General features: G+C 41.2%; 2 protein-coding genes across 6 annotated transcripts in view; both read left to right on the top strand.

Moving 5' to 3' along the window:
• The window catches only part of TFAP2D (transcription factor AP-2 delta), a 61,651-nt gene extending 58,381 nt beyond the window's left edge, over positions 1-3,270 (top strand). Inside the window, exon 8 of the mRNA XM_021692102.1 lies at positions 3,051-3,270. Coding sequence (XP_021547777.1) covers positions 3,051-3,270 — 220 coding nt within the window. The remainder of the gene's footprint in view (positions 1-3,050) is intronic.
• A 43,063-nt stretch (positions 3,271-46,333) lies between these two features.
• On the top strand, positions 46,334-71,618 carry TFAP2B (transcription factor AP-2 beta). 5 transcript variants are annotated; one of them, XM_021692022.2, is made up of 8 exons: positions 46,334-46,601; positions 49,735-49,761; positions 50,982-51,440; positions 56,226-56,286; positions 63,776-63,995; positions 65,637-65,755; positions 67,926-68,067; positions 70,979-71,618. In XM_021692022.2, exons 1-8 carry the CDS (start codon positions 46,521-46,523, stop codon positions 71,277-71,279), a joined length of 1,410 nt encoding a protein of 469 aa, XP_021547697.1. In that variant the 5' UTR covers positions 46,334-46,520; the 3' UTR covers positions 71,280-71,618. The 5 variants fall into 5 exon arrangements, with proteins under 5 accessions (XP_021547697.1, XP_021547699.1, XP_021547701.1 ...); XM_021692026.2 differs by lacking the exon at positions 46,334-46,601 and adding an exon at positions 47,413-47,525; XM_021692025.2 differs by lacking the exon at positions 46,334-46,601 and adding an exon at positions 47,817-47,884.
• Positions 71,619-72,089: the final 471 nt, after the last annotated feature.

Below are 72,089 nucleotides of genomic sequence, written 5' to 3'. Positions count from 1 at the left end.
GAAAACTGCTAGAACAGAAGCTATCTTTTGTACTTTCTTATCATCCTATGCAGTGTGCCATGTATGTTTTTTGATGTGCAGGTGATGTTAAATGAAGAAAACTAACAATTTATGTGATGTTTCCCATGTTGAAAGATAACATTTCAAGCAGTTACTTTACTTTTTTTTAAGTTTTGTTTATTTTTATTTAAGTGTAATTAACATATAATGTTATATTAAGTTTCAGGTATACAACATAAAGTTACTTTTCTCGTGTTGAAGATTCCACAATCAATTTTAGACTTCTCTGTTCAGCCCAGTGGTCTTCCAATATCCATAACCTTCTCTCCATGTCCTGGGTTTAAAAAAGAGCAGTAGCACCTGTGGATTGAAGGTTAGGGTTGGAAAGAACTTGCAGATGTCCTAGTCAGACCACTGTCATCTTACCAAGCTACATAACTTCTTCCAGATCACAAAGTGCCTGAAGTCAGAGCTGGTGTGAAGACTTGGCATGCCTGGTTCTCAGTGCAGGGCAGAGGTGACAGGGCATCCTGCTGATAGTGCATTGTATAGAAGTAAGCAAGGCCATCAGCCAAGAAAGGAGACCAGCTTAAGAATCTTTCATTATGGGGACACCTCTTCTCCACATGGAGAATTAAAGCATTTCTATAGGCCTACTCATTTTGTACTTGATTTTTCAAAACCCCAATCTTTAGAAGAGTAAGAAGAATTCTCACCTTCTGGGCCTACAAGTCTGCCTACAGAACAAAATTTGAGAAACTAAGCTAAAACTGCCAACAGAATGTGACTTTCCTAAAAAAAATAAATAAATAAATAAAACACGCCCACATCCTGAGAACATAAGCACAGAGGCAATACAGAATATTAGATTTCTCAGACAAATTACTTACCTCTGCACATGAGTGTCTTCATCTGTAAAAATGGAAATAATACCTAATTTTTAGTGTTGTTTCCAGGATTATAGAAGGTGATGCAGAATGAAGCACGTAGAACAGGGCCTGGCATATGTTCAAAATTCAAATATTGGCTTATTAACTTTAATATTTAACCTAGTGAAACTAAATTCTGCATACTCTGCCATAGATAAAGAGGGTGGTCCCCACCAAGAGAACATGGCACTATAGAGGAAAATAAAATTCACCCAGTGGGTACAAGGAGCTCGAAACAGGAATAAAGCATGAGCAAGAAAGGCAGTTTGTAACCAGAGCCAAGCATTTCGACATTGATGAATGGCTTCACTCAGTTGTCTTTGTGGATGCAGCCATGATTAATTCTTCCACCACGCCAATCAATTCCATTTGTTGTCCAGATTCCCTGATAGATCTTAAAGCATATGGATTCCCTTCTAGGTATCTCATTGAGAAATGGAGCTGAGGTCAGTTTTCCGGCTCAGCAATGCAAGATACTGTAGCAAAGATATGCAGATGCTTGAACTATGATGATGTTTTATACTTCAAGTTTTGGCGAGCATAGTTGTCTAAGCGCTAACCATTCTTATTTTCTAAATAATTGAAGACTGAAGACTTTCCCTTGTAATATATGTTGATTATGACCTAGGCACAGAGCAGGCTTTGTAAAATGTTCAGATGAAAGATGCTAGCAACCTGTGGAGTATAATGTGAGACATGCAGAAAATTTTACTCCTACCATGAGTATCCCATAGCCAACAATATCTACCATTTACTGAACACTTACTATAGGTCTGGCATCATCCTGAGCCCTTTTTATGGACTAATATAAGCAATTCCATGTGATAGATCCTATTATTATCACCACTCAGGCATATCAGCAGGCTTCCTTGGACCGTAAATCCTTCATTTGCATTGTTTTAAAATCTCCTTATTTTTGCTCCTAAAGATTACATACCTTACGAAGGGTAACAAGCTAGTTAACATATTATGGAGGATGATTAAAAACTGCAAATGTCATAACAATGATACTAGGACTTGTGAGCAGTTAATAGCTCTGTTTATTGAATGTATAACATATATACTATGTTGTATACATTATAACATATGCATAATATATGTCAAGCATATCTTTTTATATTATTACAAGGTATTAATTATGGGGAGCAACCTGGCAGAGTTTCACTTCAGAAACAATTGACCAAATGAACAAGCTGGGGGGTGGGGCGGTTCTGTTCACAAGAGTCAATCTACAATTCCGTATTTGCTCAGCTAGAGATGGTATTTGTCATGACTGGAAGGTTTATCTGTGCTGAAGTTGCCAACAACACTCCCTACATTTTCTCATTATTTCTGATTATTAGTTAATTAGTTAGCCGTTAAAACCCAAACAGAGAGTGGCTTACATAAGATAGAATTTTATTTTTCTCTCACTCAGGACACTGAAGGTGAGTAGGTTTCTTCAGTCTTGTTCTATCCTCCCCCTCCACCAAGGTGATTATCTTCGTCTGCAGAGCTGCTTAACTATTTTGAGAGAAAAATAAAGGGCACTCAATTTCCTTTTAAGCAGGTGGGAATCACATACAACACTTCCCCTCATGTTCTATTGTGGGAAGTTTGTCCCATGTCCAAATGTAACTGCAAGGGAAGCTTAAAAATGTAGTCTCCAGCTATGTGACCGTGTACCCAGATAAAACTTTGTTACTATGAAGAAGAGAAGAATGAAGTTGGAGGAACAGCTAGCCATCAAGCCTACTCAGTCAGCCTTTACTTCTTGTGCGATCTGTTCTCATACCAGCATATACTCCATTCTTAAAAATGAGATGATTCCCACATACAGAAAGTTGTAATTTGGGGGCTTTTTTAATGAGAGAGCAAATCAGAGCCAAATCATGTGTTAATTACTTAGGCTTGCTGATCATTAGTGTATATCAAGTTTATCAATGACAAATCTTCTAAATGCATCCTGAATTTCTTATGGTCAAAAGCGATACGTTGACTTGTGTTCTATCTTTTCTAATGCTTGACACCACTTAGGAACACAATAAAGGCCTGTTTCATTGAATGTTCTGGATCGAATGCTTGTTCTGTATCATACTGTAAGTTGTTCATCTCTTTTTCCCTACCACTTCTCATTTCCAGTTTGATCACTCATGGCTTTGGGACTCCAGCAATATGTGCAGCCCTAAGCACTTTCCAAACAGTCCTCAGTGAAATGCTGAACTACTTGGAAAAGCACACTACCCACAAAAATGGCGGAGCGGCAGATTCTGGCCAAGGACATGCCAACTCGGAGAAAGCCCCCCTGCGGAAAACTTCAGAGGCTGCCGTGAAAGAGGGCAAAACAGAAAAGACAGACTAGCTACATCAAACAGAATCTATTTCTAGAGAGTCTTGCTGCTGATATTTTTTCTAATATATATATCATTGAGGGTGATTAATCTTCAGAGGACTACATCTCTACCCTCCCCCAACCCTCCATAAAAAACAAGAATGGAAATGAAAAATGAAACAAAAAGGACAAAACTTTCCCCAAAAAAAGAAAAAAAAAGGAAAACAGCAGTGTAACCGTGTGATGAAATTGTCACTTTTTAGTTTTATGTTATGATAAACTCTTTTTGTGCACGTAACTTATTGTTCCAGATTCTATACATCACAGTTTTTAAGCACTTCTGGACTCTGGAGGGGCAGCACATGCTTTTTCACGTCTAACTGATGCACTTTCTTATCCAACTATGTAGTTAGGGATTAGAAAGCATGACCAACTGGAATCTGCCACCAGTGCTTACAGCTCCAGTGTTTCTTCACTTAATCCCCTGGTAACAGAAGAGTGCCTCTTTCCATTAAATAGACCAGTCTGGCAATCAATCCATCAATAAATGCTTTGGGAACTGAAAAGGGCAGTCACAAATCTTTATCCTATGAATTGACAGAAATCCTAAAATTTTGGTCACCCCTAGCCCACTTAACTACCAGTGCCTTGGTGGTATTTAAAAATTCCAGAGAACTCTGCCCTCTTTATGTATGAGCATTCCCACCCCACCCTAGGACCTTCCCCAACCCATAACTAAGAAGAGACAGCATAATATGGAAGAGCTAAGAGATGCACTCTTCTATTCATTTTCTTCACGTCCCCAACCTAACAGTTCAAGGAAATAGACTTGCACTTAGTGGCTTGGGGCAGGATGGACACAAGAAAGGGTAGCTTTCCCACTCTCGGGCTCCCGAAGGAAAGCAGTGCTATTGTTCTGCCTGGAAAAGCACGGGAATAGGAACAGTGATGTTTCCAGGAACCCTTGCCCCTCAGAGACAGGAGGGGAGCCCAGGGGACTCGTGGAGGCTCCTTGAAGCGCTAGTGGCCAATGATTGTGTGGTTACAATAAGAGCCCTTCTTTTTCTACCTTTATGCTTCTTCAACATGCCTCATGGCTGTGTTCTAAACCTTTAGATGCACAGAAGCACTGGGGTCTGTGTTCAATAAAGAAAACAAAACCAGGATGATCAGAGAAGACTTTTGCTTTTAAGATCCTTCCTTCTTTTATAGCTTGTTCTTATACCTTCCTTGTCCTTTAGTTAAGACACTGAAAACAAGAGGTTCCTGGCTGCAAAAGCCCGGGGCTAATTGAATGAAAGTTTGGTCCATTTAAACCTGAATGTGTCAAGAAACCTGATTGGTACCACATTGTACTGACCTTTCTATTGTTAACAATTTTCAGACTTCTAGGCAAATAAAGATCTAGGTCATCGTCTATGAAAAAAATTATTTTAATAATATCTGGACTCCTAATACAAGTTTAGCATGAAAATATTGTCCTCTTACTAACGCACTTCAATAACTTTCAAAAAGTCTCTGCCATATTATAATCCCATGGAAAATATTAGTATTATTTTTAATTGAGAGGAAACTGCTCGAGATTTTTCATGGAGAGAGCACACAAAATATTTGTACCTAACAATAATTCTTAAAATTATTTGATCTTTATCTTCAATCTTGTACAGAAAAGAACCAGAATCAATGAAACACTAAATTTTCTAAACTAAATTCAATTAAGAGAAGACACTACTAAGGAATTCTATGATAAAGGGGTTTTATAGTTATACCATAGGAGAGCTTAAAATAAATGTAAAAGTAATGAATTGTGATTTCATGTTTTTATCTAGTTCCATTTTTTAAATTTTACCATTATTCATGGATTAAAAAGTTTTTGAAATAAAATAGAATAAAGCAGGGATTCTGCTGCAGTTCCAAATTTCATCACAAAGTAAATGATTCCATTTTACATGAAATTTCCCATGTTGTAAAATATACACATGAAACAAAAATGATGAATATTTCAGTTTAATAAATAGTAGGAAGGCTCTATACGGATAATATGGGCTACTAATATTTCCTTAATGAAATTTCCACATTAGCTTTCTTTTATTCCTTTTATTATTAACAATTACATATGTATTTAATATGGCATTTTGATATGCATATCTGCTAGATATTTAATGTAGTTATATACCATGTCAAATGTTCACCAATAATCAGATGAAAAATTAGATCTGGCTTATAGTACCACTTTCTCCACCCATAGTTGTGACTAGCTGGGGTTCTTAACACCTCAATGGGGTGTTATTATCTATTAGCCTTCGAAACAAAGGTATAGCTATAAATAACTACAGTGCATATTATTTACCAAGATTCTGGGTGTCTTAAGAGCCTTAAAGGGACAGCACCCATTGTTTAACTTAACCAGCCATTAGGCCATAAATGAGTTGATGGACTGGTCATGTTTAGAGTCATTTATTATCATATTCTAACAGACATTGTTAACATACCAACTTTTGCCTTGTATATAATAGGTACTCAACACTTTTTAAATAAATGAGTAAATGAACGTGTGTGTGTTCTTTGTCCAAAATGGGCCAAAGGACCTACTACTTTTTTTTTTTCCCCAATACTCAGTGTTTCAATCTGGCTTGCTTTTTCCATAGTAATTTATAAATAGCTCTTTTTATTTGAATAAGATAACATTTTCACTATATCACATTAGTTTCAAGTAGATATACTCAGTATAGAACAATAAAGAACACTAGGTAGGTATCCGAATTTTAACAAAAGTGAAGTTATAATCAATACCATAATTTATAGTAAAGGAAGGCAACTCATAAAAATTTGTTTGATTTTCAGTGTTATAAGAAATAATAAAGCAATGGAAAAGTTTTTCAGGTTAACTATTACTTGCCCAGAAAAACTGTCCAAATTTCATACTCAACCACAATTAATAAATGTACAATTTTTATATTATTTAAACTTGTGAAAGATTAAGCCAAATTCCCATGAAAATAAATGTCTAAGGCTGTTTCAGTAACCAATTTAAATGCCATCTCCATGGCTATTTCATTAGAGTTACCATTTGACTTAAGTTTAGTGGTTCTAGAAAAATAAATGAAACTGAATTACTCTATATTTATCTCCTCTGGAAAGATCAGAGCCCTTGGCAAGATTCCTAGTCTATTCTCCTGCTCCCTTCTTTTCAGATGCTTTTAAAATAGGGATAATTCTTTCTGGCTTTGCAGTTCCTTTTTCCTTTTCCTTCTTTGAGGGTATATTCTCTTTAATGTCTGGGACAGAACATGACCCTTTAGCACACCTATGAGCATCCTGACCCTACTGTGACAGTGATAAGAATTTGACCTTCTGTTACCTGGTGCTTTTAAGGTAAATGTATCAGGAAATTATCCTCGTTAATGATAAGTAAAATAATATAATTCCATTTCCCTATATGTTCTTCCTTTTATGCCTCATTGGAGGCATTTTAGAGCAGTGCAATTTAAAAAATGTATCAGAATCCTTTACACAAGGAGCATGCCGTGTCCTTATAAAAGCCAAGTCAATAAGCATGGCCTGGCCTAGTGACTAAGAGCATAGACTCTGAAGCCAAATAACCTGGTTCAAATCATGGCTTTCTCCACTCGCTACTGCGTGACCTTGGGCAAAGTGCCGAACCTCTCTGTACGCCCATTTCCCCATCTGTAAAGTGAGGACAATAATAGATCCCTACTCTCATATTTACTGTCAGAACCAAAGAGTTAATGCATCCCATCTGCTAAGAGCAAATAGGGACATAGTTAGTGCTATGTGAATGTTAGCTATTGTCTCTAATACTTAGTTTGGACAAATAATTTTTAAAATCAAGAAATCAGTTTATCCCCAGTTTATTGGACCCTTTCTATATGCCAGGCTCTGTCCTAGAGGCTGTAAATACAGAGTAGAATAGAACCTTTTTTTTTTTTTTTTTTGCAAGCTTCTCACAGTCTCCTGTGAAGAGTCCAGCCATTAGAATATGGTAAGTGTCATAGTGAAAATGGGCACATGTTGCCCCAACACAAACTGGAGCACCATCCAGGAAATTGGGGAGGAGGGGGAAAGACTAGATGGGTGGGGATTACTATCAGGGACAGGGAACAGTGATCAGGAAAAGAGTGAATTAAAAATAATCTGTAGAAGGGGCGCCTGGGTGGCTCAGTCGGTTAAGCGACTGCCTTCGGCTCAGGTCATGATCCTAGAGTCCCGGGATCGAGTCCCGCATCGGGCTCCCTGCTCAGCGGGGAGTCTGCTTCTCCCTCTGACCCTCCTCCCTCTCGTGCTCTCTGTCTCTCATTCTCTCTCTCGCAAATAAATGAATAAAATCTTTAAAAAAAAATAATAATAATAATCTGGGGCAGGATGCTGTTTTGAAAACTGACAGATGCACCTTGTATTTCTGGTTATTCCTACCTTCCTCCCCCATCTTTGGGCAGCTAACATTTTGCCTGTACTGCCTCAAGGCAGGAATGTGACCTGATGGAATGCAGGTAACAAAAGAGTTGAACTTTTGTATAAGTTTGCAGTTTTAAAATCTTAGGCCCTAAGGAGGAATTGAGGTTTAAAAGCATCTCAGTCAGGAGCTTTTTCTTTCCTACACACACACACTCACACGCACACACTGGAGACCAGAAAATAGTCCCTATGTTGGGGAAAGAAGGACACAAAAAGTAAGGAAGCTCAGCTATGATTGATTTCTCAAAGAATGGACCATGTCCTGGGGGTGAGGTTGGGGGCAGAGGGAACTATGTCCCCATCCCAGAGGAAAGGCCAGGGAGGAAGAACTCCTAGCAGAGTGCAGAAACAGCAGAGCTGTCTATGTGGTGTGTGTGTGTAGGCAGATGGGTAGCCCCGCAGGCTTTCTCCCAAAGAGTTTCTCTTCAACATGGCGCAGAGGTACCAGGACGATGTGGGTGCAAGCAGGCAACAAAGCAGCAGGAATTCCCGCACCCCAGGGGGATGCAGCAGCAAGGGGATATTTTAGGTGCCCCAGGAGCAACCCAGGCAGCCAACAGGCATACAGAGTCCTCACAGGTTGGACACGAGCAGGAGAAACCTGAGACATGTGCCAAAGACCAGATGGGAATTCAGGCACATCCTTAGCGTTTGTTTAGGAGAACAGAAACCTGCTAGGGATTTCAAGGAGAAAGGATTTATTAAAGAGAATAGGTTGGACAGGTGTTAGAAGGCTAGAAGAATGAAAAATGAGACACGGAATCACCCAAATATTATGAATTGAAAAAAGCAGTGACCACCCCTATAGATGGAAGGACACAAGGAAGGAGGTGAGGTTACCTGCCTCTGGGAACTCCTGAGACATCCCTCCCCTCCACGGTTGTTATTTGAACCTCAGAAACTGATGCTGGTGGTACCTCTGAGGGGATAGAGCATGGCTAACTCTAGGAATACAAAAGAAGTTGGGGGCTGGAGCCAGAACCTTCTGCTTCTGCTCAAGGGAAGTTGACAGAAACGAGAAATATATGGAGCATTCTTTTTACCTCCTCCTTCCTTTGAATTCCTACCAGTGTCTCCCATTGTCAGAGTCCAATTAGAAGCCAGCTGGCAAAGGGCTGTGAGAAAGATGGCTTGCAGACTTCCACCCCAGCTTCCCACAATACACAAGAGTGAGCTTCTCTGCAGGTGCCAATAGATGAAGCATCAGTAGACAAAGATACAGACCATATGTTCCTCCACACAACATGGTTCTCCATAAGCCCTCCTCCCCCACCTGTGGACATCGATGCAACCCAAGAAGACCCTAAATGGACTAAGATTAAATTTCTGCCACATTTAAAATGAAGGCTCACATATGAAAATTAGACCCTAAATGGACTAAGAAGACCCTAAATGGAAGAAGATTAAACTTCTGCCACATTTAAAATGAAGGTTCACATATAAAAATTACATCACGTCACAGAAAAAAGTGACATTTCTCATATATCCAAATTGGCAGACAGACATTCATAACTACTACACTTAAAAACTATACTTGAACTACTTCCCATCTGCATCACAGAGAATTCAAAAGGAATAAGACACGTAGGAAAATTTGAAATAATAATCCCCATAAGAGGCAGAAAAGAATAAAAACAAGTAAACATGTACATGTGAGTTATTGCCAAAGTCTGATGTAAGTTTCAAAGCTATTCTTCCCTTAACATTGTGTTTCCTCAATTATTTCATTCATGTCAAGAGGTATTTGGAGCAGGGACCTTACAGTGATATTTCTGTTTAGTGTTCCAAGTCCAATCAGGATGTTCTTGCAGTCAATAATAAGGTGCATAAACACTGGGATCTTTTATCTTCTCACCTCACACATTCTCTCTGGGCAATAGCACCTTGTATTATGTATTATGTATTATGTATTATGTATTATGTCTTTACTTGTGGCGAAGACCAATAGCCATCTAACAAAGTCCATTTTACCTTTATCCAGGGTAAATGTCTATACAGGGGTTCGTAAACTTTTTCTGTAAAGGGCCAGGTAGTACATATTCTAGGTAATGCAGGCCATATGGTTTCTGCTGTAACTAATCAACTCTGCCATTCTAGCCTGAAAGTAGCTATAGACAATCTGTAAACAAATGCGTGTGACTGTTCCAAGAAATCTTTCTTTACAAAAATAGGTATTGGGCCGGCTTGATCCTGAAGACTGTAGTTTGCTAACTCCTTTCTTAGACTATATTTCTCAGCATTTCTTGCTGTTTGTGGCTATGTGCTTAAGTTCTTTTCAGTGGGGGAGTGGAAGTGATATTTGATACAAAGACTTTACAAATGAAAACCAGCCATGTACTTGCCTCCATGTTATATCCTCTTCTACCAGCTGCATGAGATGATAATGAGTCCCTAGGGCAAAGATTCTCAACCTTGGCATTACTGACATTTTGGGCCAGATAATTCCTGATCGTGAGGGGTTATCCTGTGTGTTGTAGGATGTTTAGCAGATCCTTGGCTTCTATGCATTAGATGCCAGTAGCATCTCTCCTAGCTGTGACAGTCAAAATTATCTTCAGACATTGCTAAATGTCTCCTGGGGGACAAAATCACTCTAGTTAAGAACTACTGTCTTAGAGATGTCAGAAACACAAGATAGAAAGTACCTGGATCCCTGAATGACCATGTGGAAGAGAAGTACATGTTACTCCAACCTAAACTTCTAGTATGTTAAGCCACTGAAATTGTGGGTTGGGCAGGAGTGTCTATTTGCTGCTATTCATTAGCCTAGCTTAACACAATGCTGGTGAATTACAAATCCATATCTTCATCCCAGACTACTGCTGTGCTCCAGGTCCATGTAATCAATTTTCTATGGGTATCTCCTTATGAAAAACAGTATCTTCAAATAGACAGATATAGATATAGATATATAGATATATATCAACATATATCAAAATAGGGATTTCTAATCAATCCCCTCCCTCAATCTCAATCTTCCTCTTTCTAAGTTTTCCATTTCTGTTAATGATGCCCTTATACAGTTGCCTAAGATGTAAACCTGTGAGTTAGCTTAAATATTTCCCTATCTCTACCCCTTCCTACAGTTAATCACTAGGTTCTGATAAATTAATACAATAATATTATAATAAATTAATTTTTCAGGACCTAATGATCAGCTGTATGAAGCAGCCATTTTCCTAGTTCAAGACAACATCAGTTCTTGATTGCGTTATTGCAATAGCCTTCTAATTGGCTTTCCTGCCTATAATCCTGCTCTTAGAAAAATCATTCTAAAAAGTAACTCTTATTTGCACATCCTAAATAAAACTCTCCAAGGCTTGCTGTTCCCTTCAAATAAAGTCAAACTCTTCTAGAAGATTTGTAATATCCTTCTTACCTGGCCTTTGCCCCCTCCTCCAGCTTCCTCCAGCTTTATCTTACTTATATCCAGGCTTCCCTCATCGTATTCCCTCCTCTGGCCCACCACATACACACTCCATGGTCCAGTCACGTCAAGCTTCTTTGAATTCCTGAAACTATCCACAAGCTAAGCCTGACTATGTAGTCGTCTAAGCCTGGAACATTGGGTTCTACCTAACCTCCTTAACCAAGCCAGCTTCTCCTTATGTTTTAGGTATCAGCTTAAAAGTCACTAATTCAGTGCAACTATATGAGTTTTCTATTGCTACATAACATATAACTACAAACTTAGTGGCTTAAATTAGCATCCACTTATTAGTGCCATTTGTGTAGATCACAAGTCCAGTCAGGCCCGACTGGGTCTCTGCTTAGTCTCTCATTAGACTGAACTCAAGATAATAGCCAGGCTGGGCGCTTATCTAAAGCCTCTAGGGAAGAATCCACTTCCAAACTCATTCAGGTGGTTGGCAAAATTCATTTCCTTGTGGTTGTAGAACCAAGGCCCCCTTTCCTTGCTGGTTGTCAGCTAGGAGTCACTCAGAGCTCCCAGACTGCTCTCAGCTCTTTGTCACAGGCCCCCTCCATGTTCAAGGCCAGGAACAGCACACTGAATCAGCAGTGAATTTGACTTTCCCTTCAGCTATCAGGTGGAGAAAACTTCTGCTTTTAAGGGGCTCACGTGATTAAATTGTGTCATCTCCCTTTTGATTTACTTAAAGCCAACTTATCAGTAGCATTAATTACATCTGCAAAATTCCTTTATCCCCTAAGTTGTAACGTAATTATGAATGTGATACTACATTATATTCAGAGTCCCGGGGATTAGATGGGAAATCTTGGAAGTTCATCTTTAGAATTCTTCCTACTAAAGAGGCCTTCTCTCATTCTCTAAACCGAGTTGCTTTTCTCTCCTTTGTGCTCCCCTACTACCATTTATCCTAGGCATGTCACTTATTAAAGTTTTTTTAATAATCATTTATTTAATTATCTTTCCTATTAGATGATCCCCAGTTGCCTTAACTGTAAAATGAGGATGATTATGGTATTTACATCATCGGGCTGTTACAAGAATTAAATTAAATTTTCAATGTAAAACAATAATAACAGTGCCTGAGACATAGTAAGGGCCCAAATGATGTTAGCTGTTAATATATTACTGCAAATAGTCGAATTGTGTTGCTTTTTTTTTTTTTAAGATTTTATTTATGTATTTGACAGAGAGACAGCAAGAGAAGGAACACAAACGGGGGGAGTGGGAGAGGGAGAAACAGGCTTCCTGAGGAGCAGGGAGCCCGATTTGGGGCTTGATACCAGGACCCCGGGAATGATCTGAGCAGAAGGCAGACACTTAATGACTGAGTCACCCAGGCACCCCTGTGTTGCTTTTTTTTTTTTAAGTTCTATTTATTTAAGGTGCACCACATGTGGTGCTCGAACTCACAACCCCGAGATGAAGAGTCCCATGTTCTTCTGACTGAACCAGCCAGGTGCCCCCGTGGAATTGTTAATACTAAGTATCATTAGGTTTTGAAGAGGGAATCCATGTATCTTGCCAATCTTTGTAATTCCAGCAACTAGCCCAGTACCTACCTGGCAAATTCCTATCTGGCAGGAATGACTGAGAGACAAATGAATCAATATGAAATTCAATGCCGGTCCAAGTTCTATAGAGAAAATACATCATATGCTCTGGAAGAAATGGCGACAGTCATAAACTACTGGAAGCCTAGGAGTGTTTTCAGATTCACAGTGCCAGAGTAGAAAGTGATCGGCGCAAAACATCTCATGCATCAACACAGAAAGTCATTATCACACTCAAGTCTCCAGTGTATAAATCCTGGAAGCACATTGTTAAAACTACAATTTTAAATAAAAGAGTAATGGAAAATAAAACAGACAACTTATTGTCTCATCTACAGCAAAGCATTCTTTGTACAAATTATATCCTCAAACAGCACTGAAATCGGTATAAATGCTTATTGTTCCTAATTATCCTAATTATCTATTTGAAGCCTATTTACTAACACAGTAGAGTTTTTTTTTTTTTTTTTTTTTTTTTGAGGGTAGCTGAGGGGGTATGGAAAGGCTGCATTTCCTTTCTGGCTTCATAAATGTTTTCTCTAATTAGTTAACTTCCATTTTAGAGTGGATAAGTTTTTGTTTTCTTAATGAATGACAGAATTCCACTGGAAATGATAGTCTTTTATCCTAGAGGTTATAAAGCTATTATAATGACTTTGAGACAGAAGACTTTTGTAATGGTTTTACGGAAAGGGATTTGGAGAAGATTGCCTGTGACTTCCTTAGGACATGGAGGAAAAAGCACCCCTGGGCTCTGGGCACACTGTGTATGTTTTCCCCCTGTTGTCTGGCTAAACTTGCATTATATGAAAGCGTGTATTTAATTGACATATGGACATGTAACTCCTGGAATGCATAATGATAACTTTGGAAATTCTGGATTTCCTTACAAATGGGTTAAGCTAAAATCTAATCATCAGCAACAAATCATATTTAATCAACAAGACTTTCTTGAACCCAGAAATTTTTAAAATAAAATCCTTTCACAGCCTTTATCAGAATGGAGACCAATTAAACTCATTCGTTCGTTCAACAATTTTTTTTTTTTAAGATTTCATTTATTTATTTGACAGAGAGACAGTGAGAGAGGGAACACAAGCAGGGCGAGTGGGAGAGGGAGAGGCAGGCTTCCCGCTGAGCAGGGAGCCCGAAGCGGGGCTGGATCCCAGGACCCTGGGATCATGACCTGAGGTGAAGGCAGATGCCCAATGACTGAGCCACCCAGATGCCCCCATTCAACAAATATTTATTGAGAACTGGTATATGCCAGTCACTATGCTAACTATATATTAGAAGATGTTCCATACATTGGGCCCTAGAACTTTAGATCTTTTTCAGTCCTTTGTTTTTATTGGTCTTGTTTTTTCAAGATTCGTATTAATTTCAAGTCCTGGATCTGAGATCTCATGCTCATTTCCAGTGGCTCTAAGAAGCAATTCTCATTATGTATTTATTGTTAAGTAAGTCTTGATCACAGACTAGAAGTACTTTATTTTATTTTATGCATTTATTCATTTATGTTTCTTTTTTTTTTTTTTAAAGATTTTATTTATTTATTTGAGACAGAGAGAATGAGAGAGAGAGAGCACATGAGAGGGGGGAGGGTCAGAGGGAGAAGCAGGCTCCCTGCCAAGCAGGGAGCCCGATGCGGGACTCGATCCAGGGACTCCAGGATCATGACCTGAGCCAAAGGCAGTCGCTTAACCAACTGAGCCACCCAGGCGCCCTTCATTTATGTTTCTAAACTCTTCAAAACTAAGATTTAATACAGCTTTCAGGAACTTTTTTTTTTTTAAGGATTTTTTTTTTTTATTTATTTATTTGACAGAGTGAGAGAGACAGCGAGAGAGGGAACACAAGCAGGGGGAGTGTGAGAGGGAGAAGCAGACTTCCCGCCGAGCAGGGAGCCCGATGCGGGGCTCGATCCCAGGACCCTGGGATCATGACCTGAGCCGAAGGCAGACGCTTAACGACTGAGCCACCTTGGTGCCGCAGCTTTCAGGAACTTATGCAAATAATAAAATACTGTAAATTAGAAATAGCTGAGAAATAAAAAGGCAAATAAATGGTAAAGTAATAAAAATAGAGTCAGAAATGAGGCTAATAAAAATAGAATTATGAGTATCTGCTACGTACAGGTGTATAACAAACTTAACTCTGAGCTTTCTTTTTTTGTTGTTTTTTTGTTTTGTTTTGTTGTGGGGGGAGGGGCAGAGGGAGAGGGAGAGAGAGAATCTTAAGCAGGCTCCATGCCTAGCACGGAGCCTGGCACAGGGCTCGATCTCACAACCCTGAGGTCTTGACCTGAGCTGAAATCAAGAGTCAGACACTTAACTGACTGAGCCACCCAGGCACCCCTTAACTCTGAGCTTTCCAGTAGCCATTGAAAAATGGAAAAGTTGATCACTGATTCAATTCACTATATTTGTGTTGAAGATTAAGCCAAAACATTTGCTCAGCAGAAATACAACTATTTCTGACACTTAGAGGGCAAAAAGAATTTTCAAATGAATCCTTGGACAAAGGTCCAAGGACAACATTCTTTCAGCAGACTGGAGTTTCTCAACCTTAGCACCCTTGACATATTGGCTGGGTAATTCTTTGCTGTGCGGGTATGTCCCATGCATTATGGGGTATTTAGCATCAATTCCTGGACTCTCCATTTAATGATGGTAGAACTGCTCCCCCAGCTGTGATAACCAAAAATGTCTCCAGACATTGCTAACTGTCCCTGGAGGCCATGTCCCCTGCCATGCTTTGTCCATTAAGAACCACTTTAATAGGTCCAAAAAAGGACTGTTTCTTAGACAAATGGCATTATATCAAAACATAGTTCAGTGAAAACAAGACCCTTTTTGGCCAGTTACTCAGCCCTCTACTGGACTGACTTAATCCTGGGTTAAAATTAGAGTAACTAACTGATATCCATCAGTCAGGACTTTAAGAAGACTATTCCTCTCAGCTGAACTTCTAACGGATATTGGGTTGCGGTGACTTTAAAATTGTCCTTCTAGGTAAAACTATTTGACATTTTGCTTATTGATATACTGATGGTTCTAATTTTTCCCACCTTCCTGTACTCACACCCTTTGGTGGTGCCCTCCCACACCAACTCTGGGCTTAGCCATGTGGCCTTCTTTAGCTAATGAGAAAGTAACAAACTTGATGCAAGCAGAGCCTTGAAAAAGCACTTGCTTGTTCTCTTTCTCCCTTTCTCCCTCTCTCTCCCTCCTCCAGCCCTTCAATTCCTGCCTCTGTCTAGAGGACAAATCCAGACTAACTAACTAGAAAAGAAGGAACTTTGTGGAAAAGAGATGAGCCACCAGGCAACCTACCAGGTGATCACCTGCTCATGCCTCCCTGCTCAAGCCAGATGCATGAGCAACAACAAAGCACAATGGAGCTGAACTCGGATCATTGGGTTGGCCCCGGCAACCCTCAGACTTGTAAGAAATAATAGTTGCTGTTAACATCCACTAAGTTTTGGGGTGGTTTGTTACCCAGCAATATGTAACTGATACAGTTGCCAATTCAAAACTGTTAACAGGTTGACATCCTTTTTGAAAAACTGAGGGACCAAGGACGGATGCCTCACCTTTGCTCTGAGTGAGAAGATGATTTTGATTTGTCTATCTGAAATGCTCCATAGAATTGTCAAAAGCATTGGACCAGTGGTCAAATGGGAGAAACCGTTCCAACAGCTTAATATAACAAATGTATCTGTAAATTTTTGGAGAATAACTTAAGCAAACAAAATTTCCAACCATGATTCAAAAGACTAACACCGTCTTTTCGTTCATAGGACAAATACACGTTGATTTATTCCTCTGACCTTAGCATTGTGCTGGGTATGTCATGCTAAACAAAATTACATCCATGGAGCCAGAGTCGGAGAGCAGCACTGGTGGCTGTATATAGGACTGGTTTAAAGTAGAAACTGGAATCAAGTTGTCTCGATGGTGACCTTGGCTTGGCCACTTTCCAGTGAGGTCTTTTGCTTGTGCAAATATGCACTTTCAAATTGGGTATAACCTAAGGCAAATTAGTTTCCAGGCCTTGTTTTTTTATCTGTGATATAAAGATGATTATACTAATAGTACTACCTTCCAGGACTGTGGTGAGGCTTGGCTAAACAAGTACATGTAAATTGTTTACCAGAGAGCCTCACACAGAGAACATTATTCTGGAGGCAGTTTTGCAAAGGGTTAGGAGTGATGGGGGGCTGGAGTCAGACTGCATCAGTTGGAATATGGGCTCAACCACTCCTAGCTGTGTGCCCTGGGGAGTTCCAAAGCCCTTCTAAATCTTGTAAGGTAGGATAAATAATAGAAGGAGAATTAAAAGAGATAAATCTTGTATAGTACTTAACATATACCTGACTCACAGTAAATATTCATTTATCTATAACTTTATAAAATTAATAAACAAAATGACAGAGATTTGATTTAGACAGAGAGAGAGGGCAAAACTCTCTGATGGGTGGGAGAATGACGTGAAGGTTGAGTAGTAGTTAACCAGTCCAAGGGGGAAAGAAAGAGCATTTCTGGTGGAGGAACAGCATATGTGGAGCCCCTGAGTGGGGAGAGAGCTTGGAGTTTATAGGAATGGTCAGAGTCAGTGAGGTGGCCTTACAGCAAGCCAGTGGCAGGTGAGCTAGGAATGGGGGTGAAGATGAGGCTGAAGAACTGTTCTGGGCTTTGTGGCCCCACAGAAGATCCCATATTTCATCACAAATACGATAGGGAGCCATTGAGGGTTTTAAATCCAGAAAGTGGGGAAACCAGTTGAGGTTTTCAGTCCTTGAAGTCTCTTAACATCTACCCTTTGGACCTCTTATCCCACTCTTTCTTTTTTCCTCCAGCTTGCTTCTAGTTGGAAAGCAGATGGGTGATATGGAGAGCTTGGAAATAAGTGTTTTTAAATCCCTTTTCAGTAATAACACAAATAAAATTTTTTCTGAGAGTGTCATCATACTAAAAACAATTTTGGTGCCAAATTTAAAAATCTATGGAGTAGAAATGGATTTTGAATTGGTTGTGATACAAGTGTAATTCACATTGGGTCCAAACAAATTACAATATTCTAAAAATCAAAATAGAATTTGTATATACCTGAACATAATTTTAAAAATAAAATAAAATCTTATTAGGAAAGCAAGTATGTGCCCATGGGACCAGGTAGACAAGGAGCATGGGCAAGGTCCCAAGGGGAGACTCTAGTATTTGCCCAGCCCTCAGCACCCACCCTAACCCTCAGACACAGGGACACAGATGTGAGCAAGATGATGCTCCTCTTCAAAACCCAGGGTTGCTGATGTCCTCAGTGTAGACACCCAACCAAAGATCATCAAGGAGCCATTCCCTTTGGTGCCCAAGTTTTCTAGCTCCTGGGAGGATGCTTGCTGATAGTGGCTCTGACAATCAATTGATTTGCAGACATTAGCAACATCATCTTTTATCTTCAGCGTGGATTTCTTAGAAAGTGAACTTGAAATTTTAGACATATTCCAAATATTTCTGGAAACAATACTCAAGTGTTTTTTTGTTTGTTTTTGTTTTGTTTTTATTTGAGATATAATTGACGTATAACATTATATGAGTTTCAGCTCTACAGCATAATGATTCCATATTTGTATATATTGTGAAATGATCACCATGATAAGTCTAGTTACCATCCATCACCATACATAGCCAAATGTTTTAACTGAACTTAATTTTCCATACAGACAAGGTCAGGGGTGCCTGGGTGGCTCGGTTGAGCAACCCACTCTTGAGTTCGACTCAGGTAATGATCTCAGGAACATGAGACTAAGTCCCAGGTCCAGGGCAGCTCCACACTCAGTGTAGGGTCTGCTTGGCTGCTTGGGATTCTCTCTCTCCCTCTCCCCTTCCCCCCATGCGTATGTGCGAGCACGCTCTCTCTCGCTTTCTCTCTCTCAAATAAATAAGATCTTTTAAAAGAATTCCAACCCTATCATCTTTGAGAGAAAAAATGGAAAAGCTACACCTGTTTAAATACTTCAGGTAAAAGTCTTCTGGATTTACCATGCAATTGTTTTTCAAAAAAAAGAGAGTGTGTAAAGTTGAATGTTTCTTTGGATTGAGCAACCGTTTTAAACAAAATGAATCTTTCAAGTGTGATTTTTTTTCTAAAAAATCCTATGCCTACCTAAGTACATCATTGGTCTTGTCTCCTATAGTATTTTGAAAATACTTTTATCCAGGCAACCCAAAAAGTTGGATGTTTCTGTATGTTTCACAAGTGTAGCATTTCTCCTTTTAAAAATTCATAATAATGGGGCACCTGGGTGACTCAGTTAGTTGGGCATCTGCCTTCAGCTCAAGTCATGATCCCAGGGTCCTGGGACCCCGTGTCTGGCTCCCTGCTCCTTGGGGAGACTGCTTCTCCCTCTGCCCCTCTCCCTGCTCATGTTTTTTTCTTTCTCTCTCTCTGTCAAATAAATAAATAAAATCTTTAAAAAAGAATAAGAAATAAAAATTCATAATAATTATTGCGTAAAGAACTAAATATGCTCTATGAAAATACTGTAATATTGAATTTCAAATTAACTAGACTGCTAGAGTTAAAAGTAATTAGTCATAATTAAAATACTATATATAAGATTGAAAATCATTTAACAGCACTGGCAAGTAGCCAAAGGACCCCCAATCTTAAATATCTATTAAAAGTTTGGCCAGGGGCTCGTAATATGATGAGCACTAGGTATTATATTCAACTAATGAATCATTGAACATTATATCAAAAACTAATGATGTAATATACTTTGGCTAATTGAATTTAAATTTAAAAAAAAAGCTTGGTGAGAAAATTCTTCATGACAATTTCTTGAGAGCTACCACCTTGGGGCACCTAGGTGGCTCAGCTGGTTAAGTGTCCAACTCTTGATCTCAGCTCAGGTCTTGATCTCAGGGTTGTAGCTCCAAAAGAGCTACCGCCTTGACCATTTTACAAATTAATTTTTGAGGAGAAACTTATTTCTGAGCACATTTTATGATACCTAATTCTTTTCATCTTATATAAGCACACAAATTCAACATGAACAGAACAGGCAGAAACATCCAACTTTTTGGGTTGCCTGGATAAAAGTATTTTCAAAATACTATAGGAGACAAGACCAATGATGTACTTAGGTAGGCATAGGACTTCTTGAAGCGTGCTAAAAGGTGTTAAAAAAACCAAGCAGTATAAAAGAGAGTATATAGAACCCTCAAACCTCTTAGCCTCTCTGAGAAAATGTCTGTAGATAGGACTAAACCGTACAGATCCAATGCACTGAAGCCGGCTATGCAGCTCACCTTTGTAGGCCCACTAAGGATATATCCAGATATACTATTTCTAATAAAAGATAGCAGATGGACTTTCAGTCTTACTTTGGCCATATGATAATTCTGTGGCCCATGCTTTGAGTTGACTAAAACAAAGACAAACCTGTTGGGAGACAAATCTGCCTGGGTCTCTCGTGTTTCCACACATCTTTTGCACTAACTACTTTCATCTGAACTAGCTCCTCAAGGATGTTCATATGGTGAACAGGCCTGGAAAATAGAAATAGTATCTCCCTCTAGAGCAAAGAGCAGGTTTGCCAAGTCTTGGAAAACAGAGATGATATCTCCTGCTAGAGGACAGGAGAGCCATGCTTTTTTTTATTGCACTTTATAAAAGATTTATGTTTCATTAACTTAGATTTCCTCTCTTATAACATGACCCACTGTATGTATAGGTATCAACTGGCTCCTTCACATTGTCCTGGGGTCCTAGGAACTGACACAGATGCTTACATTCTGGCTACAGCTATTACACAAATAATAAAGTCTTTTGTCTCTGACCTAGAGGTCTCTTATCTTTTGCCAGCTTCTGTGAAACTGTCTTGGGCTAAATTGTTAGCTTCCAAATAAAGTAAAATTTCAGACCATTTACAGTTCTTGACAAAACTATCCCCTAAGGAATTCTCTTCCAATTTATCCCTTCAAATGAAGTCTGGGGAACATGTGGGGAAATTTAAATTTTTTGTTCACTAATGTATGTATCCCCACCACTCAAAACAATGCCTTATATGAAATATTCACTTAAATAATGATGAATAGATGAATGAAATTAAAAGTGTATTTTGGAAAACCGATGTTTAATACAGGGTTCTTACCAAAAAAAAAAAAAAAAAAAGTTTCTGCCAATCCCAAAGTAAGAGTTCACAAGGTAGAAAATGGCACCCTGTACCAAAGCATATTTGGAAAATATTTCTTAAAACTTGAAGCAATTCCATTTCAATGAATATTAGTTTCCCATGACTCTTGTGACAAGTCCAAATACCTAAACAAGGTATAGAGACCACTGACTGCTGTTTTTGCCCTGCTAGCTTCCCCATCCGCACCGCCCACCACACTCATCAGAGATCCTGGGAAGATTTCGCACATTTTCAGCAACCTGAGAAGGCAAGTAGTATGACCTAGATCTTGCACATACTGAAATGCTTTCTACCCACGACCTTCCCTTTCCTTCTCCCACCTACGAATCCTTTGGGCTTCAATTTACATATCGCATCCTTTGGTAAGCATTCTGTGATATCCCTCACCACTACCAAAACTATCCTCTAAACCAAATTAGATCCAATCAGGACACAGTCTTCTCCCATTCAATCCATATTATGTGACTGTATTTACTTTTGTCATAGCACTCGCCACTATCTGAAGTTATTTGTTTATTTGTTGAATGATTTATTTCCTGTCTCCATGGAGGTGGGGTACATGGCACAGAGTAGGTCATCAGTAAATGTTAGTCAAATAAATAAACAAAAGCTAAATGGAGGGGCAACATTATAATTCTTTTTTTTCATCAGAGGGTATTTGAATTTTCTTCTATTTTTTTAAGTATAGTTGTTATACTGTATTATATTAGTTTCAGGTGTACAACATAGTGATTTGACATTTATATATGTTATGAAATGATCACCATGATAAGTTTAAGTTGCCATCTGTTACCATATAATTCTTTATTTACTATTCTCTATATTCATTTATGATCTCTACTGGACTGTAAAGTCTACAAGAGAACAGAAACCTTATCCCTACAATGCCTGGGATGGCAGAAAAAGTTGTTGACGAAGATTGTTACATCAAACCGCTCAAACACTAAGGTAAGAGGAGTTACTTAGAGAATTTTAAGTTGGAATGAACCATAGATGGAATATGATCCAGTCCCTTAGCCCTATAAAAAATAAGAATTAATATAATGTTTAAGGTGGGGCGCCTGGGTGGCTTAGATGGTTAAGCGTCTGCCTTCGGCTCGGGTCATGATCCCAGAGTCCTGGGATGGAGCCCCACATCGGGCTTCTGGCTCAGCGAGGAGCCTGCTTCTCCCTCTCCCTCTGCCTCTCTCCCTGCTCATGCTTTCTCTCTCTCTCTCTCTGTATCTCTGCGTCTCAAATGAATAAATAAAATCTTAAATATATATATAATGTTTAAGGTGATACTGCCTTTAAATCTTATCCAGGACAGAAGCTGCTGTGTATATGACTTTGCTCAGCAAACCCTTCTTTCTCTCCTGTTGTGGCCCCTCTTTCTCCATTCATTTGTTCCCCCAAATTACAGTTTCACCTTCACGGTGGCCAAGAAGCAGCAAAGTGTCTCCAACACCAGGATACTTCAAGGAGTTGTGATCGGCAGGAACGTTTGGACCTTCTTACTTCTTTTACTTTTTATCTTCCTCATTGAAAATTGGCAGCGACACTGATAACCACAGTTGAAGGAAGGACAAGGGAGGTGTGGGTATTTGTACATGATGGAGATATGTACACGTGAGTGAAAGAATATGAAAATATGTCATGATCCCTGGGTTCTGGGATTGAGCCCCACACCGGGCTCCCTGCTCCGAGGGAAGCCTGCTTCTCCCTCTCCCACTCCCCCTGCTTGTGTTCCCTCTCTCACTTTGTCTTTCTCTGGCAAATAAATAAATAAATAATCTTTAGGGAAAAAAAAGAAAATATGATCTAACAGGTAGTGAGATCAAAGGGCAAGGACTGAGAAAACTTTCTACACATCACATTGACAGGTTTGGCATGAACAAACAAGGTTTGGGAAAAAAACTATTTATAGAGGTGGGGCTCTGGAAAATTATCTCTGCCCTAAAAATGTTTTTTAAAGGTATTTTTAAATATTTCTTGAATAACTAATAAACAAATAAAAAACAAATAAATGAACTTATCCATTAGATATTTTAGTAACTATAAGGCACAGTTTTACTTTATTAAATAAACTGGTAACCGTAGGGGCAGATTTATATTCCCTATAACCTATTTCACAGGGAAATACAATACAGATAAATTATCTAAATATAGAAGATAATTAACAAAGGTCCTTGAAAAGTACAGGATTATGTGGTGATGAATGTTTTAGAATGAGGCACCAATTACCAATTCCCTAAAGAAGAAAGTTACAGTGAGAAATAATTTTTTATTTTGATTCATAACCCCCACTTTTCTCTGAATTTTTTTTCAGCAAAACTCTCACATTACTCTTTTCTTCAAAACGTATCTGAACTCCGTACTTCTTTTTAAAGTACCAGCCGTAGCTCGAAGGCCTCGGTAAGCTAGAGAGCGTATTCTACTGCCCTCTGCTGGAAGATGGGGCGAGTTTTCACCCACCAACCAGATGCCGGAGCCGGCGGAAGGATGGCTACTCTCTTATTTCATTTAACAAGTTGTTATTTACCACCTGCTAGCCATTGTATCATTTGATATAGGTTATAGATAGATAGATACGAATATTATTTAGAGGCAATACTGAGTATCTATATTCTGCAACTATATTACATGTATTTACAGAACTAAGCTAAACTTCTACAAACCTGCAGAATAAAGCTGGGATCACACTTAAAATGATAAGCATTTGACCAGTAGAGAATGCGAAAGAAGATGATCCTACACGATGTCCAGATAACTGATAAACTGAAGCTCCTCCACAGAGGGAAAAGATCTAGGGTAGAACACAGGGAAATTGGTGTCAAATAATAAACAAATAATAAATGTGTGGGTAAAGACCTTATCACAACAATTCTTTAATACATTTCTTTCTTTAATTATGAGCCCTACTAGACTATTGAGTCCAAGAGAGCACTTAACATTCAGTAAATAGTTACATGGTTTTGTGCCTCAGTTCACTGACCTTTAAAGTTTTTACTCCAACATTACACACAGACTGAAGGTGACAAACAGTGTGTTTATGTGTATGTGTGAATTTTCTTAAAATATGATTTTTAGATTTAATTGCATAATTTTATCTGAACCATGGGTTTCATTCAAAGTTTCCAGAAGGTTTATATGAAATATAATGGCTTAGAATTTTAGTCAGTCCTACTTGGGGGACAGTTTGTATGCTCCCTTGCCGGCTACTGTTGACGTTCACCTTTGAATGATGCATCTTGACTCACTGGGGTTGTGTTTGGGCTTGGACACTCGCTCAGCAATGTTATTCCAATTGCTGGGCAAGGAACTAGCATGGGTTTCAGATTCAAACAAACTTGGCTTTGAATCTCAACTCTAACAAAACACTTAATAACCGTTAAAGCAAACACTTGCATAATATGTATCATGTACAAGAGCCCCCTGGGGGAAGCGCCATTATAATCCTCATTCACCAATGAGGAAACTAAGGCTCAGAGAGTGTTAAGTAACTTTTCGGGACTTAAGTCCCCGAGTCAGTAGGTGGTGGAGTCAGGATTCAAGCCCAGGGCTCAAGGTTCTAGAATCCTTGCTTTCAAGCCCTACATTATGCCACCTCTCTTCCCTCAGTCATATTATCCTAAATCACAAAATGATAGTAAAGAAACCCAGCTCACTGGATTTGGGGGAGAATGGGGAAAACACACATCAAGGGTGAAGCTCTGATCCCGGTACCAGGTAGAGGCCTAGTAAAATTGTTGCTAGTATTTTGTCTTTTAACAACTTGGTGCCTATGGACTAACCTGACATCCAGTTTTTAAAAACAATGGATCACTCAATAAGGCCACTATAGGGCCTTCCTGCAGAATTCAAAATTCAGTGCTGGAAGAGAACCAAAAGACCATCTTTCCCAGACTCTTCATTTTAGAGGTAAGAGTAATGATGCTAGAGAACAAAAAATTTGCCCCCAGCAGCACCAAAGCTGGACCCAGAACTCCGCATTTTCAGATCGGTATGTCATTTCTATCACTCTCTTTTCTCCTAATATAGCTTGTTGTCTGAATGGCCCCACCAACCGAAAGTTTTGTGAGGAAGCCTAGGCTACAGTTTTGGTGAGCTCCGATCCTAAACCTCATCACATCACATATGTCAGTTGAAAAAGTACAACAGAAAAATAATTACACTACATCTCCCCTATTTGATAGATAAAGTTTTCCCTTTCCTTCTTTGATTTGGACACCCCCCTTTTTTTTTTTTTTGGTCAAAATAACTTAGCCCTGAATTTCCAGTATGTTCACATTTATTTCAAACAAGCTTTCTCTCTCTCTCTCTCTCTCTCTCTCTCACACACACACACACACGCACACACTACCACCTACAAACTTTCACCTGAATCTGAATTTTCTGAAGTCTTTGTTAAAAGGAAAATCCCTAGGTCCTACTCCTGATTGACAGAATCATGATGTTTAGGGGTGAGCCTGAGAATTCGTATTAGCCGTGCACTCCCCATTAAAGCACCTTCAAGTTTGGAAATTACTACCTTAGAACAGGGAGCTAAGGTTAGAACAGAGAGGGCAGCAAAGTACACCTCTGATCCCTGCATCCCCAGGACTGGGTCTGTTTTGATTCCCTAATTTTCTTCTCTTCTCCCACCATCCCTCCACCCCCATCCACCATAATCTCTCTCTCTTTCCCTCTCTGTCTCTTTCTGTTTCCTTTTGCCTTTTCTTGGTAAAAATGGGAACTGTGAGGCTAGAAGAGACCTCTGAATTTCAGAGCAGTATTTATGGATGTGTATGAGTGTGTGCTAAGGATTGTTGGTTTTAATCCCATTTCTTAATTTATTGCAGCATATTGAGATTCAGTATCATAATACCTTTCCAACACTGGCAAAATCTCCATGGAAATCACTAGGCAGTTTGGGGTGAGTTAATCGCATACAATGAGGTCATCTCAGGACTTTGTAGGGTCAGTGGGTTTCAAGGACTCCTCTCTGGCCAGTCTGCTGAGGACAGAAAGAAGCACAGAAAAGCATACCTGTCTCCCTAAAGTAGCTCAAGCACTGCCAGAGAATCCAGGATAAAGGAAAGATGGGGGGCAGGAGATGGAAGGGCTAACTGAGAGCGTTGTGGAGGTCCGTGAGACTGTGACAAGTTGAGAGAAAATGGAGTCCCCATGGGGCATTGGAAAGGAAGAGAAAAATACCCTTCACTTCACATGTGCCATGACATCCCTGGCTCTTCTTTTCCCCTCACCTATCCATGACCAAGATGGGTAGACACAGCCCTAAGATGGTTTCCCCTTCCCCTACTTGAAATTTTACATACAACCACAGTGGTCGTAAAAGTGACATTTTTCTACCTCCAGCACCCCCATCTTAACTACTAGGGCAATCCCATGATTCACCTAGGTCGGGGCCAGTTCTCTCTAATTGAACTAATTACTTCTATTCTAAGAATCTACATGTCGCAAAGGCATAGAAAAGGTGAGAATCCGTTTATTCTCTCGAGCTGTTATCTAGAAGCAACGTTAAGATCCGGAGCCCACAGTAGAGCTGTATTCATTGCCATTCCTGACTCATAGAGCACCCTTGGGCAATGCGGGTGTCCTCCCAGAAGTTTCTGTGGTGTTAGGAGAATGTCTGTTGTTTCCTGGCAGTAAGTCTTCAGCCCTGGTTACTCCAGTGACCCTTCCATAATGTCTCCTCCTGTAGAGAATGTTTACACTCCTTGGTTGCCCCCACCATTTGATGTGGTTCCTCCAAAGGATCAAAACGTTAATTTTCAGATCTTTCCTCAGGTGTCTGCTGCTCCAACCTGTAGAAGTAAATACCAAATGGGAAGGTGTCATTACTATACCTTACTTGTGAGCCACAAAATTACATGGTTCATTTATAAACCCTTTGGTGAAACAGGCTTTTATGACTCTAAGTTGGGCAATTTAAGGGGCTTTCCATTTAACTTCAGGTGAGTTTCCATGGTACTAATCAGGGCATCCCAGCTGCATGTGATATCGCTATTTTAAAACATACTCTAAATTCCTACCCCTGTAAATATTTCCATCTAGGAGTCCCACCATTTATCAATAAGGATAACTATTAACATGGGTGGGATGTTTGTGGAAGGTTGATGGGTAAAAGAACCTGGTCCCCATTCCCTCATCATCAGTTTGCTGCTCTTCAGGCAAACCTGTCATATGATTAGACAAATTTATATAGTGATAGAGTCACATGTATAGAGAATTACTCACTTCTTAAAATAAATTATTAGCTTCCTTTTTAATGAAATGATTTCTCTTCATGTTTCAAAAACACGCTTTGTTTCACAAACACACAAAAATAGCAAATTTACTAACCTATTTATTGAAGCCTCATTTAATCAGCTAAGAACATGAAAGAAACAGGTGCTTCATATATATTTATGCATATTTTTCTTTATTATACATGATACCTTTTTTTAAGATTTTATTTATTTGACAGAGAGAGAGACAGCAAGAGAGGGAACACAGCAGGGGGTGGTGAGAGGGGGAGAAGCAGGCTTCCCGCAGAGCAAGGAGCCCAACAAAGGGCTCAATCCTAGGACCCTGGGATCATGACCTGAGCCAAAAGCAGACGTTTAACAACTGAGCCACCCAGGTGCCCCAACACCTTCCATTTTTTATTTGTTTCTTGCAGTCAAATAGACTAAACTTCTTCTGGCACCTTCTTGAAGAATATGTCCAAGTTCCTTTTTAATAATGAGCCGAATTCTTGTCTAGGCTCAAAAGCCCCCATTCAGTAAATCAATGAATATTTATTGAGGACCTACTATGCTCTAGACACTCTTCTAAGCACTGGGGATCTATCAGCAAATAAACTACTGTGCCTGCCCTCATGGAGCTTGCATTCTAACATGTGTTATCTAATGGAAGAGGAAGATCTAGGAAGTAAGTTTTAATTCTTATTTCCAATTTATTTTCTATTTATTTCTAATTATTTTGCTTTTGTCAGCCTCACAGCTTTCCTTTCCATTAAGTGATTGTCTTTTTAAATACCTTTTACTTGCTTCATTCAAGTGTTTTGAAATCTAGTAAAACAGCATGGATACAGAAAGCCATGTATACAAAAGAATATATCCCATAGGTCCATGGGATATATTGAGAGAGAGAGCCGTGTTGTCCACCCTCAAGAAAGTGTTAATCTTGTCCAAGGAGATGGCCACGCCATGAAAGATATAAGGATGATTAATTACTAAACTGTGTGCTGCTGACCCCACTGCAATTGGAGAAATCAGTGAGCACTCAGCTAACTGGCGGCCAATTCAAGGAGAACATGAAACTTGGACTGGTTCCCAAATAATATTAAAGTTAGGAAGATTAAAAATAAAACCTGAAGTAAAATTAGGCAGAGAGTAAGAAAAGTCTAGTGATGGGAACTGGAATGATGTAGCTGATTTACAAAGATGAGAATTTCTTGATAAGATTGAGAGAAATAATCAGCCAAATAAAGGGCATGGAAAAACATGTTGGAGGTCTTCCAGTCCAGCAGAGGATTTGATGCATTAGAGGGCCAGTGGAATTCTTCAGCATGAAGGAGAGCCATTGACAGTGCTATCTTAGGAGGATCTGTGCTGGAGACTGATTCTACTGTAAGTTTCTCTTAAGAGTGGGCATGTCCTGACATTGTTGGCCTCTCCCAATGATTGGAAGCCTTCCCTTTTAAGACCTCGTGAACTTCTAAAGCCTTGGAATAAGAGAAGAACATATATACATATATATATGTACCACCTGTGTACCAGAAGAAAACCATCATCACTATACCTCTGGGTCCTCCACCTGTACCTATATGGGAAGATCCAAAAGGTGAAGCAAAAGTTTGACTCAATCTTCCTCCACTAAACTGTAGAACAATAACTTAGTCTTCAGCACATACTCATTCCATAATGCATTCCAAATTTGGAAAGCTGGGGAAAATATCATTAACGTAGGTTTGATATCTTAATATAGTAAGTGCCTGGAGAAACTGTCTTCTTGAGAATCTCAGAGTAATGTGGTCAATCAGCTGAGAAAGGGTTTAACACAAAATCCAAAATATCAATGGCTTAAGTGAGATAAAAGTTTATTTCTCTCAGTAACTCCAATCATCAATGGCCAGGCTCTTTCCAGCCTTCACTTCCACCGTCTGAGCCCTGACTTCCATCTTTAAGATTCAACTCACGGTCCAAGATGACTGCTATCATACCCATTTTGCAGGCAAGAGGAGTGAGGGAGAGAGAAAAGTTTAAATGTGCCCTCCTTGGCTGAAAGTGCACTATCTTTGAGCACCCTTCCTGAAATGTCAGACCACACTGCACTGATAGTTCAGTTATCATGTTGACTCTATGATCAGCTGAGCCTGGAAAAGATAGTCTTTCAACAAGGTTTATTCCTAGTAAAACTGAGCTCACCAAGGCTATAAAGTAACTGCATTTGAAAATCTGAGAAAGTCTTTACAGATGGGAACAGACCGTGGTACAAAATAGTGAGAGTGATCTTTGAGGTAAAGAACAAGATGTCTACATATTTTTCCTATGATTAGGCATGAAATCAAAATAAGGGCCAGCTACCAAAACTGGGCCTTTTTTTTTCTGCCTTATAGATTGCTGGAGAATGTGTTAATATACACTTAACTCATATTTTTCAAATATTAACATCATACTTCATGTGCTTCATATATATATATGCATATATATATATATCCTTTTAAGAATAAATTGCAGACATAATGCTTTATCCTTAATTCAATGTCTATTTCCTAAATTCAAAGACATTCTTTTATATAGCCACAACACAATTCTCAAAATCAGCAACTTAGTGTTGATAGAATACTATTTAAAATCTACACCTTATTTAGATTTTGCCAATTACACCAACAACATCTTTTATACTAAAAGAAAGTATCAGATCTCACATTGCATTCAGTTGTCATATCTCTTTAATCTATTTGAATATGGAACAGGTCCTTGGTCTTTCTTTTATGATATTAGCAATTATTTTGTAGTATGGCTCTAAATTTTGTCCAGCGTTCCCTCCTCATAAGGGAAAAAGAGTGACTTACAGCAGGGACACCCAGCAGACACCATTAGAGACAAATGATCAACATTAATATCACCAGCCATAGCACAGATTGACATCATTTGCTTTCTGATATGATGCAATAAGAACACATAATTCCTGTGCTATTCCTGCCAAAAATGCATAAACTGAATCTAATGTCATTCTTTTATTTCTTGTAATATGCCAAAACCATTCAAGCACAATGACTTCTTTTCCATGCTTCCCTTGTCTCTCTGTTGTAATTGCATGATGAACCATGTGAAATTATATCACGAGTACTGAGTTCAACTACCTTATTTGCTTTAAGATCTAGATCATTTGCAAGAGAGCGGTGAGTGCTACAAAAAGAATGCCAAGTATGTTTTCTTGCTCATGGTCACGTATGGGTTTCTGAGTTTCCATAATGTGCTCCACCTTTTGTGTCCAACCAATTACGTTCTCACTATTTCTTTGTATATAAATATGTAGACCCAGAATCCGGGCAATTGAAGGGAAAATTTAGTTCCCATCCAATGTTTCAGAATTAGAAAGACACAATATTGTTCATTGTGTGATTTTTGAACCAATTCCTGAAATTAGTTTAGGCTTCTCACTCAGATCAAAATATTTTAAGAAAATCTTAAAGTATTTGTTAAAATGAAATTTCTGCCTCTTTTTCCCATGAATGCCCAAGTATACTATTGCTATTATTTGCATAGAGAATGAAAGCTATATTTTCTCCCATTGTCTAATGGCAAAGTATGCCAAAATTCAAATTTTCAGAGCCATATGAAGTTTCATTCCTCATGAAACCCAAGCTACATGGAAATGAAAAGAAACATGTTTTCTTTATCAGCATTTGTTATTTATCTTCCTTCACCGTATTTCATTCATTTTATTCCTTTCATTTTGTATGAGGGATTAATCTGGAATGTCTGATTTTAATTATAAATCCCTTTTATACAGAACTTTTTAAATATGATTTTTCATATAATTTATTCCTGACTTCAAATCCTGTGGACAGAGAATGTCAACAGCTTCTAATAACTTCCTTTTAAAGATTACATGAGTAATGATCTAGGGAATGGGGCAAATGAGAACCACTAGAAAAAAAATCAAAGAAGGTAAAAGCAAACACTAAATCAATTAGTAAAAATAGAGCCAGATTTGCTTTCAAAACAGAATGGTCTCCCTAATGACACAAGTGATGCTTCTCGCTCACTGCATGGGCCCAGGATTGTCCCTTAACCTTGCCATTCTTCCTGTTTTCCCTGCAGAACAGGATGATAACCAGACCTCTCTTGTATTAGGTCAACTTTAGGTAGCCCTCCCCCCACAATTATTATGGTAAATTAGTAGAATGTAGCTTTAACATATTTCTAATGAACCACATAAATGAAATTTCATACCTAGGCTTTAGTATTTTGTTACAATTTCTCTAGAATATTGTTTTAAACTAATTAACTAGTGTTATTAAAACAAAGATGGTGTTGTTGCTGCTCTTTTTTTTATTATTAATTCACTATACATAATATTTTAGTTACTCTGCAGACCAAAAATATTTGACTACATCAGTGAGCCAATTATGCCTTCATCCTATGCACATTTCTGGTCACCGAGAAAATGGAATTGTGGGTTTGTTTGTTTGGTTTTTTTTCTCCCACTGAGTGAGATGGTTGGCTAGATGAAGAAACAGATTATTAAATGCACTTTGGAGGTGTGGACTGTCTCCATAGCACAATCCTGTTAAGAAGATTCCATCATTTCTTAGGATGCCTGGGTGGCTCAGTCAGTTAAGCGTCTGCCTTCGACTCAGGTCATGATCCCAAGGTCCTGGGACCGGGCCCCGCATCGGGCTCCTTGCTCAGCAGGGAGCCTCCTTCTCCCTCTCCTTCTTCCTGTTGCTCCCCCTGCTTGTGCTCCTTCTCTGTCAAATAAATAAATAAATAAAATTTAAAAAAAAATTCCATCATTTCCGCATCCCTGAGGATCTCAGTCTCTCTGCTCAGAACCCCTCCTAGCTCTGGCCAGCTTCCCTCTGGCCTTGCACACAAAGGCTTCAGGACCCAAGTTCGGGTTGGGGGGTGTCTAGTGGAATCCAATTCACCTTGAGTCACTTCATTAGCTTTAGAACTCCACCTTCAACTACAACCATAAAAAATATCAGTCCGTCAAATGCACATTCCAATATCGCTAGCATGGTTTCTCACCTGCCATTTGGAGGGTTGTTTTTTGTTTGTTTGTTAATTTTCACAATGCCTGGCACCCATTCCTCCTGTGTCTCTCTTTGTGTTTTTCCTTCTCCCCTGCTTCCCTCAGGTTTTAGCTGTACATCCACCTTTTCATAGCAGTTCTCTCTGCTTAAAATCATATCCTGACCACTACCAGCTTTCCCTCCTGTCCATTTTCCTTTTAGACTGGGTCCAGCATTTGACGTCAGTGCACAGTTCATTCATGTATTTGATTTTAACTTTTGAGCTCCATTCTCCCATGGTTAAGTTACACTCATGAGCAAGTTGTACGCATTTGAAAAGTTCATTAAATGAAGAGCAGGAACGAATTAGTAGTGTTTTCATCAGTTATTCACAAACTACCGGGGCACCTGGGTGGCTCAGTTGGTTAAGCGTCCGACTTTGGCTCAGGGCATGATCTCTGGGTGGTGAGACTGAGCCCCGCATTGGGCTCCCCGTTCAGCAGGGAGTCTGTGTCCCCTGTCCCTCTGCCTCTTCCCCCTCACACCCCTACTCGTGCATGCTCTCTCTCTCTGAAATAAATAAATAAATCTTTCCCAAAAAATTTCACAAACAACCATCATCGCAAAACCATAACTTGGTTCAATCAAAAACAGTCCAGTACTTCATCATTATTACATTTCTCAGAGGAAAGAGCAAATATTTTATCAACCATCACAAAACTTTCAAGAGAGTCTGTAAATGTTCATGTGTGTGTTAGAGATGTGCTTGTGTCCTTGTGTGCTTTTTTTTTTAAATTTTATTATGTTATGTTAGTCACCATACAATACATCATTAGTTTTTGATGTGGTGATCCATGACCCATTGTTTGCGTATAACACTCAGTGCTCCATGCAGTATGTGCCTTCCTTAATACCCATCACCGGGCTAACCAATCCCCCCCCCCGCTCCCCTCTAAAACCCTGTTTGTTTCACAGAGTCACAGATGAATGGATAAAGAAGATGTGGTCCATATATACAATGGAATATTACTCAGCCATCAGAAAGGATAAATACCCAAATTTTACATCAACATGGATGGGACTGGAGGAGATTATGCTAAGTGAAATAAGTCCTTGTGTGCTTTTAACTAACAGACCTGAGGAATCATAAGGATGGACGTTTAAGTGTTTCCATGGTACGTGTTAGTAGTGAATTGCAGGAGAAAATTTGCTGGAGGGGAAGAACTAAGAATCGGAAGGTAAAAGAACTGGAGATTCACCCCAGCCCAGCCACTTATGACCTTAGGCAAGTGATTCACCTTTCTGAGCCCTAACTTCCTCCTCTGTAAAATGATGGGCCTGGCATAATGGTTTCTTATGTTCCTCCCAGTTCTAACACCAGGCTTTAAAGTCTCCATGCAGAACAGTTAGAACATTGTTCAGCCCAGTTCTGCTTCCTTAGAGTTGACTGCATTTAGTTGAATTGCAACTTCTATTAAAAAACATTATATAGGATGCCTGGGTGGCTCAGTTGGTTAAACAACTGTCTTCGGCTCAGGTCGTGATCCCGGGGTTCTGGGATCGAGCCCCGCATCAGGCTCCCTTGCTCAGTGGGGAGTCTGCTTCTCCCTCTGACCCTCCCCCTCTCATGCTCTCTCTCTCAAATAAATAAAATCTTTAAAAAAACATTATATAGATTCAATTTATAGTAAGGATATAAAATGTATCACTCCAAAGCTACATTATACAATTTTTTTCTCTCTTAGACCTTCAGGGAAAGAAAGAGGTTAACAGTACTAAGGCTTCTCTCAGGTCTTTGTGTACCCCAGACTTGTTTGAGGATTGTGATGTAAGATCTCTTAGAGAATTAGTTATTCCAAAATGTCCCATCTTAATGGTTGGATCATCAAACTCTAGACCAGGGTTTCTCAACCTCAGCACTATTGACATTTTGCTAATTCTTTGTTCTGGAAGCTGTCCTATGTGTTGTGGGGTTTTTTAAAAATATTTTTATTTATTTATTTATTTATTTTAGAGTGAGACAGAGAGTGCCAGTGAGCTCGGGGAGGGACAGAGGGAGGGAAAGGAAGGACTCCACACTGAGCGCTGAGGGCTGAGTGCAGAGCCCAACTCGGGGCTCCATCTCACCACGCTAAAATTGTGCCCTGAGTGGAAAACAAGAGTCCGACACTGAACCAACTGAGCCCCCCAAGGCACCTGTCCTATGTGTTGTTTAATGTTTAGCAGCGTTCATGGTCTCTACCCACTAAAGCAGCAGCACCCCCACACCCTGAATTATGACAATTAGGACGTATCTCCAGATGGGGGCACCTGGGTGGCTCAGTTGGCTAAGCGTTCGACTCTTGGTTTTGGCTTAGGTCATGATCTTGGGGTCCTGGGATGGAGCCCTAACTTGGGCTCCTCGCTCAGCATGGAGTCTGCTTGGGATTCTCTCTTCTTCTCCCTCTGCCCCTCCTATTCATGCTGTCTCTCTCTCAAATAAATAATAAATAAAATATAAAAAAAAGAAAAGATAAGAAAATGTCTCCAGATGTTTCCAAATGTCTCCTGGGGGTGAAGGTCATCCCCACATTATGCTCACTGCCTGGACAGAAAGCCAACAGCCTACTACACATGTACCTGTTTTCTTTCCTTTCTGTTCATTTTCTCTCTTTTTCCATTCATCTTTCTTTCCTTTCCTCCATTTGACTCCTTTTTACTCCTCCTTTTATTCTTCTCCTTTTCTCTTTCTGTCTCTAATACATGTGACTTAGTTTTGCCATCATCTACACCACTGGCCCTTGGAAGTCAGAGAAAAGCTTACTCTGGGCCTCAGTGAACACCCATAGACCAGCTGTCAGGCTAAAGAGACAGTTCTGAAGTCAAAGTGGGACTCAAAGCCTACTTCTGTCATTTACCCATTTTATGACAGTTTGGGAAGGTTGCTAAATCTCTTTGGGCTTTGGTTTCCTCATTTGAAAACTGGAGTAATAATGCCTTTTTCATAGGGCTTGCAAAGAGTAAATTAAGTTAGCTCAAGTGCTTAGTGTGCTTAGCTTAAGGCAGGGGACACGGTGAGGTTTCAATTGGTGGCAGCTATTATTGAGTAATACTAGGTTACTAGAATGAAGGAGGCTGTGCTTTGATCACAGTGAAGAAATTTAAGAGTGGAGAGGTCATAATAGAAATTGAAACATTATTATTGTCAGCCATCAAATACATAGAATCTAATCAGTCTAAAGAAAATAAATGTTAAGGGCAAAGTTAATGATGGTTATCCTCTGAGTCTTTCTGCCCAGTTAAATCCACAAATTGATAATTTAATCGAAGTGTCTGTAATGTGACCATTTCATAGAGGAAAAAGCTGCATTTATTCTCAAATGTAAGCTGGTGTTACTTGAATTTATTAATAATAATCCTTCCAAAAGCAATTGTTCTCTTCTTCTTTTGAAGAAAAAAATAAGCGTTGTCTGGGAACAATAGCTGAACTAACCAAATTATGTTCAGAGAAAATTTTTGAAACACCCAGATTCCAAAAGGCTAGAGCTAGTATGCTTCTACCCTTCAGATAGATCTAATATGGCTGGGAAGGCCTTAGACCTCTTGTCTCTGTAGCCGGTCAGTTTGTTCTTTTGAGTCACTTGAGCAAAAGGCCACTTTGCATCATCATCACATTCTATAAAATTGTGTTTCTCATTTTCTGGTACTGTCCTCATAACTAGATCTGAAATGAAAGGTATTTGCAAAAATAACATCAAGCTCTCTGATTAAAAAAAAAAAAAGAGCCATTGCCCCAAGATACCAGGTTAAGAATAAACAATGGTCAGACTCGTATTACAGTTGTGAAAATCAGAAGGGTGACTGCCAGGTAAAGCTGTAAGTCCTGAGACAGATCCTTTTTAGCATTTCCACATATCTGACTAGTTGCTGCCTCATCCGACTGGTTCCAGGAGCTGTCATTCAACCTGCCATCACACTCACAGAATCTCACTCCGAGATGCTGAGACCCAGGGAGGGAAGAAGACCAACCAAAGCCAGAGGATACATTGGTGTCCAGACCAAGACTTGCCCCCTTATCGGTACACAATCCAATGCTTTTTGTTTTCCAACGGTCAAGGGCTAAAAGCTATGAAGGTAATAGAGATGTGGCCCTAAAGATAGGCTTCCTCAGGTGAGTGCATTAATCAAGACCTGGAGACACTCAGGATGAAGCTTTATGGGACAAAGTCACCCCCTGGTAGAATACGGAAGTTGCTCCTATTAAGAAATGGAAAAGGGGCACTTGTGTGGCTCAGTCGGTAAAGCGTCTGCCTTCCGCTCGGATCAAGATCCCGGGGTCCTGGGATGGAGCCCCGCATCGAGCTGCCGGCTCAGTGGGAAACCTGCTTCTCCCTCTTCCTCTCCTTCTCCCCCTGCTTATGCTCTCTCTCTCTCTCTCTCTCTCTCTCGCTGTCAAATAAATAAATAAATAAAATCTTAAAAAAAAAAGATATGGAAGAGTGTGGGATCTTAGCACCTGATAGGGAACAAATAGACACTCCCCCACACACATACACACATACACGCATTTCATTTACTAATCACTAATCATGATTTTTGTTTAAAATTAAACAAAACTCTTAAGCAAAAAAGTAAAATTTGTCAAAAATAGGGCACCTAAATACTAGATAAGAATGTGATAAGTTTGGGGTGCCTGGGTGGCTCAGTTGGTTAAATGTCTGCCTTCAGCTCAGGTCATGATCCCAGGGTCCTGGGATGGAGCCCCATGTTGGGCTTCCTGCTTTGCGGGAGTCTGCTTCTCCCTCTCCCTGTCACTCCCCCTGCTCATGCTCTCTCTCTCCGTGTCAAATAAATAAATAAAATCTTTAAAAAAAAAAAAAAGAATGCGATAAGTTACTTAGAAACTTTAACTTAGAAACAAAATACCACTAAATACATGTAGTTTCATAGTCAAGATCACAAACTCCTCATCCCATAATATTTCGTTTTCTTTACTAAGACAGAAAACGTGCTAAGCTATTTCCTTCTCTGATGTATGTTCATATCTACTTAATGCATTGCAAAGAAAATAGGCCCTGAATACATATTTTTTGAAAGGATGAGCCCTAGAAAGTCATCAAATGGCTTCAGAAGCTGCAAATATGACCTCACTAGAGTCCCTATTTCAATTCCCTGGAAGATTTCAGGTAGTTTTCATGATGAAAAGTCCATATTTCACATATTGACCAAAATTCTGAAGGAAATCAGAGAAAGAGGACTAAAACCTGCCCGTTCTTGGGGCGCCTGGGTGGCCCAGTCAGTTAAGCACCTGCCTTCGCTCAGGTCATGATCTCAGGGTCCTGGGATCAAGCCCCACCTCAGGCTCACCAATCCATGGGGAATCTACTTCTCCCTCTCCTCTGACCCTCCCCTCCCAATGCTCTCTCTCTCTTCTCTCAAATAAATAAATAAAGTTAAATAAACAAATAAAATAGAAACTGCCCATTCTTAATTAGGTCTTAAAACATTTTTTTTATTCTTTGTTTAGTTCATAATGCTGGAGTTAATCAAAATATTTTACAATACAGCAGGAAAAGAACACGCTTCATAATTTCTTCATAAGTAACAGTGAAAGTTTTATTAAGAATCTTCACATTCCTCTACAGTTAAGGAAAGTCTTGGAAAGGATTGCTTTTCTATTTGTTGTGTACTTATTAAATCACCTAAAGATTTTTTGTTTTTATTGTTGTTTTTAAATTATTTACTCTTTTAATATACCTTTCTGTGAACTAAGATGACACAGTGTTCCTGTCATACGGAGAGCAAAAAGATTTGCTTATACAAAAAAACCCAGAAATAAAAATTACTGTACATTGTTTAGAACAACAAACCTATAATAGCTTAAAGATTTTTGAAAATTGCTCAAAGGAAGTCTGGCTTGGAGTGTGATCATTGGATAAATCTTCTACAAAGGATTTATTTCTTTTAGGGATCAAATAAATGTTCGCAAAAATGATTGCAAATAAATGCCTAAAAGGCCCTTTATCCATACTCCAAATAAACAAATTTCTTTTTTTTCATTCTATAAAACTACCCACAGAAATTCTATTAAATATGGGGGGAAAGTGATAATGACAGAAGCAAAACAATCAGAGACTGACAGACCAATAAGGCTATTGAGTATAATTACTGTGATGTTAGTCCTACTAATAGAAATCAGATAACATATGCAGTACATGGAAACATGGGCTCAGTAAATGTGTCCAATTCCCCAATCAGATAATACTTATACAGATGCAGAAACAATGAGATCTTCCACATATACATCTCAATGCTAGTCCTTTACAATTATTAATCTGCTAAACTCAAAATTCAGCATCCAGCTGAGCAAGTAGAGTAGAATCACAATATGGTGGCCTTCTAAAGGACCTCCCGCCCAGGCAGGCAGACCTCCTGCCCCGCGCTACCACATCCCTGACAGAGGTCATCCAGCCTCTGTTCAAATCCTGTAGGGATTGGCAGTTCAAAACAATCAAAGCTGTTTTGTCCAGTACATCCAATTTTTAGAAAAATGTTTTTTTCTCACACCGAGGTAAATCAACCTCCTGGGGTAACATCCCTCTACTGATCTTTGTTCTATATCTTTAGAGGAAGAGAATTATTTCACCTGAAATGCGTTGAGCACATTTGGGCCAGCCACTTTGCTATATGCTGGCTATAGGGTGATGAACAAAACAAATACCAACTTTTTTCTCCATCCACTCCTTCTTCCCCAAGACCAACCCCAGATATTGGAAGACAGAGTTCACATCCCTACATTTTCTCTGGTCTAGGATGACTATCCCAGTTTTCTCAACTCTTTGTCCTTTGACATGGCTTCCGAGACTTTTAAAAATCTGATTGCTTTCTTTTAGAGAGCTTTCGGTTTATCAATGACAATCTCAAGGCAGGCCACTTGAGCTGAACACAGTGCCTAAAAATGCAGTTTGTCCAGTATATAGGACTATGGGATTGCAACTTCTCCAGAACTGAACACAGGAACTTTATTAACATAACCTGGGAGGTCACTCACTATCCACGTTCACCAGTCTCAATACATTGTTGGATAGAATCCTGATGTGATTATTGTGTTCCAGATACCATAAAGACCCTGAGCAGTGGAAAACTATAGGTGTTTTCCTTTTCCTTCCATTCTTTCTTCTTTCTTTCTTTCTTTTGTCTTTCTTTCTTTCTTTTCTTTCTTCTTTCTTCTTTCTTCCTACCTTTCTTTGTATTTTGTTGTTGTTGTTGTTGTTGTTTTGAGGTTGGGAAGGAGCAGGGAAAAAGGAAGAGAGAGAGTCTCAAGCAGCCTCCATGCCCAACGCCCTGTGTGGAGTCTGATGCAGGACTCAATTTCACAACCCTGAGACCATGACCTGAGCTGAGATCAAGAGTCGGACACTTAACCGACTGAGCCACCCAGGTGCCCCAACTGTAGGTATTTTATTATCTTCCTCTGTCAGTCTCTGATTCTCCCCTTCACACTTACATATTTGGTACTTTTGTGTTTGTTAAAATTATAGATTTGGGGATTTGTTCGAGTATTATCCTGTTGAAATGTTTTAATTCCTTAGCCCATAATCCAGTGTGTTGACTGTTCCCCCCAATGTTTAATACCTGAAAAATAAAGAACACATCTTCTGTTTCATCTTCTGATTCACCGATTTAAAAAAATATATATTAGAATAAGAGTAAGGACAAAGTCCCACAGAAACTATTGAAACTACCGCCTCAATTTGGTTTCCATCAATCAATCAATCACTTTGGGAGAGAATTATTCAAATAGCTGTAAATCTATGATGATAACAGTAGATAGAACATACCAAGTGGTTTCCTTAAGCTGGAGGCCATGATACATATTTTATACGTATTATCTCATTTAATCATCATGACAACCTCATACATTGGTTATTGCTATGTACAAGTTCCACATAATTATAAGTCTCCTAATTGTAAATATGTTTCAAATGTTTCATATAAGGAAATTGAGGCTGAGGGAGGTTAAGTAATTTTCCTACTATCCAAGAAAGTAAGTGGCAGATCTGGAATTCACACACATCTGTCCCACTCCAAAAGCTCATGTCTGTAGTCAAAAGACAGACTGCTTCCAAATACCATGTCATCACTCCACTCAGATGTGCGAGCCAATGAGAAATTCTTGACATGTCTCTGTGAGCTCCAGATACATTATGTTCCTGATATTTATATAACAAAAGGCAATGGGACAATCTGTTCTTCCTGAATCTATGTTGATTCCTAGGGATTTCCTCTTTCCCTTCCAGAGTATGTGACTAACCACTCTGAGAGCCTAAACTATCATTTTTCTGGCTAAACAATAGCACGAGTCCCTACCTGTGGTTTTCTCTCTTTCTGAAAAATGAAGTGTTTTCCAGCCTCTGCTATTAGCCATTGCTTCCCTTTTGCATATTTTATCAAATGTTACTGGCCATAATTTCAAGATCAAAACCACAAACTCTTTTAGTACATTAGGATGTAATTCTTCTACACTTAGATGCTTGACCTCTTTCAAAGTGCCAATTAGGTACTATTAAAATTACATCCTCGGGAGCCTGGGTGGCTCAATTGGTTAAGCGACTGCCTTCGGCTCAGGTCATGATCCTGGAGTCACAGGATCGAGTCCCGCATCGGGCTCCCTGCTCGACAGGGAGTCTGCTTCTCCCTCTGACCCTCCCCCCTCTCATGCTCTCTCTCTCTCTCATTCTCTCTCTCAAATAAATAAATAAAATCTTAAAAAAAAAATTACATCCTCTTCCTAGAGCTGTATTCTTATCCTTTCTTTGTCTGCTTTCTTCTCAGATGATATTCCTAAAAACTGTGTGTGTGTGTGTGTGTGTGTGATTAGTATTTATCAAAAGATCGGGGTCAATTCTCTTAAACTTTCCCCTAGAGAGTCCCAGAGAGTTGAGGTTTTGCTGTAACATGTTCAAAAAGGAACACTTCATTTTAAACTTTTCTTTAATTACTATTTTATGTTTTCGTAAATCTCATACAGTCCATTCCTAAGGAAGAAAATTGGGTTATCACCCAGTAAATCTGCTTCATTTTATAGATTAGAAAACTGAGATCTGGAAAGGTCAAAGGACATGCCCATGGTGGCATATCTGATAAGTGGAAGAAACATCTTATGTTAAGGGAGTAAAAAGTCATAAAATGAATATCATTTTTTATTTTTATCAAAATGCATAAATGTGAATTTTAGCAAGTAGTTCCATGGTAATGTTAATTTCTCCCAAATGTCCCTTGTACTTAAGAGACATTTCAGTCCTGATGTTGTACATTGTATGTGTTTATTCATGCTTTAAAGGTTATATTTCTGCTCTACATCTTCCCACGTCTTTATTTGCAAATTTTTACTTACAGATATGTATTGGTCTATTGGTTGCATTTTGAAACCAAATTGTTTAGTGTTCTCACCCTTTGAGATTGTTCCTTCTTAAAGCAATAATATGGAAAATGTCCACAATGATGGAAATACCTGTCCTCCTGCATTAGTCACACCAGGGAAAGCGCACACCTCTCACATTTTGTATATGAAATATCCCTTAGTCTTGGGAACAACTGTGCTGTGGCTGTTTGCATCATTTACTCCAACTCCCCATCTTCCGTTTCTTAACCTCTTTATCTCCAGGAGATAGAAATTTGAAAATTGTCCCCTTGGCAACTTCATACCCCCGTAATTAAACAGAAAAGCCTAAGGACTTCAGAGCATCTAAAATATGTGATAAAATTACTACTGCTCCTCAAAAGTCCAAAAGAAAGTAGGAGTTTCTACAGTCACAGTGATTTTCATTCTTACAAGTGATTTCAACTAAATATCACTTTACAAATTCACAAGTGCACAATAGTTTTAATATTGCAGTTAAAATAATAAATGCTATTTCCTTTCCAATGTTTGCCTCATTCTATATAATCACGAAGAGTCAATAGTCACTTTGTATAGTCGCGAAGAGATAATATCATCTTCGTTTAATTTTTTTAAATGCTCCTGTGGAAGAACTAGCTCCTCCTATTTTGTTTCTTCAAACCTAGACCACTGCAACCTATGTAGTAGCAAAGCCTTGTATATCCAAGGACAGGTGCTTGAACTGTGTTTTCACACATTTGACAGTAATTTTTCCAAATTGATGTTAAAAATACATGATCAAGGGGCACCTGGGTGGCTCAGTCGGTTAAGCATCTGCCTTTGGCTCAGGTCATGATCCCAGGGTCCTGGGATGGAGCCCCACATCGGGCTCCTTGCTCAGCAGGGGTCTGCTTCTCCCTCTCCCTCTGCTGCTCCCCCTGCTTGTGCTCTCACTCTCTGTCAAATAAATAAAATATTTAATATATATATATACATATGTGATCAAGATTCTCAAAAAACTATGATCATGAGAAAGCTTCAAGATAGAAAGGTGTTAGAAAAATAGAGTCAGGCTGTCACCAATAAAAACTGCAACTGTCATGTCTTATTAACCAACTTGGTGGAGAATTAATGGTTCTGATGGGTGAGAGGTGAGAGTGGAATCTGCGCATGTCAGAGTAAGTCAGTGCTCCCTTTTCTCTCCTCCTTTGCCTCTTTGTAAATCCAGGACAAAAACAACTCTGGAAAAACTTAATCCAAAAATACTATCATCTTAATTTCAGAAGGAAGGGAGGAACGAAGGAAGACAGCCTCATGGTGCTGTGAGGAAAGTGCTCAGTACAGAGAGGATGTAAATTGGTATTTCCACCCCCAATTTCCAACAGGGCCCTTACCCGAGGCCCTGGCACCTAGACTGAGAAAGGTCAGGGTCTTGACTTGGCACAATAATCCTAATTCTAAGTCTTGGCTTTTTCCATTTTATTATTCTTGTGTTAGTGGATGATTAAAAAAAAAAAGGAAACCCAGGTGGTCCATGTAATGTGTAAAAGAAAAGGTAGTCCATCAGGCAGCTAGCTGCAAAGGGAGATAGTTTATAAACCTGAAATCCTAGGTGCTAAGGTGAAGAATAGGAGAAAGAAGGAAGTCTGAGAAAATTAGTTAATTCATAATTAGATTTTTAGAAAAAAGGAGACATGAGAGTGCTAGTAGTTGATCTTGAATTAATATAATGTTATTTTTCAGTAACACTTTTTATGAGACATTATAAACCTACTCGAAAGCCACCAGCAGAGGGCTCTATCCTAGGTGCATTAGCTTTCAATTACTGCCGCCTACGTTTACCAGAAAATACTCCCTCCATTTGAGACTGAGAAAAGGAGGGCATTATTAACTCTCCTCTCCGCTCTTATAAACTGAAATAAATATAAGTGAAAGGGGGAAATACGAATATAACTATCTTGAATGTCTCCAGCAAGCTTTTTACCTAGGCGACCGGGTGCGTGCCCTGAAATAGAAATATAGGCACAAGGCAGGACGAAACGAAAAGTGAAATGATGAAAATGCGTATTTTACTCGTTTATCTTCCTTTTCAAACCAAAGTTTGTTTAGCCTTTACGTTTGCTTTGTTTTGCATTTATTAAGTCCTCCCGGGGATCTTTTCCTACATCATGTGATTGGAGGTTAAAGCGAAATGCATAAGAGCAAAGCAAAGCAGGCTCAAGTAAGGAAAATTTTCTCAGTAGAGATTGAGTTTTTATTTGTACATTTTTGAGACTTTTGAACCTTTTAGATCTTGAAATAATCGCTTCAAAAATTAGTAGATATAATAAGAATTGAACTTTTAAAACGCTTTTAGCGATAACAGGTTTTCAAGAGTGGAAAGAAATCGCTAAAAAATAGAGCGGCCGTGCAGGATTTGCTTGTATAAAATCCCGACAGAGGGCGCTGTTGCCCGTTCGATGACTGAGCGTAGGCCTCCCAAGGAAAGATTTCCCTTGCAATTTCTAGGATTTTTTTGAATAATGCCCATGTTGAAAAACTGACGCGGGTTTTAATTATCGTTATGTACTTCTTTGCATATCTCTTTATATATGTGTATATATTTTTAAATTTATGCTTCGTTCTTAATAAAACCGATTTTTTTTTAGTTTTCCTAAATAATTTATATAAATTTTAACTAAATATTTCAACATGTTTCTAATCTTAAAAATACCTAATATTAGAAAAAAATTCAATTACATATGCAAATTTTTAAATTATACATATACAATGCTATAAAATAGCTATGCTAATAATATATTTTAAATAGTTTTACATATAAAAGTATCTTCATGGGTTTTTTTTCTTGCTTTAAGCTTTAGAGTTTATTTATTTTAGACTAATCAATGATATACCAGAACGATTTAAAAGATTTTAGAGGAAAAAATTTTTTTCAAATGCTTTTTATTTGGGTTGGAGTGATCTTTAGATTAAAAAAGATAATGGAGTTATTGACTTGAAAGGAAAAAGACAATTATTCTCATTAATAAATTTGTGTCTAGAGCATCTGAATTTCCAAGTCTATAATCTGCCACTGATTTTAATTCTGGAAAGGGTGGGAAGAAATGGTAAAACCGGTACCAAGTCCTACCACACAATGAAATTAGAAAGAATGCCTTCCCATGTCCAAACCAGCTCTGGGGGCAAAGAAGAAATCTTTGCTCACGCTCCCAGTGGGAAATCTGTATAGATTTTGTATGGTTTAAGATGTTAATATTTAAAGTAGAGGAAAAGAAGAAGGAAGGAGGGATAACAGGATGCAAGGAAGAAAAGAAGGAGGGAGAGAGGAAGGGCAGGGGGGAGGGAGAAAAGGAAAGGCGAAACATGAAAATTACAACTGGAAATGAAGAAAAAAGGGTTTATTCCTGAAGTTCTTTCTGAAGCACCTTTGCACCTTTTTTTGTGTTCCTTTTATTGGACTTATCGTTAAGAAATCAAATCAAAAGCCTGCAGAATTTTTCGTTCTGCATTATATGAAGCTTCTCCTTGGTTTTTATCGAGTCCACCGCGGTTGTCCGGAGCCCTCTCCTGGAAGAGCGTCCGTCGCGGCGCGCACAAGGCAGCGCTCAGCAGTCGTGAGATTCACAGACAATCGCCCTTTGCAGATTCACTCTTATCAGGTTTAATAACTTCCACCCCAAATTGCCCCGGTCACTCCTCATTCCCTCCTATCATTTATTTTCTGCCCCAGGGGCAGAGATCCTCCACTGGATTTCCCTTCTGGCTGTTGGAATCCTCCCGTACCCTGAAAGGGAGTAGAAAAATAGAGGGGGTGGGAAAAAGAGGAATCAGGTTGAGTATTCACTTTGTGATGAAATTCAGAAACCCTGTGCCTTAAAGGGCGCCCATTTTCAAGGTTTGGTTAACTTTGTTATTGTTGCTGTTTATGTGTTCCTTTTTGGAAAAAAAAACAAACCTACACAATTCACCTCCCTAAGGAAAAAAAAAATACACTAAAAACAAAAAAAAATCCATACATACTAAAATATTTTTCACTATCTCTTTGAAGAACATTTTGCTTAAATCTTCCAAAGGTTCAGGTGAACATTTCTTGACTATCCATGATTAAAACCACTTAAAAGTTATAGACAACAGATGCAAATATAATGTCCTATGCCTCTGCAAAGAACAGTGTGCAAATGTGTGTTCCCAACATCTGAAAAAAAAAAAACAACACTTCATAATATGGAGCCTCTAGTCAAGGCACAAGGAATTCGTTGAAAATGCACACAAACAACCCTTAAAACGACAAACAAGACAGACTGAGGTGTTCATACAGTATTTAAGTTTCCAAATGTGTAGGGCAAAATGACCAAAAAATATTAGAAATGGTCACTGTGGTGAGCTGGCTTTTGTTGTTGTTGTTCTACACTGATAAAGGTACAGTTAAAAAAAAAAAAGTTTGTAGACATTGATACAGAGAGATTGCCCTAAAAAAATCCCCAAATCCAGCTTTCAAAATACCCTCCTGCTGAACACACATGAATAGGAGCTTTTGTGTATAAAAATCTCAGTAATGGTCCCCCTTTTAAAATCTACATAGAAAATGGGGGACTGTTGGCCCCCTGGTTTCTCATTATGAATTGTAAAGACTTTAGTCAGTGGCTACAATGATTCATCATTTTCCATATAGAGGTTTTTAAATGTGTATATTTATATTAATCACACTGAACAACTATCTCTCCTTTAAATGGATGTTTAGAGCCTGTAGACTCTGCGTGACCCAGGGGTGCTTATATAACTCAATGTGGGTGTCTGGGTGTAAATACATGTTTATGATTTTTATAATATATATGTCTGTGGGTTGCATCTAACTCCTGTGTGTGTAATAATGTTTTTCTCTCTGCTGAGGCTTACTTCTCCAGCCTATTGTTTGAGACAACAGATATAAGTTGCGATGGGAGAGGAGCGTCGGATTTGGTGTGTATCCCCCATTTCCAATTATAGATGGATCATTACAGACAGCGGAGTCCTGAGAAGCCAGACATCTGCTCCTCACATGAATGCACTCACCTCCTAGAGACCAGGCTGCCATCATGCTCTGGAAGCTCGTGGAGAATGTCAAGTACGAAGATATCTATGAGGTGAGCCGACACCCCCAGATGCATCTTAGAGCTTTGCAGATAGAGAATTTGAGCTTCTTGACACCCCAACTGATATATATTTTTCAGCTATTTAGTCGTAGATTTCAGGCCGGTTTTCTCAGCTTTCTCTAACTTTTAGAAAAGCTGGCTGGGGGGAGACGTCGCGATTCGGAAAAAGAACTTTAAGGTTGAAATCTGGCTACTTTAAGTTAGGAGATTTTTTCTCTCTTTCTCTCTTTTTCTTTTATTTTTCTTTCTCTCTTCCTCGCCCCCACCCCCCCCTTAAGGTTCTGATGGGAAATGTGGTGCTACTGAATGTGGGCAGAGAAAATAGAGACCGATAAAGGCAGAGGCTCTCCTCGTTTTGAGTATGGGAGAGAATGAGATTTTCAAGCCTCATTCGTAACAGACTCAGGCTTTTAATTTTTATTTTCAATAATATTTCTGAAATCAATAACAAACGGATCCAAGTAGAGGACGGAAAATTAGGAGGAGGGAAGTAGATAGAGGGCTAGATTGGTGTAGATAGAGCACAAGCCAAGGAGCCCTAGCAGATCTCTTTTTTTCTTTTTTCTTCTTTTTTCTTGTGTTTTGCTTTTTTGAGAGTGCGTCCAACCACCCCATGTTTGGGCATTTTTAACTCAATGTTCTGCCCTTGTTCAGTGCGCACTGCTCTCCAACGCTGGGGTTAGCGCAACTCTTCCTCGGGCTGGAGAAGTTGCCCGCCGCCCGGCGGGGCCGTGGCCCCGCTCGCCGCTGCCCTCCGCGGTCTGGGGCGCCGACTGATGCGGCGGCGGGGCGGCTCCGGGGCTCGCGGGCGAGGCGGGCGTCCGGGCGGGACACGCGGCGGGACGGGGAGGGGACGGCGGCGGAGGCCCGCGGAACTTCGCTCGGAGCGGAATGGCCTCGCAGACCCGGACTTAGGTGCCAGGGGAAGAGGGAATAGAAGGCTGGAGGAGACGTCGAGGGAGGGAGGACAGAAGGAAAAGCTTCGAGGAAAGGCGCAGCAGAATTAAGGCAGGGGGAAGGTCGAAGCTGGCGGGCCGGGCGACGGAGACTGTAAAGCGGAAAAGTTGGAGAGAGGAGGGAGGACGGGAAGCAAAGTCCCGGGCGAGGAGCGCGAGTAGCGCCCTATCGGTCGTACCAAACGGTCGCGGTGGGACGCCCAGAGGCTCCCCCAAACCAGTGGGGGGAGAATATGCGACCCCTCCGCTCCGGGACGACTCCGGAAAGCCCGGCAGGGAGCCGCCTTGAGGATGATGGGCCGCGCACTGAAGCGGTCGGTAAGCCCCGACTGACGCCGCGGGCCCGGGCTTACCGGGCGGACCCGGCTCCGAGGCCCCGCCGCAGCCGGGCCGCCGCGTCCCGCAGGCAGCTCACTGACCCCAGCTCCCGCCAGCCCGGAATACTAGTTTTAGTGTGTGTGTGTGTGTGTGTGTGTGTGTGTGTGTGTGTGTGTAAGAGAGAGACAGAGGCACAGAGACGGAGAGAGAAAGAGATTGAGGAGATTCGTCTTTCTGCGGAATGATGATTAGGGTTTTCCTTTCCTCTTTGTGGCTGTGTATTGACTGTAACGAAGAGCCGCGCCTCCGCCTGGTGCGTTTTGTTTCGGTTCGGCCTCCTTTTCTTTCTTTAACACGCGGGATAATGGTAAAGTCGAAGTTGCTGGAACTATCCTAAAGAATGTGAGCGCCCGAAGTGGGCATGAGAACGGGTGAAGACGGGGGCACGGTGTGTAAATAGCTCGGAATATACATAGAGGGATTTTAGTGGGTTCCCAAAAGTAAGCAGGATAAAACTTGTTCTTTGCTTATGAAAAGTAAACTGGCTAAATGGGAAAGGAGGGAGGGAGAGAGGAAGAGGGAGGGGTGAAGTGGAAGAGGGGCAGAGAGGAGAAAAAATAGGAGGGAGGGGGAAGAGAGGGAGAGAAGACAGGGGAGAGGGGGAGGGTGGAGAGGAGGGAGAGGAGAGAGAATATTGCAGGTATCCCTATTTGCCTAAAATTTCTGCTCAAAAATATAGGAGAACCCGCAACCCTGTGGAAGGAACCTTTTTAAGTCGGGAAGAAGGTTGAACTTTAACAGAAATGGCAGTCAGGCCAGTTGAACGGGTTCCTGAAACATCCAAAAAGGTTTTCTGTTGCCCCTGGCTTTGCCTTTTGAAAAGGATAAGTTTAGTGTACTTGAAGATTGATTGCATATATTTTAAATTGAGGTAAAAATCACGGATTGTATGAGCAGTATAAGGAGGGAAAGGCTACACAAGGGATGAAAAGCCCCCATCTTGCCCCTGTCCTTTAATAAGTAAGCATAATTTCCAGTACTCAGTGCAGGTCTCTAAACGTCACTGTAAACAACCAGGCCCACCGGTTTACTTTTCTCTCCCCTCCAAATGATGAGGCAACGCCTTTTTATTTTGTTTTTTAATCTGCACACAAAGCACCTAGGGCAATCAGTTCTTCCCATTAGGAAAGTCCCTCTCCAGGAACAAGGACACCTACGTTCTGTACAAACCCCCAGCGATGCTCTCCCTCACTGCCTTGTCCAAAGGAGCAGGGGCTGCTTTACGCCTGTCCCCGGCTCAGTTAATTGAAGTTCTGCCTCTTTCCTGCTAAACTTTTTCCCCAGTCTGCCTTTGCCAGCCCCCTCGTCTGATTACATCTAGTAATTCTCCACTGAATGAACGTCATTTACAATAGTAGGGGAGCTCTGCGCTCGCTGCTGCTTCACGCTCCATTTGTCCTCCATTCTCCCTTTAAAGTACTCGTGTAATATTAATAGTCATGAATATCAATTATTATGAGGCAGTGTAGGCAAGCGGAGGGAGGAAGGGGCGCCCGAGCAGTCTGAGCCCAGCTTCGGGTGGAAGAGGACTGCATCTGGAGGCCTGAAGAGCGGCAGAAGAAAAGAGGCCAAAAAGACAGCAAGAGACCGATGAACAGCTCTGTCTGTGTGTGACAGGCATCGCCAATCTTGTTTGGGGGTGGGGGGGGATTTTTTTTTTTTTTTGATGGCTTGTCCTGGAAACCCCTCAAGCTCGGCTCCTGTGTCCAGCTCGTTTCTCTGCTGGACTCCTTGATTTTTTTTTTTAATCATTGTTTGATTTTGAGCAGTAACCAGGCTTTTTTTTCCAGATGTTAGTCCACACCTATTCATCCATGGTGAGTTTGGATTCACATTGTACCAGAATTGCATGCTCCCTCCTCTCACTGTCTCTCTGTCTCTCCATCTCTGTGTGTGTGCCTCACTCTCTCTGTCTCTGTCTTCCTTTGAGCGCCTTTGGCTTGGTAATTTAGCACCGTAATTGGACGAGGCTGCAGCTGCTTCTCTCTGCATTGTGTGCTCTCCGTCTGAGCTCCATGAGTCAGCTGGGGAGGGAGGAGGCCGCAGAGAAAAACTTTTTATTTGCCATTGAGTTTGGAAATTTAGGTGACTATTTCTCCAAAAAGAACCAGAGGGACTTTACCAAGGCATTTCCACAGAGGAGAGGGAGAAACTTAAACACTCCTCTCACACACACACCTCCCCCTTCTCCTTCCACTTAGTTTGCTACTCCAGATAGAACCAACAGTAAGTTGTCTGGGCTTTTTCTTGTTTTATCCTCCCAACCCCAGGTCCTTCATTTTCACACCCTGGAGTATAATAGCATTAGATACAGAAAAGCAACCTTAGAAATAACTCCTCAGAACCACAATTCAACTTAATTTAACGTGGGGTCAGGGTATGATTTCAAATGAGATCCATTTCAATCAAACACTATTTAAATTATTTAATTCCTCTTGGGGAGGGAGGGGTGACTGGGAACTCAGATCAGGCAGATTCCTCAGAGCTCCTGGAATTACCAGGTTTGTGTGGGGAGCTCTTGGTCAGCTGGCTGGGTTGCCACTGAAGGCCGAAGTTGGTTTTGAACAGGAGCAGCACAGCAAAAAGTATGACGTTTAATTTGTTATGCTTTGGACCTCTGAAAGATTAGGGAAAATAGTTTAAAATACCCAGAAGAGGAAATACTCTGTGTAAGGCTCCTATATTTTTAACCAAGGAATTCAGAATCTCTTCCCATACATAGTTACTTTACCGTCACCCCTTTTGCCCGCTTTGCACTCCCAACACAAGTCTCAGATGTTGGTTAAGTGGGTGGTGATTCTCCCCATTTTTCCCCCAAAGCCTGGCGTTTGGAATTGCTGAAATCATGTGCCCTCTGAGTCAACTTGGGAGTATAAGTTTCAGACTCTTGCTTCCCCTGTCCTGGGAAGAATATACGGAAGCCGGGCTTCTCCATTAGTCGCTTGTATTTTTTTTTTCTTTCTTTCTCTCTCTCTCTCGCTCTCGCTCTGTCTCTGTCACTCTGTTTCTCTCTCTCTCTCCTTCTCTCCGCTCCCAGGACCGGCACGATGGCGTCCCGAGCCACAGCTCCAGGCTCTCCCAGCTGGGCTCGGTATCCCAGGGACCTTACTCCAGCGCCCCGCCGCTGTCCCACACCCCGTCGTCAGACTTCCAGCCGCCCTACTTCCCGCCTCCCTACCAGCCGCTCCCCTACCATCAGAGCCAGGATCCCTACTCCCACGTCAACGACCCCTACTCCCTGAATCCACTGCACCAGCCCCAGCAGCATCCCTGGGGGCAACGGCAGCGGCAAGAAGTGGGTTCGGAAGCCGGCTCTCTCCTGCCCCAGCCACGGGCAGCCTTGCCCCAGCTCTCCGGCCTCGACCCCCGGAGGGACTACCACTCAGTCCGCCGGCCAGACGTGCTGCTGCATTCGGCGCACCACGGCCTGGACGCGGGCATGGGTGACAGCCTCTCGCTGCATGGCCTCGGCCATCCCGGAATGGAAGACGTCCAGGTAACCACAAACAAACAAATGAAAAGGACAATAAATAAATAAATAGTGAATGCCCTGGGAGATGGGAGGGGTGGGGGAGGGGCGGCTCTGTATCCTTTGGGGGAGGTAGTTTCCATCTTTAGAACAGGAATAGCTGGACACCACATATATAACTGTTTCTGTGTTATACATGTATGGCTCTGTAGTGGTGATTTCTGGAGGTCCATTTATGAAAGCTGGAACCACTAGAAATGAAATCATGAAGGAGAAAAATATATGCGTGTGTTGATAGTTTAGCATCACCAGAATTAAGGCTAGATGTTTTTTGTCTTGCCTTAGCTACTTCCTATTCTCCTGCACTTTGTGCTAGCAAGCTGGGCACCCTTCCCAACCCACTCCCCATGAGTGTCCCATAGTGGGCCTGGCCTCCTGACAAGGCAGGTGAAAGACTGGGCTGCCTAGAGTATGGAGCTTCAGCAGAGAGGCACAAGGTCCTCTTGGGCTCCAGAGGTTCCTGCTGGATGTTAAGCATGACAATGCACATGGGAAGAAAAACATGTGCTATGATTGTCCAAACCAGGTCCTACTTTGAATGTCTCATAAGCTGCTGAGCCCTTTTTCAAGATAAGTGAGTTCCAGAGTCATCTCCTGAGAAATGGAATAACTGTGGGGAGAGACCCAGAAAGCCATAATTCTGCTTGGGAGTCCAAGAGCACACATACCATTTTGGAGATTGTTTTCACCTTTTGATCCATTAAATGACTGTGGAACAATATTCTCCACATCCCTCCTCAGTCCTCCCCCTCCGTTAATACTCTCCTCTCCCCAAAGCCACTATCCCAGTTAAAGAGGCATCACGTGTTTGTTTCTTAAAACAAAAGGCTCAACACACTCCCCCCACCCACTCCCTAACCCATCTGCAACCTACACAATGGAGCCTGATTTGGTTGAGAATACTTGGTTAAACTAAACAAAGAAACATCAAAGAAACGATTTCTAAAAACTGTCTGGGTGATTCTGAGCAGGTCTCCTTTTGCTCCCTAATTTAAATAGTCTGCAGAAAAGATAAATATGGTTGAAAGGTATTTGACACTTCGGTCTCATTGGCATAGTTGTGTATATTATGCATCATTTTAGACATATCTCTAAAGCAAAGAAAAATGAAATGGGGAAGAAAAAAAAAAGTACTTGAGTCCTTTTTTACCTTACTTGAAAAAAAAAGTATTTTGAACAGTTAAAATGTGGTGACAGCATCAAATGCTGCCTGTGTGTAGTCTATGATGGCTTATTGTTTTAAAGGAAATTCAGTTATTTATTATTTCCAAAAATGATGGAATCACCTGATTTGTGGCTGGATTTACCTGTAGTAATAAGAATGATCGTTTTGCTGGTTTAATCAAGCTTGATTATCCCTGTCTGGAGGGATTGCTCGTTTCGGAATACCATACAAGAAGAAATATTTAAGAGCTTTTTTAAAAAAAATGTACTGGGGTAATGTGTGTGTTGGGGGGGGCGTAAGTTCTGAAATTAACCTTTCTGAGTACGCTCAAAGTGCTAGATAATGAAAGTGGATCAACTCATCACCACTGCTGTTGGCAATGCCAACACACTGGCGGCGTCATCATCACCCTACAGGCCGAGTGACTCAGTCAACTGAACCCAGGAATTCTCTCAAAAGAGGGAATAGATTTCTTTGGTTTCAGTTTAGTTTAGGTTTAGTTTAGTTTTTAAAGATATAATTGTGAGGGGTTTTGAGTGTTTGACGAGAGAACAGGACCAGTTCAGTGTGTATTGGGGAGAACAGCCTCGTCAAAGCGTCGCTCGGCTGGCTGAGTTGTTGCGTCGGAACGCGGACCGCGAAGTGCAAAGAGCCCAGAGGAGAGAAGGTGCAGGCCCCGGCCCACGCATGCTCCCCACCCACACACCTCTGCCCTGTTCCTCCCCCAGAAGCTTCGCAGCCGCTCCTCTGGCGACGTGGGGTGGCTCGCGGGACTTTATCTGGACGACCCTCAGTGCAGGCGGTTGGGGGGAGACACCACCCCTCCCGCCTCTCCCAGGCAGCGGGGACGATCTCGGTTTCCGTGGCGATGACAGGCGTCCCAGGCCTGGGTGTGCTTGCCGCGACACGGGGCAGGTGACAAAGAAAGACCGGGGAGGAGATGTACCTAGGACCAGAGCCCCGAATGCAGAGGCTGTGCCTCATCAGCTCCAGCCCGGAGGATCCACTTCCGAATTAGGGATCTGGAGCGCAAGGGGCGAGGTGAGAGGGGGGAGCTGAAGTTAAGAGCCTGTCGGGATCTCGCCGTTACTTGTAGCTACCGATTGGGTTGGCTGCGCCCGAACAGTCTTTGAGAAGGGACCAGAGAGTGCCTCGGCCTGGACCTCAGTCACTTGTTCGATCTCAAGAACCTATTATGTGTTCCGGATTCCTCCCCCCTCCTTCCAGCCGCGGACCAGACAGATCCCCAGGGCGCTGCTGGGCCGGTGGGCCTCTTAGCTAGGGTATCACCTGGCCGAGGGTTGGTAAGGGGCTATGTTGGATGACCCAGACACACACGCGGAGGGCCACCGCCCCGACCGTGAGAGAAGAGGAGGAGAGGAGCTAATTAACCAAATGCTTCTAATATTTTTTTAAATGAAACTATAAAACCCTGTCAATTTCTATTTCAATTTACTCACAGGGGCTATTAAACTAGCAAATCGCTGTTTGGGTTCTGGGTATGCTACATTTCACCCATTGTGTGTATGTGTGTTGGGGGGATGCAGTGTTAAAAACTCAGAAAAACAGCATCAGAATGGAGTGAGATGACACCTAGTTTGGAGTTTAGTTGTCATGAACACCTCTTCTTCCAATCTTTGCTCTCTAACCTCTCTCACCTCTACTACCCCTGAGTATAAACATATCAGGATGTTGTCAAATCCACCACACACGCACACACACACACGCACACACACACACACTCAAACACATCCTAGTGTCTTAAAGCAACCCCTGGTATCACTTTTAACTAAAGAAGTCTAGTAATTACGAGTCTGAGTTGTTTTTCTGCGCTTCCGCATGCAGTCCTAATTAAATCTTTACGATCCTCCCTGTGACGATTAAGCGCCAGCATGCTGCGTGAATATCCTGTACAAAAACCCAGCAGGCGGCCGTAATTAGATAGAAAATCAGACAAGAGCCTTCTCATTAACTACCACAACTACTCCCACGTCGCTGATGAGGCGTATATACATATTTACGTATCGACGTGAGAGTGAGGTGTGGGGGCGCCCGGGTCCTGGCCCCTGAGATCCCGGGCCTGCCCGCCCACAGACACAGGCGATTACTTTTGTCTTGAGTGGACACCTCGCATTGTAGACACGTGAGCATAGCAAGGCGTGAATCGTGTGTGTGTGTGTGTGTGTGTGTGTGTGTGTGTGTGCGCGCGCGCGCGCTTGTGTGTGGTGGGGTCTCCTGAGGAGTTTTGAACAAGTTATATGAAGTCTTTTTTAAAGAAGCTTTTACTATTTCTTAATATGTACATGGCATGTTGCAACATGGAAAACGGTTCTTACGGAGAATAACAATTTTCCTCACCTTTCCGACAACTGAAGAGTGACTATTAAAAACGAAAAGAAACAAATTAACATGCTCCCTTCGTGATTAGATCATCTCATTTCTAATGCTGCTTGTTTGGGGTAGACAGTCTCTTCCTTGTGATGAACACACGCCCTGTCTGGGGATGCATTGTGAGTGGGTGGAAGGTGCTGTGAAAACACAGCCTCACTCTCAAGCCCTTGCTCTTTACTTCTCTGTAGAGTGGGTGACAAATTGGTCCAAACTTGGGTTTCTAAGAATCAGGGAAAGCAGCAGGACATTTCAGAAAGACCTAGCATTTATTTTTCATTGGGGGTGGAGGAGGGAATACAATGCTTTTGGACGCTCTGGGATGCACAGCCAAAACTCTGTTCTTGTGCATCCTGACAGTAAGAAACTCATCCCAACAGCTCTTTTCCCTCAGAAGTGCTGCCAACACCCAGGGTGTTGAAACTTTCCTTCTTTAGGATAAGACTGTGGCACAGAAGATGAATGCTCTTTGCCATTACCTAGGTGCTGACTGGGAGGATCTGAGTCTCTGTATCCGTGTGTCTGTAGTTATTACTGCCATCCTAACAGGTGCGCTTCTTGCTGGGAAGTAGCAGCAGCAGGATTGAGGGGGTGGAGCAAACTGTGCAGGTTCCTCTCAGGGATTATCACACAGCAAGAAATTCATAGCACACAAGGACATGTACGGACTGCATGGGCGTGCGGTCCTGCCAGCTTGCAAACGTGTTCCTATGTGTTGCTGTTTGCATTCCATTCCAAGTTGCTCAGACTTTAATTAAAATCCCATAATGTAAACTATTATGTATTTGTAAAATGACTCTAGGGTTAAGATGCGCTGGGATAAAATTGAAAACAGAAATTATTCTTTCTAATATTGGTGAAAATCTTTCAGCTATTGCCAAATTTTCACAATTCATAAGAGCAAATAATATAAAACTTTATATGTCTGTGTAACATCTATGTTTAATATAATAACTAAACCAATACTGCATCCCAGATGTCTCTCACAGTTCCTTTTTCCTCTGCTTCCATTGGAAGAATTTATAATTTGGGTGAATTTCATTTCTATGTTGATTTGGAGGTAATAATGATAATAAAACCTCCCTTTGTGAATTAATATAAATGGAAATAACAGGAACTCCAGTTTGGAATGACATGATTTATGTGTGCAATTCTTTAATATCCAGTCAATTTGAATAGTGATGTTTTTATATTCACAGTCAGTTGAAGATGCCAATAACAGCGGCATGAATCTATTGGACCAGTCTGTCATAAAAAAAGGTATGGATTATTCCTCCCAAAAGTAAGCAAAGTTTTCCTGTGCAGTCATGTCTTTATGAGTTTTCACTTTGGGGGAATTAGTTATTTTATAAGACAGAAATGTTTGTTCACAATCATAGGACAGGGGCTGTCTAGATGAAAAAGGCATGTCGGGAAGAAGGAAATTTGGGGGTGGGGGCAACCAAAGGCGGAAACCCAGATAAGAGACAGAGGGACAGAGACTATTGACATTTTCTCATGGTACATTTGGTAGCAATTCTAGATATATCTTAAATAATTGAACTACCATCATGTATGAAACTGACTAGGAAACACTGCTTTCAAAAATGTGCTATAATTATTTCATTGATAACTGGAGTTTGCTGAGCTAAACCCTATGTTGTTGAGATAGTTCCTCTTCTTGTTTTTGCATTTGATTTGTGTGTGTGTGTGTGTGTGGTAATTCTGTTTCCAGTTCTCTGTGTTTTATGAGTTGTTTCTTATTATTTTTTTTAAAATTGTGCCAAATGTGTTGCTAAATATGCACATCCTAAGGAGTTGAGACAGCCTATGCACATTTCTAAATCTTTCTACATATGCATTCATGATTTAGTGTGACTGTGGAATCACCCCATACTGTTAAAGGGCATGTGATATTAACAAATGTTTGCAGTCTCTTGTACAGCTGTAAGCAAAATAATTAACTAATTAAACTAATTAAATGTAATTACAATAACTCATTTCGGGCGTATTGCAGCTGCTTAATTTTTCCCCCTCTCTTCTGACAGTCACTGAGAGAATGCCTAGCGATTAGTGTGGCTGCCGAAAGGCCCGAACGTCACTCATGTGCCACCAATTTAGGAGCTTGAATGTGTAAACAGTGCAATCTTTAATTATCGCAAGAACTGCTATTTGGAGATACAATTTTAACTACTGTAACCCTTTCTTATCGATTCTGGAAAAGGCCCGTCCTTATATTTGGTGTCAACAACCCCTAGCTTCAGTCATTTATGATTAATTTGAGCCACATGACACTCAAAAACAATTAAGGAAAAAGCACTTTGGAAAGTAACCCAAAGTCAAGGCATTACAGTAGGAGGGTCATGAAATCAGAATTCCAAACAGGGTGAGGTATTCTAAATTATCTTCTTTTACAGAGACAGAAAAAGTGGCTTTAAGAGGTGGAGGATGGGAGGAGGGGAGCTGTACTTGGAATAATGCCATTTGGCTTTGGAATGTAATATCTTGAAGAAGAATAGTAAGATTTGGGGCAAAACTCTTTATTCTAAGTGTTGCTCCAAACATCCCTCCCTCTATTCTTTAGATAGTATCATTTCAGTTTTTAATGCCAGCTTTTGGGTTTGCTCGGACACCCAGGCTTGGTGCTTAGATTCGCAACTGTCCTGACAGCTCACTTTCACCATTTCCTCTGGGGTCTTCTCTTTTGGTTAATTGCTGGTCAATGGGGGTGAGTAGGGGAGGGTGGGGAGGCACTGCTCCATTGGCTTTTTTGTTTCAGCTCCGCCTCCCTTTTCAGGGAAGGCTAGAACCCCTTATCTCAGGGCTCTGTATCCTAGAAACAACATTTGGGCTGTCAGTGGGGCATGCCCAACAGATGACCAATCAGAAATATTATTAATAGGTAGGCAAATAAAAATATTTGGAACTTAGCTTGCTTAACAAAGCGGAGCTGAAAATATTCTTAGATGTGGGATGCTTTGGTTTCAGGGCTTGTATATGTTTGTCAGCAAAAGGTGATTATCTATGTAGAAGGGTATCTCCAGTAATAAAGGAGAATATGGACTAAAGTTGCTGGTTCTGTTTTGAAAACACGGAGTACTTTTTCTGGCTCTGAAAGCCCTTTTTTTAAATTGTGCAGCTTTAAATAACTAAGTGGCACCCCAGTCACTTTATTGATTTAGGGGATAAGGTATGAATATGAAGTTTTAGGTTAACTCCATTATTTAGTATTTTAGGTATTTGCTTTATTACATGAAGAAAAGATCCTAATATATGTTTATCTCTAGAGAGTCATGGGCAAAATAGGAATAAGTGGTTGATTTACTGTTATAGATAACTATGAACCACTTGAGGCTATGGATTCACTTGCTCCTTCCTGGCCCTCTTTGTCCCCTCCCCTCCCCTTATAAGGGATATCTCCCAGAGATTAATTTCATAAAAAAGGAGGTGAGAAAGTTTCTGAACTAAATTTTCTAAATTTCAACAACTGGCAAGGAACTTGGTTGCTTAATTTATTTTCTAATGGGCTTTTAGAGAGTTTTTATAATTTTTATTTTTTGTAGAAGGTTTAAAAAGTCTACCTCATTAATAAAAAAATTGTAGCCTCTGATCCAGGTTCGCATGTCTCTGCCATTACGTATACTGAAGCCAGAAGACTTGGGCAAAAAAGATATATGTCTCTATGTCTCTCACTCTAATTATGGAAGGACTCTCTCCTAAAATTTAACCAGCCCAATTTTTCACCCGTGTCGATATCACCCCATAGATTATAGGCTAGCTCTCTTGTTATGTTTGCTATCTGGGTTTAGCTGACATTTCTGAAGTAATTTAGTTAAGAGGAAATGAGTTGTTCCCAGTAGAGAGAGCAAACGAGTGGAGTGAAGGTAGCCAGCGTGATAAATGGCTCTTTCATTTGAAGATCTCCAGAGCTCGTTTACGGCTAATTTTCTGTATTGGCCCCCTTTGAGCTATTAATGCAATCGGCGGGGACCGTGGCCCCTCTCCTCTTAGCTGCCCCATTAGAGCTCCCATTAAGATGCCGAGTCTCAACTCCAAGGCAGGAGTGGAGGGAGTAATGAAAGGTGCTTTTTAAACTCTCCTAATCTAAACCGGCAGAGGGTGGTTAATACGATTTGAAGGGGGCTGGTCAATGAGCAATCAATAAAGTAATAATGAGAAGGATTCGGTACATTAACAGTCTAAAAATCCAACGAGACATTAAAAAATCATTCTTAACTCTCAGTTCCATTAAGATTAGGAATCTGGGCTGGGGAGGGGGTGGGTTGGTGCCCAACTAATATAAATGATCACTGCTAACATCCTATAGCCTAACTAAAAGAAGGCTCACCTAGGCTTTAAGAAAAAGTTTTTGGTGCAATCAGAGGCTAATATGCAATGGGTCTGACACCTTAGAGAGCAGAAAATATGCTGGGATTTCTTGGAAAGGCTAGCGTGGCTGGAGTCCAAGGTTCAAATGTGACTGTGGGGCATTTTCATTGGTCTTAGGGATATCCTGTTTGGTTAGTTTCAGTTCAACCTCAGTTCTCTCCCACTTTTTTTCCCATTAGTTCTGGCCCCTTCCCCATATAAACACTTTGATTAGTGTGGATTTTCTTTGGGGCGGGGGGGCTATGAAGAAATTGCCAATTTCAATTACAATGTTGGGATTCTTCCTTCTGACCTAGAAGGTAAAAAGCACCAAGAGTATGTCAGAGCCTCTGAAAGGGTATGAGTTTCCCCTCAAAAGAAGAGGTTCACATTTCCAGGGCTGACTTGGATCCCAACAGGTATTTATTCAACTCGAGACTCAGATACATTCCAGCCACCCAGGAGTAATCAGAGTTCACAGAATTTCAAAGTTGGAAAGGTTAGACACTCTACTCCAACTCCCACCCCTACTCCCGGTGAAAAAATTGAGACAGAGAGAAGATAAATGACTTGCTCAAGGTCCTACACACAGACTAAGTGATGGGACCCAATTCAGTTTCCAGACTCTTAGACTTTGCCCCTAAAGGATACTAACCCTGGATGTTTGTAGTTCTTTACATTCCAGATTTCTTTGTGAGAATCCTTTTATTTTTCTTTCCAGGATTTTGGTGCTCACATTTATAGATGTGCTATATATCCATGTGAAATAATATTTAGCCCTCAGGTAGATGAGAAACAATGCAAGTATAAAGGAAGGGGGTGCTCTGCTGGTGAGAAGTAGTTATTTCAAGCACTGTTCAACCTCTTGGTGGCTTCCTGGTGTAGCTTACATATTTAAGTCTGAGTATCTTTCAGAGGGACTTACCCTTGAATCTATTAAATGGGTTCATTTCTTCCCTTCTTCCCCACCAGCAGATCAGAGCCACAGAGGGTCTGTTTGCAGTCAAACACAAAGATAGCAAGGCTCCAATTTTATACTTAAGTTTAAAGAATACAGATTAAGAGCTAGTTTATTAACACATTGGCTCTCTGTAGTCCACTAATGAATAATATTTTCCCTAATCAGTCTTTCTTCCTCTCTCTTAAATAAAACTCCAGTCACTGTAATGAAATATTATCGGTTTTAACCCTTTTTTTCTTCTCCCCGATATAATGCAAGAAAAAAAAGAGGGGAGCAAGGTTTGTGGATGTTACATCCAAAAGTTGGTCATGATATGCAACTGAGAACCGAATAGGAAAAAAAAAAAAAAACGGTTTTAATGTATGCACAGAAAATTGTAAACATGTAAAGAACTGAAAGCTTCACGCTGAGTTTTGCTATGCTCCATTTCCTTACCATTTCCTGCTGTCGCTTTAAACCTATCTTAGTCATCTCTGGGTTCCATGAGCAGGAACAGTGTGCTCATAATTACTAACAAATCAACCGGGCCCTGTTGCTCTCTGGGTTTATTGATAAGCTGGAGGAAAGCAGAAGGGAAAAGACAAAGAGAATAAAATATGGGGTTAATCAGCTGAGCTAAGCAGGTGTGAGAGTGGAGGGGAAGGTAGATAACAGTGGGAGGGATTTTAAGGAAAGTTAGGACAAGAAATGGGTAGGGTCTAGTCTAAGATACCAGGTCTAAGGCCAGAGTAGGAGAGGGTTAGAACCTGAAGATGAGAGAGTAGATGGTAGGAATACGATTTATACTTAAATTAAAAAAATGGAAATATAACCTGAAGCATGTCTGCTCAAATAGTTTGCATCTTTGTGGGGAAAACAACAACAAAAGAAGACAGCAGTGTGCTGACAGAAGCTAACTGGATTGGTGATTTTTAGGTGATAATGCGTTTGCGGAAAGGTACAGCCCAGGGAGGGAACAATATACATTCCCCATAGGAAATGGCTCTTGTCAGGTAAATCAAGCAATTAACAATAGTGAAATTAGAGGGCAGGTTATAAAGTGTCTCTTAAGGCCTGGCTTTTCAAGAGATTTGGCAAATGGGACTCTGAGAAGCAGATAAATTACAATCCTAAGGAGATATTTGGTTGTCCGATATGGGAAATAGGAACTGAACTTACTATTTTCAGCTTAGTGAGGTTTTTTTATTGTTAAAATATTCTTTCTCAAGAATATTTAATAGTATAAAATACAAAATATTAAATATAAAAACATTGCTGAGTGTTGAAGATGAGATTTTTGTGCAGTTTATTTCTATAGTTCTTCCCATGTTAAAATTACAAAAGGCCATCATCTATATTTTGGGGAAAAGTTTCTCCAAGGTTATCTGATGCTAATTCCCATGATCATAAATTATTTGCTTAGAGTTCTTGAATATGAATATGAATGTGAAATATGAAAATATGAAAATTGAGAGTATTGCAAAGAATAAGACAGATCAACATAGATGTGGATGTTGTGTAAGAGAATTAAATGATTTGTTCCCACCCAAATCACTGTCTTTTAAATAACTTTAACTCCATATTTTACTCAAATTTAATTAATACTCACACTTGGACTTTTCATTGGTTCACTCTCAAATGGGAAGCAGCTTCACTGATAATATGATGAGGAGAATCAGAAAGAAGACAGCACCCTCTGTAGCTCCCCACCACCACCATAGCAGTGCAGAAGATCCATTCTGTTACCCAGCATCATTCACCTGCCCTGAGACAAGGCTTTGGACTCTGTAGACAGATCCAGAAATACTAAAATGTCTACTAAGGAGTAGCAAAAGGGACTGTTCCAAGACCCCCATCCATTCTCCTAGGAAAATCCTTTTCCACAAGGTGTTTGTAAAGGGCCAAATGCAATTCCTAATAAGTAAGAAATTTGGGACCTACCTGGGTTTCAGCAGTCTCTAAACAATCATGGAGGTCTGAATGCCAGAATCCGTAGTGGAGAGAATAAGCTGTTAAAAAATACTCAGTGTAGATTGGTCTGTTCTATACAAGAGAGGTTATGCAACTTGTCTGATATATAAGTGTTCTAGGCTCTAGACAGTGGAAAGAGCATATCTTTCCCCTACCAGGATTATAGGAGGAGACATTGTTGTTTATTAAAGAACAGGAATGGAAACCTCCTTTTTCATGCCAGATGCATGTTTCAATAAATCCCCTGGACTGGTGATCAACAAATACCCTTTGAAGATTTGCGAGTTTCATATCCCACTGGAAGAAGCTAAGGTGTAAGGCAAATCAGGAGAAGTCACCTGCCTTGTGGCTTCTAGAGCCTGCAGAAATTCAGCAGTGTAGAACTCCAAGGGAGTAAGACTGCCAGTGAATTGGGAGGTTGACCATTCATTGTTCCTCATTCCCAGCCTTCTGGTTCTACTGAGCCCCGCCTCTTCCTGAGGTGCAGATGACACTGAAACACAATTAAACAGAAATACAGGCTGGTGAGACTGAATGCGCCTGGGTAGCAGTGGCAACCAGCTGTCAGCTCTTATTAACTTCTGCATAAAACATACCTTGAGTGCGGTTTGTTATCAATTACTTGCCGAAATGAAACAACTGGGGCAAGGCAAGACCTCCGCTCACATGAATTAGATTGGTTGATTGATCAGGGCACCTGTTGTAAATCATAACTGCTCCAAACAATCACCAGCCGGTGCTTTAGTTAATTTGTAAACAAAATTCATGTCACCGTGGAATTGCTTTCACTGGAGAGGAGCATTTGGGTTCATTTCTAAATGAATGTGTTGTTATGATGTAGGAAAGAATGAGATCCACTTTAGAGAAATGAGCAGCTCTTTTGAGCCCAAGCTTAATGGTATTACTAGGCTGTTCTTGAGCACAGTGTCTCTGATAGGGCCCACTCTCCAGTGCTCTCCAGTGATGACCACAGATTTGGGTCCAATAGGAAAGGAGGGAGGGGTTCCCATAAAGAACACTGGTATTACCATTTTATATCATCGATAGTATAATCACTCTCAGGCTTCAGCACCAAATGTGATTATTACCTCAGGAGACGGATGAGGAATCTAAGATTCAGAGAGGCTCCCTGAGATGTCTCAGGTCACAACCTAGCACACGATGGAATAGGATTTGCTGGGTTTCACAACACAATCCAAACTCTAGGCTGCGTGTTTTCTTGATTTGTATAGTGAGCGGGGCTGTGGCAAGCGACACTCATAGGTCTACACACATGGGGTAAGTTTCCAGAGGAGTGATGGCTTTTCCATTTGTTTGTACACAGTGCTCTGAACGCACCGCAGCCCCACTGGAACAAACACTTCCTCCTCCAGCTTTCCACTTGGCGCCTGTCCTGTGGCCTCGCCCCTGCGCACGCACCGACACATTCTATCAGCCGGTCACCAGGATTGAAACCCGGTCACCTTTATGGCATATTTTTTTTCTCTCTAGTTCCGGTTCCTCCCAAATCTGTGACTTCTCTGATGATGAATAAAGATGGCTTCCTGGGAGGCATGTCCGTCAACACCGGCGAGGTATTTTGCTCGGTCCCGGGCCGTTTGTCGCTGCTCAGTTCAACTTCAAAGTACAAAGTAACTGTGGGGGAAGTTCAGAGACGGCTTTCGCCCCCCGAATGCCTCAATGCGTCTCTCCTCGGCGGTGTCCTCAGAAGGTAAAACCCCCAAACCGGTTATTACGGGGTGAAGGAAGAGGGCTCTCCCGGAAACCTACAGATAGCCGGACGCAGTTGCCTAGCAACCGGGCGTCCAGAGCGCGGCCCCCGCGCTGCGCGTGCGAAGAGCCACGGCCGCCACGTGCTGGGGGCCGCGCGCGCAGACGCCGCCGCCCTGGGACCCACGCGCCGCAAGCACTTGCCGCCTCGCTCTCCCGCTGTTGTCGGCGCTGGGAACCTCCCTCTTTCACTGCGCTGTGCCTGGCGCCTGGCTCTTTCCTGTCCCCGGGACACTTCGAGGGCATTCTCTAGCCTGAGTGAAACTCAGAGCCTACACACACTTACCTAAAACAAACGTTTCATGGAGTAACCTGCTTTGTGCCAGTAACGTACTGTAACATTTCTCTGTTTTGTTTTAAAATATGCTTGGCGGACGACTAAATTGGTCACTACCTACCAAGGCATTGTGCCCTGAAGTTTGAAAAAATGCCGTGCTAGACTTGCGACCTCCTGTCTTCAGTAAGAACACCACCAATAATAACAATGGAATAGTAATAGTTATTTTTGGGGGGCATTCAAGTGCTCCATAATATGGGGAGAAGACATTCCATAGACTTCCTTGTGGAAAATGGGGGAAGAGATGGCTTTTATCTTCAGATTTAAAGCCTTCACCCAGAATCTCTGCCAATGCCTGGACAAAGGACACTTTGGTAGTGTCTCTGATATGAAGGTGACACTGTAGGGGATGAATTCTTCAAGTTAGCTTCTTTGGGGAGTTGAAAGTCCCTTTCTTTCCTAAAAGTGCCTGTGTGAACAGTACAAGAGAGGTCAGAGTAACTGGTTTTTTTTCTTGTATTTTTGCCCAGAATTTAGCACATACAGGGAAAGTCTGGGGAGGAGGTAAGGGTGTGACTCATGGATTTTTCTCACTTCGAATCCTCTTGCTCTGCTCTCCTGAAGTGAGTCCTTTGAGCCCCGGAGTGTGGAAGTTTCTTTCAATCACCCCTGGGCATTGAGCGTGTGTGTATAAAACTTGCTATGAGATTAAGTGAGATAATCAATATACAGTGCTTATCGCATAACTAAACTCCCTAAAGTGTTAGTTTAACTGTTATTGCGATTACCATCATCATGCTGGTTTCATGTTTCAGTCTTCCTTCCCCTTTTAACCCAACTCCATTTTATAGTGACTCTTGACCCCTTCCTTCCTCGAAAACCCCACCTGTTTCAGCTAGTTAGTGCCTTCTCTCTGAACCACCCAGTTCTTTCCCTCTTTTCAGCAAGGTTGTGCTTGCCCAGTTTCTGTTCACCTAACTGGCTCCATTACAAGGAAAGAGCTTCTGTGTTGCATGTGCAACTTCTACCTTTTCTGGACCCACAACCTACACCCTAATTATTCCCATCTGGTATCATTTTTTTCTCACGAGATTAAAAAAAGACTCATTTTTTTTAATGCTCTGTATTGCAGAAATTAAGCAAACCTCAGCAAACTATCAGCAAATAACCAAAAGGAAAGGGGGAAAATGTGCTAACCTCAAGTTAAAACCTCTTCAAGCTCCACTGGGCTTTAGATTGCTAAGTCTAAACTTTGTTTCAGGAACACTCTGAGGTTAATCAGAATGTTAATTCTTGCAATTTCAGAGCCAAATCGAAAAATGGGGGGAGATCTTTGCGAGAAAGGCTAGAAAAAATCGGTTTGAATTTACCCGCGGGCAGGCGCAAAGCTGCAAATGTCACGTTACTCACCTCCCTGGTGGAAGGTAAGCAAGACGTGTGGCCATTTCACGAAGTTTAACTGTTGGCTGAAGGCTGACATTTTACACGTTTCATGATTAACTGGAAATCACTGCGATTGTTGTGCCCTTATGAGTTGGATGTCAAGCGGCTGCCTGAGAGAAGTTCAAAGGTCCTTTTACTTAGAGGGAGCTGGCAATTGTAGAGAGGCCAAGGGACGTGTGCGAAGGTCCCTAAGCTCTGAAGAGTGCTCAGGTCCAGACTCTAAGGCAGTGCAGGGGTCACTTCTGCCACCAGATGCAGGACAGAGTGCATGAAACACCCTCTGTTTGAACTCTTGCAAGAGTAACTCTGGAAGCAGCAATCCATTCTATACCCCTCTCCTTCCCAGGTTCTACCTCTGTAGTAGAAAACACATTGTCAGTTTATGAAACTATTATTGCATTCATGACCCCTGTGGTTATTTTAAAACTCATGCCACTCCCAGGGTCCTATCTCCTGCTGGTTACCTGGGACTTACTATGAATGAAATATGGCTTAGTGAAGCCAATGAGGCCTAGGAGAAAATGGAGTCAAGGGTAGGGTGAGGAAACAAGGAGGGGAGTCACGTATGATTTTCAGTGTAGATCCATCAATTGTGAATTAAAGGCCCATAATTATAACAAGCACATTCTAATTTACTCATCATTTTGGGGTTGGGGGATGATATTTATGGTATGTAATAAACAGGATCTTCTACACAGTTGAGAACAAGAGGATCTGCAGTTAATTTGCGGGATGGGGAAGGGATAGGAAATACAGCCAGATGGTCCTAATGAAGGAAGTTGTAGAATTTTCTCTAGAGTCTAACATGTTGGTCTTGGTTTTTTCTTTTATTTTTATGGATGTGATATTATGACACTCCTGTGGGGAATTGGTTTTTGGAGGAGATCTTAGAATATGCAAGGAGCAACCATAAAGTCATCACATTTATAGGCTTTGCACTTTGCCATCTTCAAGGCAAAGTTGCCTGACCCAAATTTACCCTCCAGGGGCAGCAGTCACCAAATTTCCTGAGCACGCTTATTAGCAGTTGACTCTCAGCCGGGGTGGGGGTGGGTTACTTTTTGCCCTTCAGAGAATTGCTAATATCACCATCCTTATTTTGTAAAAGCAGTTAAGGTAATCTCTATCCAAGACGTGAAATTGGGTGGAGAAAGGACAAAACAGGGAAACTACTGAAATTCCAATATTCGTTTAGCAGTTTTCAGTTTTATGGATCTGGATCACTATAAGCATCATGCCTGAAGTCTTTTGTTGTTACTATAATAATGATGATTAAAAGTAAGTCATGCTCCTTAAAAATAACATAGCTATGGGACAATTCAACATGTCTCTTTTTCATGTTTGGTATCTTCCCTTGAACACCCAAGGCTGTGCATTAAAGGGTAATAATGCTTTATTTGAAAGGGGCTTCCACATAAGCTGAGGAATCTCTCAGATGTCCAGGTTTTCTATAGCTGCTGTGTCATCTTGTGCAGTAGAAAGTCCTTAAGTAGGAAGATGATGACAGGAACCTCTGAGGAGAAACCTGAAACCTATCAGGAACCGACAAAGAATAAATATTTCATTGCTGGACAATAACACTCATTCCATATGTTATTACATATGTTCTTTAATATGTGTGGACATGTACACACATGGAATTATGTTTGTATATATTAGTTATTAATAAGAGGTTTTTTCCTAGTGCAGTTATAGGAAGATACAAAAGATAATACAAAAGATAGGAATACTTTTAAATTTTACTTAAAGCAGGTGTAACAGGTGCTTTTAAAAGGGGGAGGGAAATCTGGCTTGAATATCCAGCCAACTGTCTAGGTGCAATTGTAAGGTGGCTCCTGAACATATCTGCCCATCTTTCCCTTAAGAGAAAGCATGGGGTGTAGGAGGCCTGAAGCTATTCAGAGGATGCCTAGCTAGGACTTGGCTAAAAGGATCATCAGGGAGAGGCTGGAAAGAGCAGCAGGGGCAAAATTTCTTCCATCAACTTTATGGCCCGAGAATCATTTTTATTTGGGCATCAGTCTGACCTTTGCTTTTGCCCCCAACAGCTGGCCTCTTCTGTAAATAACAACAGTTGACCAGGAAGGATCTCTTGTCCTGGGATGATTCGGGACTAGGTGCTGAGTATTACCTCTGCTGCTGTCTTTTCAGGAGAAGCTGTTCACTTAGCTCGGGATTTTGGGTATATTTGTGAAACGGAGTTTCCTGCTAAAGCGGTTTCTGAGTATTTGAACCGGCAGCACACCGACCCCAGTGACCTGCACTCCCGAAAGAATATGCTGCTGGCTACCAAGTGAGTGTCCCAGACCCTCAGCCCTCCTCCCTGACTCCCACCTTGCTGCGTCACCTCATCACCTCGCTTAGGGAGGCGGTGTTGGGGAGCTGGGGAGCGGCAATGCAGACCTCATTTGTGGAGCAGGGAAGCAGCTCAGTGGTCAAAGTAGCTTTTGCAGCCTGTGGATTGCTGGCTAGGAGCCCTCCGGGCTCCACCCTGCTGCCCCTCTCTCTCTCACCCCCCTCTCCACCCAAGTTGATTATGGGCTATGGGTTTCTCTCGGTCTCCTCTATTACCAAGTTTCTGGGGGAGAATGGCTTTATTAATATGAATCCAGGCTTTTTACAGTTCTTATCGCCTTCTTCTGGGTTGGTCCTTGTTCCAGTTCTTCCCTGGGTCCCTAGGTGCACATTTCTGCCCAGTTTCACATCTCCCTGTCATATCCACGCTCGGGGTGTCTATATGTCACCCATGTGTACCCATCTCTACCCGCAGCTCTAATAATTCTCTTTCCTACGTTGCTGTTTGGCATCTTCCACTGATGTAAAATTTACTACAACTCCAGAGGGGAAAATAGTAAATCTCTGGCTAAATTTAGGTCTAGAGCTCATTTGAACTTTTACAGTGGGTTTTCTATTTATTTGATTTACTCCTGTCTTTGGCTTCGGTGTCATATTGTTGGTGGTTTATGGCCGGCTCCGGCCTGCAGTGGGCGGTGCTGCGTGCACCCGCACGTTTCTCTCGCAGGCTCGGCCCAAACAGCGGCGCTCATTTATTTAGTGCTGGAGGACGCGGTTTGTTCCGTTGACAGCGTAATTTAAAGAAATATATGGAAGGCTGAAAAATCATTTGCTCAAATTTGTCCAGATGTTTTTGAGACGTGATTGGAATTTGATTGCCCCTTTCCGCAGGGTCAAAAAATATTAATGTCCCAGAACTTTAATTGCTTACAGACCCTGCTTTGGGCTTTGAAGATTTAGAATGTTTGACTCTAAGCATTTGTTCTCCCCAGTTCAGAATTTCCTTTTTGGCACTTTGGTAATGAGTACAAACTTAAGAAAAGACTTTAACCATCTCTTCAAATGATCAAAACCTGGCACCCATCCTAGTTATGGAAGGTTTCCTTCTGATCCACCAACTAGCAATATAATAGATCTATTGCCCTCCTGCGCCTTGCCTCACTGTCTGGTTGTGGGGGACCTGTCGGTGCTTTATAAAAGAGTAAGTGTACTTTGGGGAAAAAATAAAACTAAAGTGCATAAATTAGGTAATAGGAGTCCACAAATGCTATCATTTCCCTAAGGAATGCTTGTAACTTCCCTCACCCCATCACCTCTTGAAACCCTGTGACTTCACTTAGGACACCACTTCTTAACCTGGGGTGAGTATCAGAATCATCTGGGGAGCTTTTCCAAGATACTTATTTGTGGACCTAGTCCCAAGCTCCCTGAATTGGAATCGTGGGGACAGAGGCATGGATGTGTGCATTTGAGCCCCACAGGTGATTCCAAGGTACCCCTGGCCTAAGAACTGCCCTATTTAGATAGAACCGTTACCTATTTCTTCCTAGTTGTAAGAATGCATGTGTGCATTTCGAGTGGAGAAACCAATAGAGGGGAGGGTAGAGAGAGGATACCTGTTAGGATTCTCTACCCACCAGCCTTAAAACCAAAACCCTTTCACCTGCTGCAGATGGGGGTGGGGGAGGTAATTCTCTGTCTTGTTCAGGCATTACTCTTCCTGAGAGTAATCCCCTTGGCAAAGGATGCCCCAGGGTCACTCATATGGGCCTCTAGGTAACTGCCTTGTTTACCTGTTGTCCAGGTCCCACGTGTCCCCAAGTGTCAGGCCACGGGGAGGGCGGTGGGGGGGGGTGCAGGTGCTGAGACTGGACTTCTGTAGTTTTTCTTTCTCACCACCCCCGCCCCCACCAGTGGAAGCAGTCTGCCAGTCTGTGAAAGGCTATGGCCTTTGGGATGCCATTCCTCTGACTGGTAGCCGAGCCAAGCCATTGGACCTTCCGGGCTAAAACCCTCCTATATTAACCCTCTTGTCCTCCTCCTATATTAAAAATTTCTCAAATAAGCTCAATTCGTAGTTAGGCGCGTAGGATTTCTAAGGCTGAGAGATTCCTCTAAATTGTAGTTGCCTTGAGGAAATAAAAACCTTCAACAAATAAAAAATCTACCCTCCCCAGTGTCTTAACCATCTACCTGTAGGTTTTATTTAAACAATGTAAGAATCCTTTTATATTGACAACAATCCTGTTGTACAAAGATTTCAGTAGCCTGTGCTTAAAAGAAAGGGGGAAAAGGGGAAAATATACCTTCCTTCCCAAATACTGCAGGTAAACAGATTTTTGCTTTAAATGGAATCAGCATTCTCTCCTGGAATAAACAGTTGCTTGCCCTGGGCCATGCAAGTCTCCCGCAATCTGCTTCTGTGCCAGGGACAGGCTTGTGGCTCAGGGGCCTAAATCTTTCAGGGCTTTTTGAGCCTGATCACCAAGAGGTTAGAGAGGCAGAGGAGAGAAGGGGGAAGGGGTTTTTACAAAAACTGCCAGGTAAGAGCGAAACATTACTGAATATTCAAAACCCAACGCTAAAGCCTAGCCGATTTCCCAAGCAGAGTTTAAGCGGCCCTGGAATGAAGGGGGGGTGGGGGGAGAAGACTGGATTTGAGAAAAAAGGCAAGGCTTTGGGATAGAAGGGGTGCCTAACTTCCCCACCCCCCGCTTTCCTTCTAGTCCCAGCTGCTCCAGAAGGGAGAGCTCTGGGAAGGGAATCAGAGCGGAATCGTCCACATTAGCCTTGCTCCCTGGCTCTATGGTGACCGGGCGCCTCTGGGCTTGTGTGAGCGTCTCCTTTCTAATGCCAGTGACAACGACACTGAGGGTGATTTTTTTTATTCCTCTCCCACCTCTTTGCAGGCAACTCTGTAAAGAATTTACGGATCTGCTGGCGCAGGACCGGACGCCAATCGGGAACAGCAGGCCTAGCCCCATCCTGGAGCCGGGGATCCAGAGCTGCCTCACGCACTTCAGCCTCATCACGCACGGCTTCGGCGCCCCGGCCATTTGCGCTGCGCTCACGGCCCTGCAGAACTATCTCACCGAGGCACTCAAAGGCATGGACAAGATGTTCTTGAACAACACCACCACTAACAGGCACACGTCTGGGGAAGGCCCAGGTAGTAAAACTGGCGACAAGGAGGAGAAACACAGGAAATGAAAAATTAAAAAAAAAAAAAGAAAGAAAGAAAAATGTTTTAAATACAAAAGGAAAACAGAAAAAATTTAATTTTAGCTTTAAAATGTTGGATTGGCTTTGGAAGAATTATATTAGGTAGAATACACATACAATCAAATTTTAAAAAAAAGAGCTAAATAACTTTTAAAAAAACTGAGGCGTACAACGGAAGCAACAATATCGGTTCTCAGTGTCTATTTCAAGATACACTTGGAGACAAACGTCCGGATTTTCCACTTCGGTTCTTTCGAGCTTAGTAATACTGATAATAAAAGAAAACCATGATTTTCCCCCTTTGGAAAATAAACGTAAGACTAAACATGAGAAAACGCTAACTTATTGGAAGAAAATCGGAGAAACATTGTTGGTGTCAGTGCTTTGAGAGTTGGTTGACTGAGACGCACGAACTTTTTAATTTTTAATATTTTTTTAGGAAACACTCTTGCAGTCCCCGCCCTTCCACCTCACCTCACCCCTCTCCCAACCACCCTTTTCTACGTTGCCCTGCCTCCCTCAAGCTGTCACAGGAATTTTCTGGGATGAAAATGAGTGTGGTTAGCCCCTTTGCGTTGTGTTTCAGTCCCCTGGGTACCCTTGCCCCCCCCCCACACTGCGTTCTTAACTCACCGGCGCCCAGCTCCCAGGCCGTTGGCACCCTTGGGAGGGCGAGGGCGGGCGGGGAGGGAGGCCCGCGGTGGTGCCGGTGGGGGCTGCCACTTGTGCCGGGCAGCTGAGCAGAGGCTCCTGCGGCTGAGGAAAATCCAGATCAATAAGTTGATTCAGACTCATCAT

Source organism: Neomonachus schauinslandi, chromosome 8, assembly GCF_002201575.2.
Source record: "Neomonachus schauinslandi chromosome 8, ASM220157v2, whole genome shotgun sequence".
NCBI lineage: Eukaryota > Metazoa > Chordata > Mammalia > Carnivora > Phocidae > Neomonachus > Neomonachus schauinslandi.
Note: the sequence above shows the minus strand (reverse complement) of the source record. Positions and strands in the feature narration are given on the sequence as shown.

What these genes read in the sequence shown, in the direction of transcription:
- TFAP2B (XM_021692022.2), top strand. Translation starts at nt 46,521, where the DNA reads ATGCACTCACCTCCTAGAGACCAGGCTGCCATCATGCTCTGGAAGCTC. An exon ending in CCGGAATGGAAGACGTCCAG is followed by an intron (nt 51,441 to 56,225) that starts GTAACCACAAAC and finishes TTATATTCACAG; the next exon opens with TCAGTTGAAGATGCCAATAA. An exon ending in CCAGTCTGTCATAAAAAAAG is followed by an intron (nt 56,287 to 63,775) that starts GTATGGATTATT and finishes TTTTCTCTCTAG; the next exon opens with TTCCGGTTCCTCCCAAATCT.